At 38.2% G+C, this 72,089-nt stretch overlaps 1 protein-coding gene across 1 annotated transcript; it reads right to left on the bottom strand.

Moving 5' to 3' along the window:
- Nucleotides 1–17,763: 17,763 nt before the first annotated feature.
- Nucleotides 17,764–49,626, bottom strand: SLC2A2 (solute carrier family 2 member 2). The gene is made up of 12 exons (XM_029939885.1): nt 49,612–49,626; nt 41,902–41,994; nt 38,291–38,553; nt 32,934–33,058; nt 30,201–30,316; nt 28,940–29,102; nt 28,318–28,505; nt 25,670–25,774; nt 21,837–21,938; nt 20,943–21,146; nt 20,667–20,863; nt 17,764–18,164 (listed from the first exon to the last, which is right to left on the bottom strand). The coding sequence occupies exons 1-12, from the start codon at nt 49,624–49,626 to the stop codon at nt 18,149–18,151; spliced, it is 1,587 nt and encodes a 528-aa protein (XP_029795745.1). The 3' UTR covers nt 17,764–18,148.
- Between the last annotated feature and the right edge of the window lie 22,463 nt (nt 49,627–72,089).

Here is a 72,089-nt window from a genome sequence, read left to right as displayed (position 1 = left end):
TTCAAATAAAAGCTAAATAAACAGCTGAATAGTCTGTGTTGACAATTCATTGGATATTTATTTAGGAAAAAGTTGAGTGTATGTGGAGGGGAACACAGACTATATAAACAGCTTGTTAATTTTGCCAGTTTTCACTCTTGCTTGCATGCAATTATTCTACGTAACATGAAGAATTTCACTATACATTTTCTTTCCTCACAATCTGCCTCTTTACCTGCCCTTTTCCCTTTTCAGGCCCTTATTTACTTCTTCCACGACTACGGTAGTACTTCCCTGTACCAGATACCTCTGTGATCCACATTGCTGACACTAACCTTCCTGCAGCATGTCTCTTCCCTTCGTTAGCTCCCCATTTCCCTACAAGTAGTTTCTATTCCTCAGCAACGTGTTAAAATTTGATTATCAGTCTGTTTCCTCAGTATATCTCCCATTATTGCCTTGTATTAACTGTACTCATGGGACACCTCAGTTGCTCCCCATCCCCCCTTGTTATGAATGTCACATACTTTCTTGCCCTTGGGTCCGTTTGCTTTGTATGCCTCCATACCCAAGATGCCTTTCTGCCCCTCAAAATCTGACCTTATCCTCATCAAAGTCCAAATTAAATACCATTTCCTTTATGTAAACCTCCCAAACATCTTATTCAAAATATTTTTCTTCCCATAGCACTTTGTAATTTTCTTATTGAACTTATCATATTTTATATATATAATATTTATGTGTGAACACTAAATTATAAATGTTTTCAAGGTTGGTGGTTCATCTTACTGTCTCCACATTGTTTTTAGTACCATGTGGCATTCACTAAAGCTTAGTGGAATTGAATTTCAGGATTACTGAAAGTTAGTTTACAGTAGTGGCGACAGTATTGACTAATCACCACCAGTTTCCCTGGCTTTCATTTCACAGATACACAATGAGGGGCCACGATAGCGAAAAACCAATCAGGATGAAGAATGTCTGTGGGATAGCAATACCCACTAACCAAAAAATTTATTAATTTGAAGTAAAATTCCCTTCAATTTGACAATATATTTCAAAACTCAAACTTTTGCATGTCATTTGATTCATAGATCCCATTTTTAGGTATGTGATAAGAATAGTCAAAGATTTGCTTTAAGAATATTTGGAAGGGCATTATTTATAAAAGATAAAAATTGCAAGCAGCCTAATTACTCAACAACACAGGGTTGGCTAAAACAAATTTTAGTACATTTATACAATGGATTACTATGGACCCATTACAGATGATGCTAGAGAATATTTAGTGACATAGAAAGAGGTTCCCAATGTATTATTAAGTGGGAAAAAATAACAGAATAGTGTTGACATCACAATGCCTTTTAATGCAAGAAAAAGTATGCATTGAAAAAAAGACACAGTGATGACATATTTCTAGGTATGGAGATTGAATGTTTTCAAATTTCTTTTTTTCTATCTTTTTAAAAGTTTTAACAATGAGCAGCAATGTTAAGAAAGCAATAAGAAAAGTTCATTTTTAAGAATTACAAAATAATTATATACTAAAATTTATTCTATTGTATACATAAAATTCAGTAATGCATGAAGGAATTTCAAGCTCTAACACTATTCCTTGGGCCTAAGGAACACTAACGGTGAAGATGACACAAGGGAAGACAATATTAAAACTTAGAACAGGTAAGAAACCTGGGCAGAAAAAACTGAAGGTTAAGGAGTATGCTTACCATGCTCTGGAACAGATAGAGTTAGGAGTGCAAGTAGGAGAACATAAAGATCAAGCAGGTACTAAGATTGTAATGTAGCAGAAAGACAACTACACTTAGAAATCTAGGTCCAATATTCAGTATTGTTCAGTATTATTGCTTCTGACGTAGGTGATTTTGAGTAAAAAACTTATATTTTTAAGGATCAGAAAATACTTCAATGGTATTTTTTATTTCCATTTTACAAATGAGTAAAATGGCACTCAGAAAATATAAATGAAGTCCTATATACGAGTAAGCTGGGGTTTCTCAACATTAGCATCCTGGCATTTTGGACCAGATACATCTTGTTATTGGGAGCTGTCCCATACAAACGGGTAGAATAGTAGGGGACAAGACGTGATGATGCCAGTTTCAAAAAAAAAAGAAAAGAAAATTGCTCAGTGAGAAGGAAAGCAGACAAGCGTGATTTTGTAGGTCATCAAGAACCTAGAAATAATATTCCATTTTACATAAAATCTCCCTGAATACTCAGTATGTATCTTGCCTGGGGTGGGGGGGGTTTGGGGGGGGTACTCAGGAGAACTTCAGTATCTATAGTTGGCAGGCAGGTGCCCCAGATCTTTTCAAGCCGTTGAGCCACCAGCAAAGAGTGTATCTCATGTGAGTGATTTTAGGTCCCATCTTTGTCAGGAAGGGGCCTCATGTGTTTCCTCTCTAGAAAGAGATGGGTCCTCAGGGTGGGTGCAGCAGGGTCCCACGTTGTTGTTTGTATGACTCCAAGACGTGGAGATGTTTATCTGCTGACTGCTTCATGCTGTCATGTGGAGTGTCACACCCACCACTTTCTGTTCCTTCTCCTAAGCTTGGTCATCAAACTTCAACCCTTTCCACAAATAGATGGAAAAAGATCCAGTTTTCAATGATTTGCAGGTACACCTTCCTTCAAACATGCTCCCTTCCTTTAAAAAAGCAAAATACTTACTAACCATTACTTGTATCAATTGACAATTGAAATTCTTTTACAAGGGCCAGCAGCCACCATTGCTCACCATCTTTTTCCTTCTCTCTTACCCTACTCCCCTGACTCTCTCCACCCTTTCTTTCTTATTACATCAATGGAATACATTAAGAAGTTGGCAGGCACCTGGGTGGCTCAGTTGGTTAGGTGTCCGACTTCAGCTCAGGTCATGATTTCACAGTTCTTGGATTTGAGCTCCCATGTTGGGCTCTGTGCTGACAGCTTGAGTCTGGAGCCCATGTTGGATTCTATGTCTACCTCTCTCTCTGCCCCTTCACTGCTTATGTTCTGTCTGTCTGTCTGTCTCTCTCAAAAATAAACATAAAAAAAAGAAAAAAGAAGTTGAAATCTTGGCACAACATTTTTCAGAAGTTGCCAAATCTGCTATCATTGGAGGGAATAAATAAGAAGAACTAAAGAAAATTTCTAGAAAACATATTTTTGCCTGGTTTTTGTTTATAATTTCCCCCACAAAAGATGTAGTTCTAGGCCAAGAAAAATCACTGCCTTACACCTGCTTATTTTTTTTATTTCCAGCACTAATTTTTATTTTTAGTGGTACTTGTTATTATGAAGGATTTGTTATTGCTTGTTTGTTTGTTTAATTAAATCACTTCATGGAAGTTAGTATAATTATTACAACTCATGGAGAAAGACAAAACCATGAAGAGATTCATGCCAACACAGTATCCTCTGAATATGTCAAGTTTGGGTGGGAACAGTCTACTGTGCCATTGATTCCACTTTGAAAAAATATTTCCCAAGAGCCACTCCTCCCCTTACCCCATGCCTGTATATGGTATTTCAGTTAAAGTAGTGGGAAAAAGAGATAACTGAGTACATGGGTCGAAGTTGCACCCATTCCTTTCTAATTATTTATATGAGTAATTCATTTATATTTAGCAAAAAACAAAACAAACCCCCCAACCCTTTATTTTTCCTCTTTCTAAGTTCACTGTGGAAACACAAGTTCATTGTGGAAAATTTAGAAAACAGAGATAAATGAAATAGGAAAAGAACCTGACCTGTAAAAAATAAAAATCTCTAATTCTGTAACAGAGAAAAACATTATTGCTATTTGAGGTTATAACACATCCTTCCAGTAATGTTTATGTATATATGCCACTTAAATTTTTCTTTTTTCTTTTCTCCCATGAACAAAAAGTGGGTTTACTGGTTAAAATTTAAAAAAATTTAATGCATTGAGAATGTGTTTTAATGTCATTAACTATTATTTTTCAACATCACTTTTTTAAAGTTTATTTATTTTGAGGTAGAGAGCGAGAACCAGGGGGAAGGGGCAGAGAGAAAGAGGGACAGAAGATCCAAAGTGGGCTCTGCACTGACAGCAAAGAGCCCCATGTGGGGCTTGAACTCATGAACCCTGAGATCATGACCTGAGCTGAAGTAGGGCTCTTAACTGACTGAGCCACTCAGGCACACCTAAACATCATTTTTAATAAAAGTCCAATATTCTGTTGGGTGAACAAATTGTAATTTATTTAACTAATCTCTTGTTAAATATATATATATATATATTTTAAATAAATATATATATATATTTTAAATAAATATATATATATATTTTAGTAGGCAGCATACAATAAGCATAAAGGGATATGGGATATACTTTTTAAAGCCACTTCTAATGTAGGTGTATCTGTTTTCTTCTAGTCTTCATTCTAGGATCTAGTTCTGCAGTTAGACTTCATGAAATTTAAATTGTAGAACAATGGGGTGTTGCCATTGATTCATTATAGTTTTTACTCACTTATCCAACCAAATACTTATTGATTGGCTACTCTTTGCCAAGCACTGTGCTAGATATCCAGGATATAATGATTAAGAAGGTAGACATAGTCCTCATCCTGAAGAAATTTAGTTTTGTGTGGGAGAAACACAATAAGTAATTATAATCAGATAATTGACTAGGTGCCATCATAGAGGAAGTACAAACATCCAAGGGAGCATAATAGAGAGGTACTCTGGGGAAGGAGTGGTTAAATGAAATTGTTCACATTGCATGAGAATTCTTTGTGACATGTTCTCATGGTTGGAAAAGGCTTGAAATATCATTTAGTTCAAACCTCTTCTGCTACTGGAATTCTTTGTGTCAAGTGGTGATCTCATAACACAGGGCTTTGCAGTATGGTTAGTGGATTGAGACTTTCTGGATATGTGTCCTGACTCTACTCTTTTACTATCTGCATGTGTGGTTTGGGACACATTGCTTAAGGTCCCTATATTTGTTTCATCTGTAAAATGGGATAATAATAGTACCCACTTAAAGGTGTTGTTGAGATTGAAGGTATAGGCAAAGCACTTAAAAAAATATCTAACACATAGTGCACATGCAATTCATGTGTACTCAAGTCATGCATGATGGGGAACTGTCTATGAAAGCATTTGAGTTGTAAGAAAGTCATTCTTCATGATAGGCTGAAATTGGGCCATTGTAGCTTTTAAAATATATTTTTTTAGTGTTTATTTTTGAGAAAGAGAGAGACAGAGCACGAGTTGGGGAGGGGCAGAGAGAGAGAGGGAGACACAGAATCCAAAGTAGGCTTTGGGCTCAGAGCTGTCAGCACAGAGCCCAAAGTGTTTAGAATTCGTGAACTGTAAAATCATGACCTGAAATTGGACACTTAACCAACTGAGCCACCCAGGCGTCCAGGGCCATTGTAGCTCTTACCTGGAAGGTGTTCTCACCTGAAAAATGTAAGAAATCTCAGGGGAGTAGATTTTGGTTCAATTTAATAAACTAGGTTTCAACATAGAACTAAAAGAAATGGACTGCTTTAGGAGGGACAATTAAAATAACCACACCTAATTTTGGTTGCAGAGATTTCCTTGGATAAAATTCAAAATAGCAGATTTCAGAGCTTATCTGTACTACAAGTGGACTCTGAAATGCGTTTGGAAAGCACGTGAACACAGACACTTTAAACTTTGAATTTGTGCTAAGTGACACTGTTATTGGCAAACTCCACTCTAAATTACACACTTGCATCAGAACATGAGCGTATTATCTTGCATTCAGTTCCACAAATGAATTAATATCCCCACAACACTCAGATTAAACTTGGCTCTGTAACAAGAAATCGGAGACTAACCACTCTCTTGCTATTTTTGTATCAATCAGTATTTGTAGTGAAATTTAGATTATGGCATTGCCAGTCAAAACCAGCCTTCTACCAGAGACCCCTCGAATTATTTTTCTTGCAGTAAAGAGATATTAAAAACAAGACGAAAGGGACCATTTTATATTTTGTTAAGCTTGTTTCCAAGGTTTAAGTGAAATAAATATGCTTACTACTGAGAGAAATTCTCACCATGGGTTTCCTAGTATGAAAGGTTTATGACAGATTTAAACTAATGGAAACAACTATGCTTTGGAACAGAGTGTAAGTGGGAATTGATGAATACTTATCAGTTTTGAACTGATTTACAATTCATGAAGCCCAGAGATGACAGAAAAGAGTGACTACTACTGGAGGCACTTTGGTGAAGGTCACAGGAATAATCAAGAGCGGTCAGCAGTCCATGAGGTTTGTGAATGGAACCTAGCAGGAGCCCACTGCTACTGCTGTGGTGGCCATTTGGTGACGGGGGGGGCTGACTGGGTGGCCAGTCTCACACCTTCATGTATAGTATTTTCATGTCCTTCAAGATATAATCTGTATTATACAACTGAAAAGTTTATTCTTTGATATTATTTACCTCAGATTATTTCTATCAAAGAAGCATGAAGAGATTTACATTTGAAAATTAGAAGTGGTCTCAAATAATATATTGTGTGTGTTTTTTCCTTTAAAAAATGTGTGGGTCTTTTGCTTTTAAGTGAGTTTACCAACTATGAAGGGACAGTTTAGAGGGCTCATTTGAATTCAGAATTGACTTCCCTAGTTTCTTCTTGAAATTACTTCTCACTTCTCAGTGAAGGTCGGTATTATCTATTCAAACCAGAGAAGCTCAAATCTGAGTCTCAAAACTAGTATCTCTGGGGTACCGGGGTGGCTCAGTCAGTTAAGTGTTTAACTTTAGCTCAGGTCATGATCTCATGGTTTATGAATTTGAGCCGCACTTTGGGCTCTGTGCTGAAAGCTCAGTGCCTGGAGCATGATTTGGATTCTGTGTCTCCCTCTCTCTCTGACCCTCCCCTGCTTATGCTCTCTCTCTCTGTCTCTCAAAAATAAATAAAAAAAAACATTAAAAAATTATTTTAAAAAATTCCTTTCCCATGGATAATCTTAGGGTTTGAATTTTTCTCTGATGAAAACAGAGGTGACCAACTGTCCACCATTACAGTATCCCTAAGAGATTCATATACAGAAGCCATATACTAGGAGAATACACATTGCTTTTTCCTCTATAAAAAGTCCTGTTGACCCCAAGACATCCTGGTCTTGCTAAACTAGGTGAACTGTAAGTGAACCAGATGATTCCTTTTGCCTTTCTAGCCTAAGGCCAAATCTGAATAGTCCTTCATTGCCCCTTTCTCAAAGCCCATACTCCATACTTGACCTTTGAGGTCTTACTACAGTGATGACAAGAAGAAGCAAAAACAGGTGAATTGCTGAACCCCAGAGTAGTATTGGCTTTATCTCCCCACTTCCAGGCCTCTTCAGGGCAGGGGGACCTCTAAAAGCAGGACTCAGAACTATCCACACCAACATCCTGGAAGGGAATAAAACTAAGGTAGCTAAGGACTGAGAGAAGGTGGAAAGAAAGCCGTAACCCCATAGAGGCCTTGATGCCAAGGCAAGGTCTTTTACATTCTTCTCTGTCTCCTGATAACATATCCTTGGAGTGTCCCTTCCAGTGCTCCTTGACGGGAGGATAAGATTGTGTTGAGTGGTGGTAGAGATGGGAGAGAGTAGAGGCTGGTTGAAGGACCCCAGAAATTTGTGCTACAAATACCTTGGAAAGGACAAATAAAGTCATTGCCTTATCTTAGTTACTCTTGAAATTCACAGATGAGACAGAGTTCAGCATTTCATGGGAGTGAAGAGCAAGGACTCCCAAGTTAGACTACCTCAATTTGAAATCCAAGTGGCCTCATACATTTACTTACCCTTCTTTTTGCCTTTGTTTCTTTATTTTTAAAATAATGATTATAATAGAGTTTAGAATGGTTAAAAATATTGGTGGGATGAGTACATATGGTGGTGGCACAAGGTATTCAACTAGGCAAATCCAGTTACAGTTGGAGATTTCAATACTTTTCTCAGTAATCAGAAAACAAGTAAAGAAAAAATTATCAGTAAGAAAATAGGGGACCTGAACAACACCTGATTGACATTCATAGAACACTCTAACACAACTAGACTCTGACAGCTGGTCCAATGCCAGTTATTAGAGGTTTCCAACCTGCAAACTGAGATCATGACCTGAGCTGAAGTTGGTTGCTTAACCAACTCACCCACCTAGGTGCCCCACGTAATTTTTAACTTTATTAAAAAAAAAAAAAAGAAAATTACCTAATTGCAGAACTAGTAAAGCAATGATTCTTGCTTAATAGTATATATATAACTCATATATTTTTTTTCGCTTCTGACAACTCTAACATAAGATTTAGATACTTTCTGCTTTGGGAATGTATAGTGTGAGGCATGTCTCATTCTTCCCTCTTTTGCCTTGGAAGTTGGATGGTCAATGGAGGATAGCAGAGATGGGAAGGAGCATCTGTAGATAGGCACTGAATTTCCAAAAATATTTTAATGTTCTTATTTGACAATAATAATGAGGTAGAAGATGAAAATGGTATTATTCATGCTATTATTCGTTATTATTTTCTTGGCTTTCGCTGAACTGCTCTGATTTCATCATCATCTATTTCTTATTCCAGCAAAGTAAGGTTAGACGGTGTAATAGTTAATTGTCTAGGACATCCAAGATTGGTTTCCCTAACTATGAAATAGGCTTTTTAGCACCAATTAAGAATAGTGGGTTAAAGCAGATTCTTTACATGAGGAAATGAAAATCAAAAGCAAAACAAAACAATTAGTGAGAAGAGCATGAGTTAGTGCAAGCAAATGAAGAAATCTATACTGCAGTGGATGAATCATTGTCCTGACTTCCCCTGGGTTTTGCTTGCTGAGGCCCTCCTGCTGAGATAGATGTGCTTTTGCAAGGCAGAATTGGAGATGAGTAAATAAGAAGGTGGTTATTCACTTTTATCAGCACAGCAACCCACATGTCAGTTCAAGAAAATGTTCGTTCGTGAAGAAAATTCTGTGAGGTTTTGGAATCGGAACCCAAGTTACTTTTGGAATTAAAAGAATCGGAATAGGGACAGCACAATCACTTATCTGATTGATGAAACAAGAGAAGGCCTGATGGAGATCATCTTGGCGCATTTGGAAAACAACCTCAGGGCTCCTGCTGACAGGACACTTTTCCCAAGTACTATTAATTATAATGCATTATTAGCTAACTGCAGGCAGCAGACACCCTTTGCATGTTAACTAAAGTGCAGCAGCCATTTAGCTAGTGGGGCCTGCTCAGTCTTTAAAATTGTCTTAATCATTAGTGAATTAGTTAAACTATAACGTTAGGAGATAAAAATAATCACCCGTGTCCCTTGAGAGCAAGTCTAAACTGGAACTGCTTGTCGGAGGCTCTGAATACAGACCTTCCTGACTGTGCAGATTGTTGGGTGACAATCAGCACAGCTCCAGACGTAGCCAGCCAGCTTCACCCTGTCTCCTCAGGGTCATGCAGTATCATGAGATCATTGTTATAGGGTTGATTTCTGCCTCAGAGTGTTGTAGGTTTGTGAAAAGGGCAGTGGTACCATGGCCTTTATATTCAGTTCTCAACCATTCGAGGATTGATGATCCAGTTAGCAAATTTTTGAAACTCATGCTTTTTTCAGTGCTCTTTTTGGGCTATTTCACTGATTATTTATGGCTCCACCTGGGGAGGTCTGGAAATAATGTTGAGATTCAATCAAGCCTCCTTGGCAGTTCTGGAAAGAGGTTTTGAGTGTAGCTCAGAGACTGTGAAGAGAAACTAAAATCGTGCTTTAGGATTACCTCTGGATTTTGTTGATTGGCATATTCCTTTTCTGCTGCAAGTCACCTAGAGTTAACAGAATGAACAAGGCTTAAATTGTTTGGTTTGGGTTCATGTTTTGATAATTGACCATAGCCAGAAAACATGGGAAAAAAATCTCTCCTCAAACAACCTAAGAAGAAGTTAATTGCCTTTCATTTTATCCATGTTTTAAAAAAACATTAAATTGATGTTTTAAATTTACTACATAGTAAAATTCACTCTTTTTGGTACAACTCTGTGCCTTTAGACAAATACATAGTTTAGGAAACCACCACTACAATCATGATAAAGAATAGTTCTGTTACTCCCCCAAGGTCCCTCATGCAGCCCCTTTACAAATTAATCCTGTTTTTTGGCAGATAACACCGTAATCTGATTTCTAGCCCTATCCTTTTGTCTTTTAGATGTCCTGTTAGTGGAATCATAGATTATGTAGTGCTTTGAATCTTGTTTTGTTCATTTAGCCTAATATATTTGAGATTCATCCATGTTGTTGCATGTGTTTAATTAAAGGAGGCCATTAGACTGAAGTGGCTCTAATGCCTTGGCACCTATCTGAGCAGATCAAAATCAAAACCTAAGCCTGTAAATGCTTCAAGGATAAGAAATCAAAATCTAAGGATGGCCAATCACAACCAGCCAACTAGGCTTTCCCAAATAAAGCAACCCTATAGCCAATCAAATAATTTTTTTGCTTTGTCCCTGCGTCTTCTCTGTGAAAATATTGCTCCTAGCTCCTATTGATGGAGCACTCCTAATCATGTCCTGCTTGGCACTGCCCAATTCGAATTGGTTTTTGCTCAGATAAACTCTTAAAATTTTTAATATGCCTCAGTTTAACTTTTAACACATTTTACATTTATTCATTCTTTTTTATTACTTAGTATTCTATAGTTTCGCTATCCATTCCTCAGTTAAATGACATATAAACATAAGTTTTTTTTTTTTTTTAATAAATGCCTGAGTGTAAGATTGCTGGTTCTTATGTTAAGTAAATATTTAACTTTATAAGAAACTGCCAAAGTCTTTTCTAAAAGGGCTCTACCATTGTGCATCCCATCCAGGAATAACAAGAGTTCTGGTTATTCTGAATCTTCTCCAGCAGTTGGTATTATTAAGTAGTTTTCTGTTATTGATTTCTAGCTTAGTTTTTAATGTTTATTTTTTTTTATTTTTGAGAGAGAGAGAGTGTGAGCAGGGGAGGGGAAGAGAGAGGAGGATGCAGAAGATCTGAAGTGGGCTCTGCACTGACAGCAGAGAGCCCGATGCCGGGCTTGAACTGCAAGATCATGACCTGAGCCGAAGTCAAACACTTAACTGACTGAGCCACTCAGATGCAATTTTTAAAAACAATTATTTGTACTTCAAAAAAATCCTGTAATTTAAGCAGAATTCATGCCATCTTCACTTTCATTTTACATAGGAGCAAATGATTGAAATTTTAGAAGATTATGTAACCCACCCAGAATGACTCATCTGATAACTTCATAATCAAGGCTGAACATTGGAGTGCGGTTGGTTTACTAGGTTTAGTCCAGGTACCAGTTATCCCCTCAATTACTGCTCAGGGTGTGAGCTCACCTAGCACTTTCTGTGCTGAAAAGGAATAGTTCATCTGATACAAGTAACCTTAATTTTTCTACTCTTTGTCACCAAATATTTCCATATCTTTATTCATTTTTTATTTTTATCTCACCTGTCCATCTTTTTGTTTTTAATATCTGTGATTTTTGTAACAAACTTTCCCATGGTTTGCTTATCTTCCTCTTGTTCATCCTAAAATCCTTTCTCTCTGTCTTTTCATATAGTCTACAAACACATTCACACACGTCCCATTATAATAAAACCTGATTATTTTTCAAATTGCAGACCCATTTCTTTTGTTTTTCACACCTTCTATTTCTAAAAGAAGGTAAACTCTCCCCACATATATTTTAATCCTTTACAAACATAATATACATGCACAATGAAAACAATTTAGACCAGTCACACACACACACACACACACACTGTCTGAAATTCTACCACCATGTTTAACCATTAACCTCTGTTACTGTTGTTCTCTCTCTCTCCCTCTCTCTCTCTCTCTCTCTCGCTCTCGCTCTCTCCCTTTCTCTCCTCACCCATCTCCCTCTCTTTTTACCCCTTTTACTTTCTTGATGTCTATTTTCTAAATGTATATATTTATTTTCATCTACTTTTGTGCTATATAGCTTTTTAAAAGTTGATTTGCTATTTTATATTATTTAAAAAAAATTTTAATGTTTTGTTTTGAGAGATCGAGAGAGAGAGAGAGAGACAGAGTGTTAGTGGGGGAGGCTCTTAGCTGTCAGCACAGAGCCCAGTGCGGGGCTCAAACTCACAAACCATGAGATCATGACCTGGCCAAAGTCAGATGCTTAACTGACTGAGCCACCCAGACGCCCCATAGGTTGATTTAATATTTTATTTTATTTATTTTTTTAAAATAGTTTATTGTCAAATTGGTTTCCATACAACACCCAGTGCTCTTTCCAAGTGCCCTCCTCCATTACCACCACCTCTTGCCCCCTCTCCCCCTTCCCCTTCAACCCTCAGTTCATTTTCAGTATTCAATAGTCTCTCAGGTTTTGCATCCCTCTCTCTCCTCAACTCTCTTTCCCTCTCCCTGGTCCTCCATTAGGTTTCTCCCGTTCTCCTGTTAGACCTATGAGTGCAAACATATGGTATCTGTACTTCTCCGCCTGACTTATTTTGCTTAGCATGACACCCTCGAGGTCCATCCACTTTCTACAAATGACCAGATTTCATTTTTTCTCATTGCCATGTAGTACTCCATTGTGTATGTATATATCACATCTTCTTGATCTACTCATCAGGTGATGGACATTTAGGCTCTTTCCATGATTTGGCTATTGTTGACAGTGCTACTATGAACATTGGGGTACATGTGCCCCTATGCATCAGCACTTCTGTATCCCTTGGGTAAATCCCTAGCAGTGCTATTACTGGGTCATAGGGGAGTTCTATGGATAGTTTTTTGAGGAACCTCCACACTGTTTTCCAGAGCTGCTGCACCAGTTTACATTCCTACCAACAGTGTAGGAAGGTGCCCGTCTCTCCACACCCTTGCCAGCATCTATATAGTCTCTTGACTTGTTCATTTTAGCCACTCTGACTGGCATGAGGTGGTATCTCAGTGTGGTTGATTTAATATTTTAAATTAAAATGTTATTTAATTTTTATAAAAGAATGCATGTCTATAATTTAAAGGTCAATAATAGTACAAAGTTTATATTACAAACATTTAAAAAGCTACAAACTATCGTTTCTTGCCCCAATCGTCTCCACCTATGAATGTCCTTGTAGATGAACACTTGAAAAGTTTTTAGATATCCTGTAAAGCTTTAATGTTCATATTCTAATTCATATGCTACTTGTTCAGGGTCCTGGCAGAAAAAGAGATGATTATAGAAGCTTAATGAAGAGATGATTAACAGAGGAGAAGGTCACCTTATGGAAACAGGAAGGGATGGTAAAGCTCTGGGACTTGTCTTAGTGGAACTAATAATAGTAGGATGCCATTGCCAACTCTAGAATTAAGAGGGGCAAGGTCAGAGGAATGATTATCAGACAACAGTAAGAACAGTGGCTGGAAGAGAGGGCCCACCTTGCAGGATCTGTGACCACAGTTGGAGGAATACAGAAACCGCCACCCAAAGGTGGGAAGGTGGAAACCGCAGGAACCAATAGTCTGCTTCCTCCTGCTTCTGTCGTCCTATTTCCGCCAGTACTTCCCATTAAGCAAACCCAACTAGAAGCTAAAGACAAGGAACCCAACTGGTAGCATGAAGAGACCAGTCTCCTGAGGCACAGAGTGGGTTAGAAAGGGTTACAATAGATCTACAAGAGCACAGGGATAATTACCAGCACACATCCTATTGTTTGGATGCTAGATCATCTGATTCTCTAAGTTTTATTCTGCAGCCTACTTCGACCCCAACATTTAGTTCCTGTATAACTTGTAATAATTGTTTTCAAAGTTGCATGTATTATCTCTTATTATGGGCAAAAATATACACTTTCATGCCCAATAATGTGCCTAATGTGCATTCAACCAGTTCTTTCCGAATACCTCTTTCATAATCAACCTTCTAAATAGATCCTGGCTCTCACTATGTAGCATTGTCCCAGAGTATTAAAATTTAAGAGTAGACAAACAAAACAATATTTGGGAATAAATTTTTAGCTATGAAGTCTACCGTAATTAAAGTGAAATAAGAAAGAGTATATATTTTTATGTTTATTTTAGAGAGAGAGAGAGAGAGAGAGAGACAGAGCACAAGTAGGGGAGGACAGAAAGAGAGGGACACAGAATCTGAAGCAGGCTCCAGGCTCTGAGCTGTCAGCAGAGAGCCCAACGTGGGGCTTGAATCCACGAACTGTGAGATCATGGCGTGAGCCGAAGTTGGACACTTAACTGACTGAGCCACCCAGGCGCCCCAAGAAATAGTATATTTTGGGCCAAGTTAGAATATTTTGATTTTAGGCTTTGTAGAATAGGATAATGACCACTTTTGTTTAGTAGAATTTACCCAATTATTTTCAAAGTGTATTGCCCCTGAGGGAAAGACCCAAAAGAGTAAAGAAAGTAAAACATCTGTTAGAAATACAGGACACAGACTTATGGCACATATCCATGCCTAGTGAATGATTGCAACAATTCGATAACAAATTCTTCCACAATATAATTTCTTTGATTTCTACAAAATTAAAGAAAGGTCTAACTAAGTTGTTAGCTGATGATTAAAATTTAGTTTTATGATTAATTTTATGTGCTTTTTGACTATAATTTGGAAATTGTTTATGGAATACTTGTTCTAGCCCTATATTATTATTTATGAAAACAAGAATTTTAATATATCAGTACTAAAGAGTAATAATAGAATTTATGATTACTCTTTAATTTTAGCAGTAAGAACTATCCATCCATTAATGTTTTAACTGATTAAAAATAAATAACTTCTCATTGAGATGAAATTTAATGACTTTAAGAATTAATAATTCTATGAAAATCTGTAATACCATTTTGTTTCATCCTTTGTGTACCACTCACAATCATAAATGCCAACACAATCCAGAATTTGGGCCTTTATTGACATGGAACATTTTTTTTCTTTTTAAATTTTTATTTAAATTCTAGTTCGTTAACATCCAGTGCAATATTGGTTTGAGTGATTGATCTCTTACATGTAATACCTGGTGCTCAGCATAACGAGTGCCCTCCTTAATACCCATATTTCGTCTAGCCCATCCTCCACCTCTCTCCATCAACCTTAAGTTTGTTCTCTATCATTAAGAGTCTCTAATGCTTTGTTTCCTTCTCTCTTCCTTTGTCCTCTTCCCATGTGTTCATCTGTTTTGTTTCTTAAATTCCATGTATGAGTGAAATCATATGGTATCTGCCTGCCTTTAGCTGACTTTGTTTTGCTTAGCATAATACACTCTGGCTCCATCCACATCCTTGTAAATGTTAGGATTTCATTCTTTTTCATGGCTGAGTAATATTCCTATATATATATATATATATATATATATATATATATGTATGTGTGTGTGTGTGTGTATCACATCTTCTTTATCCATTCATCAGTTGGACACTTGGGCTCTTTACATAGACGTGGGATGTTTTTAAACATAAAAATTCAAATTATAGATATTTTTGTTGCAAAAACTCAGAATCATAAAGAAGTTAAAGAGCTGTTTTAAAGCATATAAATTTTTTATTTGGGATGAAAGAATTTGGGGGAAATGAAAAGGAAGTATGAGAATAGAGAAGAATGCAGTAAAATTTCCAACTGTTAATATATGTGTATGTATACATATTTATTTATTTATTTGTATTTTAGGGAGAGAGAATGCATGAATGTGCATGGAGGTGAGGGACAGAGGGAGAGAATCTTAAGCAGTTTCCATGCTCAGCATAGAGCCTGATGAAAGGCTTCATCCCATGTCCCTGGGATAATGACCTGAACTGAACTCAAGAGTCAGACATTCAACTGATTGAGCCACCCAGGCACCAATGTATATATTTATATTTATATATATTTTTAATGGTTATGTTGAGTAACAAATTACTATGGTATTTAAATTTTATTGGATAACTAGAGGACAGCAATTAAAATTTTTTTTTAAGTTTACTTATTTTAAGAGAGAGAGCAAGTAGGGAAGGGGCAGAGAGAGAGGGAGAGAGAGATTCCCAAGCAGGCTCCACACTGTCAGCACAGATCCCAGTGTGGGGCTGGATCTCACAAACTGCAAGTTTATGACCTGAGCTAAAACCAAGAGCTGGACTAATCAACTGAGCCAGCCAGGTGCCCCAAGGACAGCAATTTTTTGAAGTTTATTTACTTTGAGAGATATTGTGAGAGCATGAGTGGGAGAAGGGCAGAGAGGAAGAGAGAGAGTCCCAGGGAGGCTCTGGACTGTCAGCACAGAGCCCAATGAGGGGCTTGAGCTATGAGATCATGACGAGCTGAAATCAAGAGTCTGATGCTTAACCAACTGAGCCACCCAGGTACCCTAAACAACAATTTTTAAATATTGATATATATTTTTAAAAACTATATCCTTTGCAGCTATTTAAACAAAGATTTTAGATATCAACTTAAAAACTTAGTAACCACTATACTTATTTTCTCTTTTCTCCTTTTTACTGTATTTGTTTTCAGCTTTTATCCCTTTTATGAGAATGCAAGTAATTGAGGATATGGACCATGTTTTCTAAGTTTTGTGTGTTTCACAAAATTTTAACAAAGTGTCTTATTCATAATGAGAGCTCAACTAAATATTAACTGAATAAAAGGGAGTTATTCATTTCTCTTCAATTGTTTTTATGTAGCCTTCAGGTTAATTTTTCGTACCACTGATAATAGAAATAAATGCCTTGTGGAAATAAAATTTGGATTTAAAAAGTTACTCACAGGGGTGGCTGGGTGGTTCAGTTGGTTGAGTGTCCAACTCTTGGTTTCAGCTTGGGTCATGATCCCACTGTTGTGGGATCAAGCCCTGCATCAGACTCAGTGCTGAGCATGGACCTGCTTAAGATTGTCTCTTTTTCTCTCTCTCTCCCTCTTCCCCCACCCCAGCTTGTGTGCTCTCTCTCTAATAAATAAATAAATAAATAAATAAATAAATAAATGAAAAAAGTAACTCACATATTATCTTTAAAATGAGAATAGGAACAATACTGTGAGAAGGAAACAGGATATACAGTAAACCAATATTTATTTTCCTAAATGTAGTTATTTCTAATATAAAATGAAGCAACACTAAGCACTCAGAAATGTATTTATTAACACAAAACTCTACTGTATATATACCCCTAACTGCAACGCATCTCTTTTCATGATTCTAATACGCACCAAATTAGAAAGCAGTAAAAACACCAGCAGATGGCTCAGAGTGGTTGGCAACAAACCTTTTCTCCTCAGGTCACTGACAGAATTGTAATGAAAAGTATATATTCTTTTATACTATACTCAGCACCTCTGCTTAGGACACCATAAGCAGAAGATATTGCTTAATGTTGCCTTATTTCCTACGTATGCTATAATACGTTAGCCAGAAGTAGATTATGCCCACACATGGGTTTACATGTATATGACACTTTTACAATTTTTGAGGCTTACCAAGAAGGTTTGGTCTTGTCCTGTGATTATAATCTTGTTGAATTACATTTAAATATACAGTATTTTACTGTGTACTTAGAATTATCTAAGACATAATATTACAGTGACCTCTTAAAAAAATAACTTAGGCAAAAGCAAACTTTAAAAATATAATAAAAACTCATAACTGACTTAGAAATATCAAGTTTGGGTTTAGGAATTAGAATAGCCTAATATCTGCCATAATTTTTACCATTCTTTTGTCATTGTAAGATTGTTGCTTGAAGTAAGAAAAAATATCTTGAATTTATAAAAGTTCTTATATTCAAAAGATAAATTTGGGGAAAAACTTTAAGAAAAGAAAAGAAAAATTTGGAACCGTCTTATATATGACAAACTTTTATCTTAGCAGTATCTTTGTGAATGTAATTCTAGGTAACATTCATTGAGCAGGAACTCTACAAGGCTTAGAAGTCTCTGAGGTAGGTAATACTGCTGTGCTTCCACATCACGGTTCATGAATGTCAAAGGGCGCAGATGGGGGTATTCATACCCTGGTCTTCTGGACTGCTTCTTAGACTGTGAGCTCCTTGAGGAGGCAGCGGGCAGTGTCTTAGTGTGTCTCAGCACTATCACAGTGTTGGCTGCATAGAGGAGACGGTTAGAGAAGACCCTTCCACTGGTGTAATGGCAGGGGGCAATAGCTAGGTGAGTAGCCAGACCAAGAATTGTAATCATGCTTCTAACAAGCTAAGAGAAAAATCACATTTGTTAGAAGATTTGAATATGAAAACACTTACAAACATGATAGAGTACTATGAAAATTAACGTTCAAACTCATAGCTAATTTCCTTGGATTATATGTAATTAATCAGTGCCAATATTAGTATTTATTATGAGGTATCCCGTTGAGGACCAAGGAGTTTCTATGATGTTAAGCTCGTTCCTTTGTCTTCCTATAATGCTTTTACAGCTTATTACTTGACGTTAAGGTTTCTTTTCAACTCACTTGTACCTCTGCAAGGAAAAATTAAGGAAGGGAAACATTGTAATTTACTTCAGTTTCTCTGAGGCAGAAAACTTCAGGCTCTGAATTTCTGGTGTTTATGAGTCAGTTGAAATAACTAATTAGAACTTAAAAGTGGTCTTTTGGGTTCTTTGTTTAAACTTTTACTACTTTATTTTCTTGGTAAATGAGATCAGGCATAGCAGTTTGATTAAATCACACTTATCACATATAAAAATGTAAATTTCTTTATCATTCTAACTTTGGGCTTCTCAAAGACCACCAGCATCCTGAAGAGGAGGATGCGAGCCACACAAGAGCCATTCTCCTGCTCCTGCTCTGTTCAGAGTCCCCATATTTCTTCCTAGGTTCACAAAAATCTTTTGAAGTATTTAAGTTCTCTTTAACTGTGTCCTGAAGACTTAAGTAAAAATAATTTATTCCATACTGGTCCAAAAAGAATACAAAGCAAAGTGAAAAGAAATAATTTTATGTTGTTTGGACTGCCAAATTATGTAAAAAGTAAATAACTTAGGAGAAAAAAACAAAAAAACAAAACCAAAAGTAAGTGTTCATGTTTTTTTCCCCTCCACTCTTAAAAAGTACTTTAAAAAAAATGCCTTTCTTTTAAGCACATTAAGGCAAACATAAAAAGGATTGACTCAGTACTCCATTTTGTGGGGAAAACAGCCTGGAGATATTTTAGCTCCCTGCTAAGCCTTTGGTATTCATCAGAACTGTATTTCCATAGTTGTAAAACTGACTGTAAGTGAAAGTCTGTTTAATCATCTGTGTATTTTCAATTTGCTTACATAGGTAAAAACACTTAGGACAGTGCCTGGCACATAGATAGTACAGAGTAAATGTTAGCAATAGCAATAGAACAGCTTAGATAGCATCCATATTCTGCCTGACAAAGAAGGAACATCAAAAGGGATGATTATCTAACCAGAAATATAAACAGGGATTTTGATGAAGTCTGAAATTGAACGAACATTCAGGAAGTTTCAGAAGCCCACATTCAGGAATCCTCCAACCTGCTCCTTCACCTTGTCTTGAAACATAATTCAGAAGATCCTTTTTAATAAACAAAGCAAACCTGTATTTCAAATTTCCCTTAGGCTCCTGTAACTTATTTAGTGTTTGAGGAGATACAGAAATGCCCAATTTAATCACTGTTTGAATGTATTTTATAGTAACACATCTCAAAAAACCAGGCTGTGTTCAATTTAAAAGCAAACCAAAGTATAGCTTCAAGGATTGAACCAGCAAGGAATTAACATAGTTTATAATAGATATTAACTGATAACCCAGGCTATATGACCGGTAAAATCTTATCAAGTGTTTAATCTTATAAAAATCAAGCAAAGGAACTAATTTTTTTTCCTGAGTACTAGAAGATTTGTTAAGCCCACCAAAAATAAAAGTTTCTTTATGCACATATCTTAATATACTCATAAACTATTCCACATGAAAATACAGAAAAAATAAACCATTAAACAAGATATAAATTCTGATACACAAGAAAAAAAGGTGAGTGGGAGAAAAGGAAAAGCTGTCAATTTTAACATGGACCTTATTGCCATTAGCCAAATCTTGAGTATGCGTCTATGGGTAAGAAAATTCCAACATAATAATATGCAAATACGTAAATTAGTTGCATCTCCAGGTTTCTAGCTACATGCTTAATGGAGCATTAACATGACATAATTGAAACAGCTTCCATTTTAGGAGAACCTTGTTATAAGAAATAGAACTGGAGGGTGCCTGGGTGGCTCAGTCAATTAAGCATCTGACTCTTGATTTTGGCTCTGGTCACGATCTCATAGTCGCGCTGAGCCCCACGTCATGCAGGGGCTCCCAGTCACAATCTTGAGCCCCATGTTGGGCTCTGCACTGAGTGTGGAGCTTGCTTAAGATTCTCTCTCTGCACCTCCCCAGGACCCCTTCTTTTAAGAGTAGAGCTAGCAACATTAGAATGTACTTGCCCTTTGGGATATTAAAATGAGCTAGACTTTTGGTTTACTTAATTCCAGAGTCTTACTATCAAAAATAGATGCTCTAATTTAAAAAAAATACTTTCTTTGGTAATATTTGAGGACATTACTGAGAAAAGCCCATAAAAGTTCTCTAAAAAATAAAACAATACTTCAAGATGTAGATTTAACATTCTCAAAGAATTGTCATTTAAAAATACACAACCTCCTTTCTGTTCCTTGTCATGCCAAAAATCAGGTTATCCTTACACAGTCTCTGAGGCTTCAAGGAATTCCATTTCCATGGCAGCTTTGGGCCCTTGGGCTGTGCCACTCTTCTTTCGGAATTCTGCTGCGATTTCCTCAAAGGACTTTCCTTTGGTTTCCGGAACTTTGAAAAATGTAAACAGAGTAAAGGCCAGGATCACTCCAGCGAAGAGGAAAAACACATAAGGTCCACAGAACTTCTGCACAGAGAACAGAGTTCCAATTATCAGTCATTCTACTCCACTGTTCAGCAAATTTGCACCATATTAGGCTGCTTACCGCAATGTACTGGAAACACAGAGCTACGATGAAATTGCAGGTCCAGTTGCTGAATGCAGCTATTGCTAAAGCAGCAGGCCGTGGTCCTTGACTAAAGAACTCCGCCACCATGAACCAGGGGATGGGGCCTGGCCCAATTTCAAAGAAACTGACAAAGAGGAAGATGGCTACCATGCTCACATAACTCATCCAAGCTAATTTATTCTGAGGAAAAAAACAAAAAACAAGAGCGGAATTGGGATTATTGGCAGTTTCTTCCTTTAAGTAGGCTCTCATTGAGTTCAGCAGTGACATAGCTCTCTTTCTGATATGTTTATATGCAAATAACTACCAATTATTCTAGTCTGAGACAAGTTTATTCTAGTGTGAGTTGTGCTTAAATCTTTTGAACTTTGTTATAGGATATCTTCTGGATTAGGACTTTATATGACTTTTAGTCATGTTTTCCTGTGCAAGAGGCAAGGCAAGATTCTACTGATCTTTGCTCCTGTTCATATCAAGATTGCCAGATGAGATGCAGTACCCTCCATGAAGTAGTGGACGAGGGTGCTAGATTTGGAGAGGTCCTGGGACTTGCCCTACATCACACAGGTGGCCAACTGGCCAAGCCAGTGTTAGAGCCCGATTGAGGCTGACCCCAAAGACTATGCTCTGTCCATTTTGTCACACTGCTTCCCTTGGTAACAAGTGCAATTTACTTGTGATGTTAAAGTCTTTAAACTCAAAACACTAGTTTCCTTTTCCTTGACATTCCTCCTTTGTATTAAATGCTGTTCCTCTGGCTTTATCTCCTAAATGAGTCTCATATATTTTACATGCAAAGCACTTTGACCTGGAGCACAGAAGTGCTATAATATGGTAACCAAAAACCTTGGTGCAAAAATCTACACTTACCAGTAGGATAAGTCCCACGGACATGAAGATAGCACAGACAAACATCCCACTCATTCCTATTAGAAACAGACAGCGTCGCCCTGCCTTCTCCACAAGGAACACCTAGGAAAGTTTCAAAATATACTGACTTAAATGGTTTTTACGGCCAAAGAGGTCATTTTAATTCATACAGCTGGAAGGAGGTGGTTCTGTAATCCCATTTTAATATCTTTTGTCTGAGGTGGCATTACTGGTCTCAGTGAGCAGAAGTAATTAACAGATACCTGCTTCATTTAGTCACATTGATTTCAACAGGCGATTCTGGAGAAAGAGCCTTGCATAGCCTTACCATCACTCTACAATTATCACTTGAGTACAGTAGTAAGAGGTTGTACCTCTTGTATCTCTTTCAGTGGATTTCTTATTCATTTAAAGTGTCTCTACATTAAAAATGACATTAATTTATCTTTTGATAATTATCCTGTTATAAGTACAAGGTTGTGTGCACTGTAGACACCTGAAATCATATAACTGTTGGGTTGTCAACCATTCTTATCCAACTTTCTCACTGCTAATGAAGTCAAATTATGGCCATTCACCTGGCAACTTACAGAATTTGATCACGTTGCTGTTTAGTCAGATCTGCATTTTTCTGGTGTCCCTAAATGTATTTGGTGCTGGAAGTGAATTATCCATTTGAAAAGACTTCAAAACAAAAGCTTTATAATACTTTCTTATCGTAATTTGGGAGATATGTCATAGGTGCTTTTGAGTCTGTAGACCTTTGCAATTAATGGTTAAGATTTACAATTAGCCAAGACCAATGTTTGTTAAATAGACTTTTCTTGTTTGATTCTTGGACTACTGCCCAGGTTGGTGAATCACACACAAAAAACTAAGTCATAATTTCTCACTTCAATGACTAAATTGGCTTGCTCATAAATCTATCAGTAAATCTATAGCAATCCTATACCCTTTAGCTCTGGCTCTGAAAATATGAGAAACATTTGTTTTCATCTATAGCAAAAACCCCTTTCATTTCAGAGGCATTACGTATTTAGGTTTCAAATCACTGCTGGATGATGAGCAAAGAGCCTATGTTTACTGTTGAAAAGGTAATGTGAGAAACAGATCTTTCCCAAGTTCCTAACATTTCTCTTGATTTTGTAAGTTTCTCTTCATCCCCAAGTTCATAACATTTCTCTTTTTTTAATATATAGTTTATTGTCAAATTGGTTTCCATATAACAGCCAGTGCTCTTCCCCACAAGTGCCCTCCTTCATGACCATCACACCTCCCTCTTTAGATCGATTTCTGTATTCAGGAGTCTCTCATGAGACCCTCTCCCTAACTCTTTTCCCCCCTTCCCTTCCCCATGGTCCTCTGTTAGGTTTCTCCTATTAGACCTATAAGTGCAAACATATGGTATCTGTCCTTCTCCCCCTGACTTATTTTGCTTATTAGCATAACATTTCTCTTGATTTGATTCTGTAAGTATGACTTTCAAAGCTGACTTGATGACATCATGTCAAGCTATCAAGAAAATAAAAGCATTTCTTCAGGAATGAGGGCTTTTCCTATGTGTCTTCTGCTTGTGAACAATTATTGCTAGTAGGATAATAAATTCTAAAACCACATGCCTTGGAAACTGAGCTGGACTCATTTCTTGAGGCTAGGTGAGCATGTGGGGAGGAGTGTGGCCCCGGGTGAAACTTGGTTAGGGGCTAGAGATGTCTGCCTGACGAGAACCCTTTTCTTTGTCCAAGACATTGTGAGTCACAAAGATCCTGGATGCCTCCTTGGAGTTTAGTAATTGCTGTTTCTCCTCTAGATCCATCTATTTCCCCGTTTCCTCCACAATTCTTCCTGTTTTGTGTTTTCTTAACATTATAGGCCCTCTTCTCCTGGCCCATTAGTGTGGAAGAAGATATGGAATGTGGAAACATAATTCAGCATGGGGTTAAGAAAATCCTTCTTTTCCCAAATACTCACTTAAGAGAAAAAAATTGTTTGATTATATTCCTTCCAAGTCAGTGAAACATTAAATGTCCTATCAATGCATATTCTTACTTGCGTATCTTTATTTGAAAGGATAAACATTGGTTAATTTGGGGGAGAGGAATTGGATGGCTGAGGGACTATCCTTTTTGTACTTTTTCAGCCTTAAAACAACTTTTCAAATATAAATATATTTTAAAAAATTAGCTCTGGAGAGTTAATTAGGCAGCTGATTAGAGCTGATTTTTAAAATGATGCCACTCATCTGTTCACAACCTTTCACAGAATAAAAGGATAAACTGTAAGAGGGTATATTTAGCATAGTCAAGATACTTTTCAAAGCAACAAGCAACTCATCCTATTCCAACTGGATTGGTGGGGAGGGGGACAAAAATGAATTCTGCAGTAGTTTCCTTTTTAGGCATTTAGAGTTTTGGTTACTCCATTTTGACAACTTGATGTTTTACATAGCAAATCCTGTTATATGTAAAATGTTTTAAACATAATCTCTATATTAAAAAATACTTTGAAGTGGGATTTGTAAAAAACATATCTCAGGAGACAAAAGAATGTGAGTAGTTTTTTGGATCACATCCCAGTAGCAGGCCTTCATCGATTTCCAGTGGCCTTTTGGCTTGAACAGGCATTATCTCTAAAGGCATGTCTACAGAACTACTGGTGTTCTCTTGTTATCTGTTCTCTCTCCTCCTTCCAAGGTCCAGCACTGTTTAATGTAATCTGGACAAATCTGCTTTTTGATCTAGGTAGGCAGGCTGTAATTTATTGACCATCCTAAGGTAATAGTTAAAAGTCCATGTGCAGAGAAAGAAAAACAAGTGACTAAAGTATATTGAGTATAGACAGCAATGTGACCAACATTTTTTCGATGCACAATGCATAAACTTTTTGAATATCCTGAACTTGAAGATAAAAATAAGGCTAATTTTCCTCATCTTAGAATGAATTACATGAATTGGGAAGTTTTAGGAGTTTTTTTGTTGTTTACTTTAATTTTTTGATTGCTTATGTTAAATATCATTGTTCAAGGGGGTGATGGTCATGGAGGGGGCACTTGTGGGGAGAAGCACTGGGTGTTTTAGGAAACCAATTTGACAATAAACTATTATAAAAAAAAAAGATACTGAATCAGTCCTTATATAAGGTATGTGGTCTTAAGTAGACTATATAAGCTTTTCTTCTGGTCAGAAAAAACAACTAACATTTCAAGTTATATCACTTATACTCCATGTTTTATAATATTACACACACTTTTATGCATTATCTCATCACTCGATATTGTGGCCTTGTGCTGTGAGTTCTCTGTAAGCTCTGCCCAATAGCCAAATATCATAGGAGTTTGCTGAGTCTGTTTAATCCTGTTACAGGCATAGATATCTATTACAGAAGACCTTTTTTTTTTTTTTTTTTTATTATAAGTATTTTCCCCAAGACAGCAGGATAAAAAAAGAATTTCAACCATGGAAAGAGAGGATCCTAGGTAGAAGATCCAATATTGATAGAAATGACAAACTGACACCAATCCCAACAGATTCAAGTGCACAGCAAAGGAGAAGGAATCCAAGATACAAGGAGGAAGTCCTCTGTGCCCCAAGTGAGTTATTAATTCACAAATGAGTGACTACTGGTGTCCCTGCAAATGGGGATAACCAGTGATCCACCTGCTCAGTTAGTGGTTCATTATTTGCATGAAGGACTCTTCCTGTGACTCACTTGGTTCTATAATCCGAGTACACGTGAACAGTAAGTGATTGGTCACTTTTGGATCACAAGGTTCTTCCCTCTCCCGTTTCTGAACTGAGAAACAGGCAGCATACTTATCTAGGGTATGAACTCACAGAAAGAGCAGTGAAAACCATGTTGATGGCACCAACTCCAATGGTTGCATAAACAGGTTGGCTGATTCCAGCAGTCTGAAAAATGCTGGTTGAGTAGTAAAAGATCTGTGAAGTAATAACAGTTTAGCCTTAATCAAGAATTCTAGCACTGATGGCTTAAAAGCAAGACATATTTTAGATTGTTTACTTTTAGTTGTTTCTATGAGACCATGGTCCCTAGAATTTTTAAAGATTTTACCTGTCCTCTCCTTCTGGGCAGTGAGAAACCACTATCAATCTTTAGTATTTAAAACTCTTGATTGCTTAAAATTCTCCTTAAATTTAGCTGAAAACTCTGAATCTGCATTTTTGTTATATATATATATATATATATATATATATATATATATACATATACACACACATATATTTATATTTTTAATTTTAAAAATTTTGCTAAGGTATAAAATACACACAAAAAAGTACACATAGCATAAGCATACATATCAATTTATTTTCACAAACTAAACACACCTATGTAACCAGCACTCACATCAAGATATAAATGATGTTCAGTCTTTCAGAAGCCCCCAGAATGTCCCCCTATTTTCCCAAGGAAACACTTCAACTTCTAACATAGTGATAAATTTTGCCTAGTCTTGTACTTGCCATAAATGGAAGCACACAGTGTGAATTATTTGTTATCTGGTTTCAACATTACCTTTGAGAGAATCATCCATATAGTTATGTGTGCTTGTACACTATTCATTATCATTGCTTAGTATTTTGTTGTATTAATATACCACTATTTATTACCCAATCTACTATGTTTGGGTATTTAGATAACTACCTAAATCATCATTTGTGTGATTATGAGGGGTGCTGTTGTGAACATTCTAGTATAATCCTATTGATGATGTACGTACATATTTGTGCCTGGGGATAGAATTGCTGGACCATAGTTCATGCATATGTTCACCTTTACAGATACTGGCAAACAATTTTCCAGAGAGGTTGTGTCAACTGACACTGTCACCAATGCATGTAAGAATTCTGGTTGCTGTCACATTCAACCCAGCATTTCTAACTAATCCTCAGTGGATGTGGAGAAATCTTCACAATCTCTCTTATAGCCTTTATTATTAGTTATGTTTTTATGTTTATAATGGTCTTTTTTAGGGCATTCTGTCATTCTGTCATCCGCTTTCACTCTTTCCCCAGTTAACATGTCCTGTTGCTGGCGCCTCTACCTACAGATGGGGCTGATGGAGGAGAACTGTGCAGACTGTGCTCAGTGAGGAGCGGCTTACAGCACACTACACACGATCCCAACAGCTTCAGTTCACTTTTCCTGGATGCCTCGATGTCAGGCGCTGGGATAGTACCCAAAGCAGGGAGGCTTGGATGGATTAAGTATTATGTCTTCGGATATATATAGGCAGAGCTGAGAAAAGGGCTACAGAATTGGTCTCCAAACCCCAAAGTTATATAGAGTATTAGATTAAAGTGAACACCAGTGACCTCTTAAAGGAAGACAGAGATGACAGAAGAGCAGTAATCAGCTTATTGAGTGAGGTTCAGGCCTCCTTTTGCTTCAACTGATAAGAATTACTATCTTTACTTCTTCCAAGGCTATGCCCATCCATCACTCACCCACAACGTGTCCCCTGTGGATCCGGGATTGGCTCATTAAAGAGGAAATCCAAATTGCATTTTTAACAGCAATAAAAAGGGTAAGTGATTTTCTCTATCTAGTTTTTTTTAGCAAATGCTTAATTTTTTTCTTCTAGTAGTAAATTACCAGGAGAACAATTTTAGTTGGCATAATAGAATGATTTCAGTTCAAAACCTAAAAGTTAGCTAGCTTAATATTTGGTATATTTTTCAACTGTGTCTTATCTGTTACCCTTACTCACCCATATCATATCAGTTCACTCTACTGTTTGTTTTGCATGCTGTCTCCATAAATAAAGTGAAAGTTCCTTTGATGGCAGGACATTTCTTTGCACCTGGCTATCTGGTATAGTTCATTTAAATAGATAAAGGGAACCATGGACTTTTTTTTGCCTAGGCTATCAGAAATCCTAAATTTGATACTAAATTCTAGAAGTCCTTGTAATTCAGGTGGGTCTTTCTGAATTTTTCTCCTTTTCCCTCTTTTGTATTAGTTATGAATTTTGCCTTTTACCTTCCATCTTCATAAACATGCAGAACCAGTGATTATTGTTGACATTTAAAAAAATTCTGTGGCAATTTTAGAAAGCAGATGAAGCACAACAAAGAAAATTAACGCTCACTTGTTATATGTTTATTATAGGGAAACATGTGATGTCAACATTTTAAAGTGTCTATTAGCTATTTAAATTTGTATCATTTTCTTTCCCTATTTTAATTCAGTTTGCTATTAGAGTTAAAGGGTATTTAAAAAAATTTTTTTAAGGTTTTTAATTTTCCAGAGATAGAAAAAGACAGAGCACAAGTGGGGGAGGGGCAGAGAGAGAGGGAGGCACAAAATCTGAAGCAGGCTCTAGTCTCTGAGCTATCAGTACAGAGCCCAATGTGGGGCTTGAACCCACAGACTCGTGAGATCATAACCTGAACCAAAGTCAGCTACTTAACTGACTGAGCCACCCAGCACCCTGTAGTTTAGGGGGTATTCTTAAACTTACCCCATTGATTCCAGAAAATTGCTGAGCCATGTGCAGCATCAGTGCCACTATAATAGGCTGTCGGTAGCTGGAATTGGTGAAGAGCTGAATTATGGAGACTCTCTGTTCACCTGATGCTTCTTCCTTTTCTTTTCTCATCTCAGTGATGTCTTTGATGACATCATCACTTCCTCTGAGTCTTTTCAAACCTGGCCCCCAAAATGATCAGGTTGACACAACTCAGGTCAAAACAAAAGTAAATTTATTTTTATTATGCTATTGAAAGAATTATAGTTCTGCATAGCCCTTCCTATTGCTTTACAGCATGGGTGTTAGAAATTCTTTTTGTTAAATTAAATTCTGTCTTTAGATTAAAAAAAAACATTTGTTCTTCTCTAATGACAAAGAAAACTATGATCTTTATTATCATAGAAGCATAACCAATATCCTGCATGTGGGTTTCCCATTTCGACTTGAGTGTTTATGGGTTTGAAATGGTATGCGTGAGTCATTTTGAAGTGATCTTTCACATTATTCTTATGTGTAATCAATGACTTCATTTGGAAAGCTCTGGTACCAATTGATCAGTAAACATTGGATAGTTCCAAAACAATAGGAAGGGGAAAAAAACCCACAGACTTACTTTTCTTTGCTTTGACTTCCTCATCCAACTTGATGTAAAGGTATCTAGGGCTTTCGGGACAGAAGAGGAGGAGCAGAGACTGGAGGATGGCTGGCACAGCAGACAAGCCAAGCAGGATATGCCATTGCTCATGACTGCCCAGGATGAAGTCGAGGCCAACAATCTGAAAAGGCAGGGAGGGAGCATAGCAGCTGCAAAGCACATTGGGTCTGCTTTCTGCAACCATTTGTTGAAAAAGTATGTTGGTTGCTTAATAGTATTCCCTGGAAGGCCTCCTTGGTGACTCAGTCAGTTAAGCGTCTGACTTCAGTTCAGGTCAGATCTCATGGTTTGTGGGTTTGAGCCCCGTGTGGGATTCTGTGCTGACAGCTCAGATTCTGTGTCTTACTCTCTTTCTTCCCCTCCCCTGCTTGTGCACGTGCATGCATGTGTGTTCTCTCTCTTTCTTAAATAAATAAACTTAAAAAAATAGTATTCCCTGACAACTTTGACTCAAGTATGCCCAAAGCAGACACTATTAGTATTGTGTCTCATCTTAACTAAATTAGAGATTATTTGTTTTACAAAGAGTTCACTTAGGTTTGTTTTCGTTAACTGATAATGGGCCATTTAGGATGGGAAGCAACCAAACTCTCAAGAACACATTTGACATCTAAAGCAACACCAAAAAGCATGTGTAAACTTTGGACACTAACAAATTTTTTCTTAGATTACCCAGAACTTAAATAAAATGTATTCCATAGATAGAACAATGATTGTACTGAGACCCAGTTTTGTCATCCTTACGGGTGTTTTACCTCGTGGATAGTCATAGGCTAGGGGCTCTGAGGACTCTGAGTCCATGGGATAGAAGGGAAGGATAGAGCCAGCTGAATGAAAAACTGCTATGATAATCATATACATATTAAATTTCCAGGTAAAATGCTCAAAACAAAGGAGATTCAAGCAGTCAGAAAATGTGAAGTTTCCTATTCCTTGAAATCTAAACAGAATAATTTAATTTTGGAATAGCTCCAGAAGTTCAAGATCTGGCATAATGGATCATTTCCAGTGCCAATCCTACCATAGATCCAAGGGGGAGAAGTGAGGTGCAGAGTACTAATAATTTAGGTTTGACCTAAAAACCTTAAGTCTCTACACCATCTCTACTCCCACTGGTGAAACTGGTTTTTTCCTCTGTGTTGGTCCTCAGTGAGAGTGGACTGTCAGGGAGGGAGAAGTTGGATAGAGAATGAGTGAAGTAGGGGATAAGAGTTTTTACCTGACTAATAAGAATGCCTGTGACAATGGCCAGCTGGTGAAGTGTGCCAAGGGCACCCCTGAGTGTGGTTGGAGCAATTTCACCGATGTACATTGGAACCAGGCCTGAAATTAGCCCTGCATAAAACATCAACATAAATGTAAATGAAAGTACAGCCAAACTATCTCAATAACAGTAGTTTGGTTTCAATGTAGTTGGTATCCTGAGGAAAATTCCCTTTCAGAGTTTGTTGGAAGGAAGAGCCCTTGTCCCCAGTCTTAGACGCTGTTTATGCAAAGAATATTTGTTGAGGAGACTCTGAATGAAGTTGTAGTTGAATATAGGAATAGAAAGAACTGATTAGTCCTGGATTTGGCAGTTACTCATAGCACTGCCTTATTTAGTTAAAACCATGTTAAAATGGACTTTACATCATAATGCCTTAAGTTGTCTTCAGAAAAGAGTATAAAAATGCTTTAATAATATTCTTAATCTAAATTCCTGGTATTAAAGGAAATTAACACATATCTAGGCCAGCCTCTTTACTTGAAAGAGGTGAAAAACAGTTTACCTGGGATCACAGTGCAACAGAGCGTTATCATGAGACCTACCAGCGCTGAAACCCGCAGTGTGGAAGCATGTCTAGATCACTGTTAAAGTGATGAGTTGGGGTGCGGAAAGGTGGAAGGCGTTAAGGGATGCAGGAGCTCTTCCTCCATTTTTCCAACCAGAGTAACCCATCTTCTTTATTCTCTCCCAAAATGGGCTTCAGAAAAGATTTTGGTGCTTAAGGGGATACAAAAATTTGAAAAGCACTAGGCAGTTCTGCCTTGAATAGCTTTCTTAAATGCGGATGTAATCAGTCACGTTGGAATAACTGCTAGAGTAGCCAGCTACTTGCTGAGTGCACAGAGAGATCAGACACTATCAATAAGCAAGGCTGAATGTGATGTTTGGTATTTTCTTAAGAATTTAAAAATAATATTTGTCAGAGTCTTCCTCTTAGAGAGATTGTCCATAAAAGGGAAATGTATGGTTTTTGCGTAAAAGATGCATTTGGAAACCATTTTGATATTTTTTAATGCTGTAAATTGTTCTAATATCTCACATGAACAATTCCATGATTGAAATGGCATCTAAATTTTGGTTGACATTTACATGTGACTCTAATGTGTGGTCTGTTGATTTTACGTAAGAAGAGAACCATTTTGGGGGGCTCTATTCCAGGCTGTACTCTCTGCGTAATACTTACTGTTATATCTCAAGAATATAATAATGTAGATAAGCTCACGAGTCTGAAGTTACACAAATTCAAAGTTAAAATGTATTTCCTATCATTTTTAGCAATTTTAATCCTCAGAACAGGACCAGGAATAATTGTAAAAGACAGCCGGGGAGTACAAGTTACTTGGCTTTGCTAGTGATAGGTTGCATCACAATGTTGATAGCATTTCTTTTCAATTTTGTCAAAAATATTTGTAATTTTTTTCATACTGTATTTTTAAAAATGGAGAGAGAAGAAAGAAGAATCGTGATTTGGGCTCCTTGATAGTATTATTAGTTGCATTTTACAGAAGGTTCAGTTAATATATCTAAGGCCAGGCCAAGGTACTGCCAGAATTGATATGTGCTGAATCTAAACCTTGCCACATGTGGGTTGACTCTTTACCTTGATAAAGCTATCTTAACTTTTAGCTATTTGTATTAACATTGAAAATAATGAAAAGAGACTTTTAATTAGGTTATTAACTTAGGAGTATTTTAGACTTTTGTTTCACCTGCTCATTGAAGACGCTTGAAACCATATAGTTTTTTCTCTTTACAAGTAAATGTTAAAAACATTCTATACATCATTTTGTGCTCTCCTACGTCCTCCCCCAGCCCCAGTGGATCTTAGTGTTTTGAAAGGCAGCTATGATTTGGAACAATATAAATCCTTGGCTTCAAACCATCAGAATCAGGGCTTCACTTGCATTGAGAAGCTAAAGATTTGGTTATTTTAGAGATTAAGTGATCCTCCCTTGGTTCACACCTCTGCTGGTTAAATTTGCTTCTGAAAGTTCGAAACCTCCAGAAGTTTGAAAAGCTGTTTCCCAGAACTAGTCATTCCAGATGTTCAGAGGTGCACAGGGGGAGCATCCTCTTTCCGTTAAGAACTCTTCAAGCATCTGCTCCTGCGTGACTCCCTATGGTTACTGTCACTGTGGTGCTTCACTGAACCATGTCTGGAACCCAGTGGCTAGGGAATGTGATCTAAGAGATGGTCTGGAGTGTCAAGGTCTTCCCAGAAAGGAGAGACAGAGACGTAAGTGGCCAAATAGGTCATAAGAGGCGAGTTGAGGGTTGTGGGTGTAGCAGCATGCTGCTGTCTACGGCACAACAGGAGCCATAACAACAGCCAGCTTTTCTTGGCAGCTTACTGTAGCCAGACCCTATGCTGAACATTTGTATTCTCACAAGTGCCTTACATGGTAGATATTATCTCCTTCATTTAACAGATAATGAAACTAAGAGTTAAATAATTTATCTGAGATTATACCACTAGAAATTGCCATGAGCAAGAAGATAGCTTCACAACTCCCACTTACTAGTCCCAGACCTACGCAGGGCTTCAGTTTCATGCTATTGCCTTTCCCTTTTATAATAGCACCTTAGGCTCAAAAACTTCCCTGCATGTTACCACATCTGCCATTAGAATTTTTCAGACAGGTGTGTGTGTATGTGTGCACATGCACGTGTACATGTGTGACTTACCACAATAGAGTCCTGATATACTTCTTCCTGAAATTATAAGAATGTGAGATGGTCCCAGTTTTGAAAACCCCATCAAGAGAGCTCCAACTAATGAGAGAACATTGGCTACCAACATGGCTTTGATTCTGAAATTTTAAAAAGCAAGGATTACAAATTCAGCATTAAAACTTGATAAAATTATTTGCTTTCAGAGTATGCTAAGATATTTACCTAAAAACAGTTATTTTAGTTTTGCTGTAACAGCTAGTTGGGGGATCTTGAACCATGATTGCTAGTTTGATTTTTAAAAAGGTTTTTTTAATGCTTTTTATTTATTTTTGAGAGACAGAGAGAGACAGTGCAATCAGGGGAGGGTCAGAGAGAGAGGGAGACACAGAATCTGAAGCAGGCCCCAGGCTCTGAGCTAGCTGTCAGCACAGAGCCTGATGTGGGGCTCGAACCCATGAACCGTGAGATCATGACCTGAGCTGAAGACGGTCGCTCAACCAGCTGAGCCACCCAGGTGCCCCAATTGCTAGTTTGATTTATCTGTGGACCAGAGCATTAATGATAAATAGTGTTTATAATGAGAAAATCTGAGTTTCATGCACATGATCTCCACATGTTTTAATACCACAATTGAATCCAGTTGTGGTAATGACTAGTTTGCTTTAAGATAACACTTCTGAAACTTTTTTCAAACAGTTAATTAAGTTTCTTTAAGAGGGCACCTGGCTGCTTCAGTTGGTAGAGGATGTGACTCTTAATCTCAGGATGATGAATTTAAGCCCCACATTGGGCATGGAGTTTACTTAAAAAAAAAAAAGAGTACAGAAGATACAACAAAAAATAAAAATAAATAATTCAGTTTTCTTCAGGTTGATTGTTTTAAGGAATAATTGCCTGGTGATAGCTACATTCAACACTGTAGTTGTAACCTATGAACATCTATCTTTCCTTCTTTCTCCCTTTCTTTCTTTACTTCTTTCTCTTTCTTTCTTTCTTTCTTTCTTTCTTTCTTTCTTTCTTTCTTTCTTTCTCTCTCTCTCTCTCTCTCTCTCTCTCTTTCCTTCCTCCCTTTATTCCTTCCTCCCTTCCTTCCTTCCCTCTTTCCTTTTCTCTCTCTCCCTTCCTTCCTTTATTCCTTCCTTCATTATTTCTTTCCTTCCTTCCTTTCTTAATGGAGCACATTTTTAGTTGGTGTAGGTGATATAAGGAACTTTAAAAGTTAAATTTTCTTTAAAATGAATTATTTGGAAGTAAATTAAAATATATGTTTACTTTAAGCCTTATTATAGATAACTATAATTATTCCTATTTTAACATGGTATGTCATATTTCCAGAATCTATAAATTAATGTCAACCAATGTAAAATATGTAATACAAGCTGACAATAGCAACAAGAATATCATCTTCTAAATTAATCACATGAAAATTAACATTTGTAGGCATCTGATACTTTTACTGCTATTGAATGGAAAATTGGGGCACAAAAACCTTCTTTAAAGTTCAGTAGATAGTGATAAGGCCAATAAAGGAATTGGAATGGATGGGTGTGGTAATATTTGTGCCACAAAGAAATGTTAGCATCTTGCTATATTCTATGTCAATATTTCAAACTTGAATAGGTGAGCTTTTTCTAGCAAGTATCTTTAATGCCAAATAGTTTTTTTTTCCTGGAGAGTAAAACTATATAGTCTTATTGTACAATGATCGCCCACAACTATAGACTTAATAATACCCCCAAGAGTCTACATCCTCATTAGAATATGGTACTTTATATAATAAAAGGGATTTTGCAGATATGATTAAATCAAGGACACTGAGATAAAGAAATTATCTTGGATTATTCTGGTGGACCCAGTGATGGAATCACCAGTATTCTTTTTTTTTTTTTTTTTGTAATCTTAAAAACAAAAAAAATTTTTTTACATATATTCACCCTTGAGAGACAGAGAGAGAGAGAGAGAGCGAGAGCGAGAACAGGGGCGGGGCAGAGAGAGAAAGAGACACAGAATCCAAAACAGGCTCCAGGCTCCAAGCTAGTGGTCAGCACAGAGCCCAACACGGAGTTCGAACCCATGAGACGTGAGATCATGACCTGAGCCAAAGTCAGATCTTAACCAACTGAGCCACCCAGGCACCCCTCACCAGTATACTTATAAGAGGACAGCAGAGGAGAAGATAATGTTATTAAAGAAGTAAGATTCGAGTAATGTGCTTTGAAGATTGAATGAGGGGCCACAAGCCAAGCAATATTGGGTGACCACTGGAAGCTGGAAAAGGGCAAGGAAATGAGCTTTTCCCTTAGAATATCTAGAAGGAACCAGCCCTGCTGACACCTTGGCTTCAGCCATATGAAACTGAATTTGTGCTTCTGACCTCCAAAACTAAAAAAATTAATTTGTGTTGTTTTCCACCACTGTTTAGGGCAACTCATTAAAGCAGTAATACTCAAAGGGAGGGGAAATAGTGATTTAGAGCTGACCATCTCAGAGCTGCAGAGCAGAGAAAGACAAGGGTGTTTCTCTGTAAAGTGCCTTTTCTTTACACAAAGACAGAAGACAAACAAATTCAATAATTTACCTTAATAAAATTGTTACTACCTGGCTAGTCGTATATTCTATTAAGGAATATATTCATTTAGGCAGAAAAACTCTTAAGAGAGATAGCCTGGAAGTACTTTTGATGCCATATTGCTCTAAAGTCCCTCTTCCTTAACCACCAATGGATGCTAAAGCACTTGATAGAATTTAGAGGATTTTAACTTCTGATCAGACATGAGAAATGGCCAAGAATAAATAATCTAAAAATACATGACATCATTGAATCAGGGAGAAAGAAATACATTTCTAGGTATATTTCTTTAAATTTTGCTCTAAATATTCCTGTTAGTGTAGGCATTATCACTGTCATATCTTCATTGTCATTGTCCTCATCAAATCATCGTCATCATCATCACCATCGACATCAAAGGAAGGCTACACTCAGTGCTTGCTTACTATGTGTTGGGCACTGTGATAAACCTGTGTATGTTCTCATGAATCCTCATAATGATGTATGAATTAGGTATTATTTTTGTCTTACAATGTAGATGAAGGGGGAAACATCTTAGAGAACCTAGGTAACTCATTCATTTTCACCCAACTATTAAGAGACATAACTGGGGCTTGATTTGTGTGAAATGAGAGGTTAATACTTGGTTATAGTGAGTTACATTGTTTATATAAAAGAAATAATGTATTCAAATGCAAGCTATGTATACCTTCCTTAGCTTATGGTAGTATGGATTGATTGCACAGATCATGGTCTCCTCCACTATATCCTTGTAATAAATTTTCAGAGCCAGCCTCTGGAAAAATTGACCCTGAGAAGCCCAATCTATAAAACAGTGGCCACAGACATTTATTACCTATTACACAATTACAAGGAAAGACTTTTTAAAGCAGTAATGGAAACATACATTTTTATTTACTTATTTTTAACTGATGGAGCAATGACCTGGTCAATAAGGAAAATCATGTAATTTCTCAGTGAATTTTCCTAGAAAAATAGTTTTATAGGAGAGACTGAACTCTTTTGTCTTAATTTTGATGTTAAAATTATTAATTTGTGGCTGTTATTCAAGGAGAATTATTTTTCTTCTGAGAGATGAAAGAAGTGTCACATTTGGTTTACCATAAGTCATTTGATAAATAACCATTTGACATTGTTTTAGGGTATGACCACTGCTGATATTTGGTTCTGAGACCTGAGAGGGCATGCGTCTGTTTCCTTCACTAGGACATGAAATAAATGTTTTAGAGTATGTCACTGGACCTGCCAGAATCTCATCTCTAAATGAGATGATAACAAGGGCTTAAACTTCCTTCCTTCCTTCCTTCCTTCCTTTCTTTCTTTCTTTCTTTCTTTCTTTCTTTCTTTCTTTCTTTCTTTCTTTCTTTCTTTCTTTCTTTTTCTTTCTTCTCCATGCCCAATTTGGGTCTTGAACTCATGGCCCTAAGATCAAGAGTCACAGGCTCCACCAACTGAGCCAGCCAAGTGCCCCTTAAACTTTTTCTTTAGAAATGGGAATATCAGTAACTGGTGAAAGAATTGGCTGGTTCATATTTTAAAATTTAACTTTGGTTAATTTTATTTATTTTAGAAATAATCTAAAAAAATTTCCACTGCTTAAACCAATTTGGTTCAGATAAAATGATTAAAATTTTTTTTAACAATTTAAGTCAGTTTATGAACCCTGTAATTTATGGATTCTAAGTTCAGCTAAACGCATGTAAATTGATAAAAATGTGAGAAAATGACTCTTCTCTTTTAGGTTGAGGAATGTCCCTTTCAAATAAGAACAAGAATAAAACTTAGGTTATTAGGCTATTCAGTATTTAAGAAAACTTCTTATAGTCTTATTATGTAAAATCTTCAGTGCATTATCAGTATTTTAATAACTGAAGAGATAAAATTATAATTTAAAGTAGGAATTTAAAACCTAAATGAATTCTAATCCAGAATTACTAAAATAGTTGCCTATATCTTTTACATCTTTTAAAGGTTTTTGCATTTTCTAAATTTTCCATATTTGCATATTTATTTTTATCATCAGAAAAATATAATTAACACACAAAAGGAGGCCTCAAAAGCAGAAAATAAATCTAAAAAATCCCCAATCATTTGATTTTTCTGATTTTATTTCCTCTCTCTGGGGGTGGGGGCAGAATCCCAATTTAGTATGTCACATGACTGAATGAAATATAAGTGTGAAGGAGTTCTAGTGATGTTTTAAATCCCAAACATTTAATAAAAACTAGACTAAAGAAATGGAGACACTATTTGTTTCATTTCTGGTTCAGGCTTTGACATAGCAGTAGCAGCAGCTAGAAACCCTAGCCAAGGGTATAGGGCAGTTGAGAGTTGGAGATACTGATTTGACCTTAGGACTTCATTGATCCAAATGCCAGATTCTAATTTGAAAATAAAAAACTGGAGGTCTGAGAAATGGAGTGATTTGGAGAAGCAAACAATGGATTCCCTGGTTAAAAATTTTACTCATGGCTCTTCCACTGAGTTCCCGAGTTAACCATTTGTGTAGCGGTTTCTTAATCCATTTAAAAACTAATGTATTTAGAGAATCAAAGTGTTTCTGTGGAAATACACACTGAACTCACTTTTGCTATGAATGACTCCACAATAAAGCAGACTAGGGCGTCAGCTTTCTCCATTATTTAGTCTAAAACCAACCTAACTCATAGAGTCATGAATTGAAAAAAACAACTTTAAAACTATCCCACAAAAGGAAAGATGATTTCTTTCTAAACAAAGTTTTACAAACCACAAAATACTAAAGTTTACATGTTTATGCTTATTTACGAAACTTGCCTACCTTCCAAGCTGGTCCCCAAGCCACCCACCGAAGAAGGACGCAATCATTCCACCAACTGCAAAGCTAGACACAGACAAGGACCAGAGCATGGTGATGAGGCTAGTAGATTCTGTGGGCTCTTCCTCAGCCACAGGGGCTGGTGTCGAATCCCTTAGGTATGGGATTGTGGGCAGGTCATTTGTACTGTTGGTAGTATAGTTATTGATAGCTTTTCGGTCTTCCAGTGGAATACCCAAAACATATTCATAATGGGATATTATTACCTGGGGAAACAAAATAAAGAAAAATAGCTCCAACATCTCAAATATTCTATATATTTTTTTGTTTTTCCTTTAGAATGTTTGTTAGGTGTTTAAAAAGGTCATCCCAATTATGTGTGTTATATAAATACATGCAGTCACAGATAGACTTATTTATAGTTGACCGTATTCTATAAAACACAGGTCACACATTCCAGTGCCTGCAGGAACTAGGCAGGGACAAATAAGTGAAGGAGACCCTTGATAGCTAGGAGGACTGAAACACTGTCTTTACTGTTGAGACGACAATAGCACTGGAGAGCATTCGCCTCACCTAAAGGAGGAAGCTGCACATGGGAGTCTGGTATTCCATGACCCTTATTTTGTAAAAAGAAGCCAGAAATCTTGGGGCCCCTGGGTGGCTCAGTTGGTTAATCATCTGACTCTGGCTTTTGCTCAGGTCTTGATCTCACGGTTTGTAAGTTTAAGCCCCGAATTGGGCTGAGCGCTGTCAGTGCTGAGCCTGCTTGGGATTCTCTCTCTCTCTCTCTCTGTCTCTCCCCTGCTCTCTCTCTCAAAATAAATAAATAAACAAAAAATAAATAAATAAAAAGAAGCCAGAAATCTTGATTTTTATATAAAATCCTTCAAGTTTTAAATGCAGGTAGCTAATCAAATGGAAAATATTCTGCAGGCTAAAAAGACACATTTGCACACCAGTGTTACCTCTGCACAGCAGGGTTTAAATTGACTTAGTGTAAATATTCTCATAGAAGCATAAAAATGCCTATAGGTAAAAAGACTGGGAAAGGTAAGATGAAGCCAAAAATAAAGTTTGTGTAAAATATAAACATTGGGTGCTGTATCCTTGCTAGAAGTGTGCTATAAATTTAGCAATACACTTCCTAGCAGCCAGCTCAAAGAGAGGAAAACAATCCTGTATTGTGATGAATTTCAAAGATAAAAACAACTCAGTGGCCCCTCAGAAGGTATTGAGACCTGAAGGCATTTTTTTCCTCTGGGTCCTCCCATAGTTCAGTGTGTAATACAGTGAACAACGCTCAAAACTAAATTTCACAGCACCATTATTTTATCATGTGTTTCTGTAGAGGCAAAGATCCTACCAAAATACGATTTAGTAAAGGCACAACCTTCAGGCTTCCTTTTTTTTTTTCCCTTCCTCTCAGTGATGATTTGGTCACTATTGAATGGCCTGGGAGGACCTCTGGAAGGACCTGGAATGCACTGACTAGGTTGCCAGTAATGGGCAAAGCCCTATGTGGTAAAGTCAGCTGAGTGAGGGAGGTTAGTGATGTCATCTTATGATAAAAGAAGTCTGATCAAGACATTGCCTCATTAGCAGACCACTCTATAGGGATAATATTCATAGAAAAAAGGCTAGAAGGAAATATCCAAAATGTTCTCAGCTGTTTGCTCTCTGTGGTAGAATACTTACAGGTGATTTGTTTCTAACACTTTCTGTAACAGGTATATGTAGCTTTTCATTTTTCTTTTTAAATTTCTTTTGAGAGAGAGAAAAGGACAGTGCATGCATGTGCACATGTGCACAGATGGGGGAAGAGGCAGAGAGAGAGGAGAGAGAATTCTGTGCAGGCTCTATGCTGTTAGTGGAGAGCCCTACTCAGGTATTAATTTCATGAACCATGAGATCATGACCTGGGTCAAAATCGAGTCAGATTCTTAACCAACCGAGCTACTCAGGTGCCCCTGTATAATTTTTTTAATCATAAAAAAATGGGACTTTAAAATGCCCTAAAATAATGCCAAATGTCATTCCACTGACAAAAACAAATTAAGCTGAATGATTGTTATTCTATAATGGTGTTTAAATGACTTCTAAAAACAGAAAAGAGGGGCTCTAGAGAAGGCACTAAGCTGGATGCCAGTGGGGGATCCCTGTTTTCAAGTCTGGCTCTAGGACTTGGATTGAAGGAGGGCAAACCTTAGACTAATTTCCCCTCTCCTTCCATGAAGAGGATGGTTTAAAAAGGATGTGAAAAGGTCTCCCACAAAAAGAGACTTACTGATTCTGAATTTGGTGATGTTGAATCAAATTTCAAAAAGCCTGCTAAATAGGCAGGAGTTGTCATCACTCAGAACAAAAGCTGTGACCCCCAGCATTATCATCTAAATCTCTCAATTCCGGCAGGACCACCACACTCATGAGAATATTTTTCGGCACCTGACCAAAGCATATCTTCTGGCCCAAGGAGCAGCCATTGGGTTGTATGTTCTATACACATGACCACAGGTAGATTTATATTTTGTTGACCATATCTGTAACCAGTACACATTTTCCCTGGAGTCCAACATTGTAAGAGAAGCAGATGAAATATGATGTATTCATAGAAGGCACCCAACAAATGCTTGAACTTTCACCTTTTGCCACTCCTCCCCCCTCCTCTCTCTCTGTCTCTCTTTACTCACTGAACACTTTATTAAATACCTTATGCCAATCGTTGTGCTTGGCACTGATGACAGGAAGAGGAATGAAACATAACTGACCTGACAGTCTTCATTAGAGCAATGAGGATGAATTCCTGGTTTTCCAACTTACAGGCTCTGGGAGCTGAGAAAAATGACAGCCCTGTCCTATTTATTCATTGGATACCAGAGTAGGGATGCACAAATAAATGAGGAAAATTATAGAAATTATTTGATATTTTAAAAATGCCTATCCAAATTATTATTATGGAGAAAATCCAAATTTTTATTGGACTTCTTGACTATTATTTAACAGTTTTATATTATTTTACTTTGAATTAGGTAGGGGAGACAGAAGTAGGGGGAAGGGCTAGGACCTTTTAGTGTTAGGGTTCCTAATGGTTTTCATCTGGCGTAGAATTGGCATAGTAAGGTTTTTAGAGGTCAAACTAGGGAGAACATATGTTGAAGTGCCCAATGCACACTAAGTTGGTGCTCAGTAAAAGGCTGTAAACTAAATGAAACATATCCTTCTATTGCTTCCTCTTATTCTCTGGCATTTTTATTCATTTTTCCCCTCACATACGGCTGGAGGCTCTGAATGAAGTCTGCAATAAGCTCTTAAGTTTTTAAAAACTCCACTCATAGGCATGTGGTATTCTGGCTAGAGTTTTCTGTGAGCTCAGCAAACAGCAGAGTCAGAGATCAAGAGTTATTTATTGCCCTTTCTTCCTTTGTGGGGGTGATAGAGGAGTCAAGGCCAAGTTATCAGCTTTGAAACCACACATATGTTGCCTGACAGAATTCTGGGATTACCCCGTGTTCCCCACGTGGGCACACTTTATCTTTGTGTATGAGGAACACAGATCTTTCAGTCACTGACAGAAATCGCCAAAAAGAGATTTGAATTATACATGTTTCACTTGCCTCTTGAGGTGCGTTGATCACACCAATGTCATATCCAAACTGGAAGGAACCCAGTGCAGCTGTGAAGACAGTGAAAACCAAGGTCCCGGTGATCTGTGGGGAATGAAACACAGGGCTGGGAAACACTAGGCAATTTCAGTTACCTACCATACTGTCAGTCTGCGGCTTGGACTTCTGACAGGCTCCACAGGCTGGTTCTTGCTCCTTGATACTCATGCACAGTGTGCCCTATGTTCCCAGCAGGGGTCATTCATACAGGAGTGTAAGAATCATTCATCATGTGCTTTACACGGCTAGAGCTGAGAGAAGCTTGGGACAATTTCTTTCAAGAGAGGAACCAAACATCCTTTTCCATATATATATTTAAGTTTCAAGATCAGGACTGAGGATTAGACTTGCTGCTGATCAAAGGAAATTGCCATGGCAAAAACAGTCAGTTTATATTATTGGGAGAAGTCCAATAAGACACCAGTGACAAAGAGATAGTGGGCTCTCCTAGGCATTGCTGTTGTACAAAACCACGTCAAAACTCATGTAAGAGGCATCAGCCAGGCTTTCTCACAACCACATCAACCTTCAGGTAAGGATAATTTTCAAGATTTGCAACTAGTTGAATATAGAGCTATGGATTGAAGGATGGTCTGTTTTTCCCAACTCCATGTAACCACAGAAAACAGTGTAGAAAGGAATAGAGCATTTATTCCCTTCAACTCATAATTACATGTCTAATTGTCTTAGAGAAATAATATCATAAATACAGAATCACATTTCAGGATATTTTATGAAGCAGTTTGTGTGTGTGTGTGTGTGTGTGTGTGTGTGTGTGTGTGTGATAGAAAATATTGTAGAAAGAACCTAAATGTCATTCAATGGAAAATGGCCAGATAGACTCTAATACATTATGAAACCTATAACTTGCTATGCTGCAGTTAAAAAGAATAATGTGATTGTTTTGTACTGACTTATTATATAAGTGACAAATGAAGCTGTGTAATCTCATTAATATTTTTTAAAAAGGCTTAAACCTGAGTATTCTTTGATTTGTACATGTTGTATATAAGTCATAGAATATTTTCTTTTTTTAAAATGTCTTTATTATTTTATTTTGAGAGACAGAGACAGAGAGTGAGCAGGGGAGGGGCAGAGAGAGAGGGACACACAGAATCTGAAGCAGGCTCCAGGCTCTGAGCTAGCTATCAGCACAGAGCCTGATGCGGGCTCGAACTCATGAATGTGAGATCATGACCTGAGCCGAAGTCGGACGGTTAACCAACTGAGCCACCCAGGTGCCCTAATATTTTCTTGAAGAACAAAAACAGAAGGATGATCATTAAAGGAGGAATGTGAGACTAAAGAAGGGGGATAAAAGAGTACTTTTTCTTTTATTTATATTATCAGTCATTTTATAAGGAAATAATTTCATGTATAATTATGTAATTTAAATATTTAAATAAATAACATGGAATATTGTAGAAATTCCATTGAAAGAATGAATGAGTCATATTGAGCTGGGTTCCAGTTCCCACTCTCATATTTAGGGAGTATGTGACCCAAGCCACTTCTCCTGTAGGATCTTCACTTTTTCTCTACATTGGGGGATGATTGTAAATCCCTACTCCAGCATGAAAAATAGCTTATTAGTCAGGTCCCCTCATTCCCTAATGAAGCTAGAGATCAGAGATTTCAGTGTCCTAATCCACAAAGTATTATCACAGAACCAGCCTGAGAGCCGTTGAGGTTAGAGTCAAGTGGTTCTATGACCAGACCCAAGTTGAAGAGCTTGTTACAGGTGTAGCTTCCTGGGGCTCACCCCAGACCTATTACTGGATTGGACTCTCTGGCAAGAGAACTGGGAATCTGTAGGTTTGTTCTCTTTCCACTAATTCAGAATCAATTTCAGGTGGCACTCTGTAGACTTTTCTTCCCAGAAACTTCCTTCCCTGAAAGGATTTAAAAACTTTCCCAAATATATGATAATATTATATATGCATATGTATATCTTAAAGGAAATATACATTATATATTGAGATATAAATCATATATACATTCATACATATACGTAATAAGATCATTATAAATAAATTCAAAGTATATAGTATAAAGTATACATGTGTGCATGTTTGTGTGTATGTACATACATACACAAAATATGCTACATGGTGTATGGGGATTACCAGAGATTTTGAATTATCCTTCAACATGTAACTAGATAGCTAATACCCAGTGCCTCAGGCAGCCAGAACTAAAGTGGGTTCCATTCACTTGGTTGGTGGCTTTCCTCAAATCCTTTTTCCCCTTCAGCTGTTTCCAAGGACAAGGAATTTTATTGTCATTTTACTTATAGGTAGTCACCATTATCAGCAGTGAGTGGCCCAGGGGGCACCTTGAAAAGGCTTCAACCCACTTCCCTGATAGTGTGTGTCTGTCACTACAATCTAGACAATCTGACATTAGGTGCAATGCAAACATAACCTAAAGGCCTAATACTGAAGATTTATGCCTATTGCAGGCCTATTCATTGCTCTATGTATATCATCTCTTTTAACTGTTACCAGTTTTCTTTTATTTGTCTAATAAATGACACCAGTTTATTATCTTACAATTCTTGTAAGTCAGGAGTCTGGTATGAGTCTCACCAAACTAAAATTAAGATGTTGACAGGTTGTGTTCCTTTCTAGAGGCTATAGGGGGAAAATTTGGTTGATAGTAGAATTCTGTTCCCCATGGTTGTAGAATTTGTGTTTTTGTGCTGTGAAGTGAGGGCCATTCCCAGCTCTAGAGGCCACCACCTTCCTTGGTTAGTGGTGCCCTTCCCCTATCTTCATAGCCAGAAATGGGCCAGTCAGGTCCTCATGCTGCATCTCTCTGATCCTGACCACTGCTGGAAAACTTCCCTTTGAAGAATTTGTGGGATTAGATTTGGCCTATTTGGATATTCCGGGTAAATCTCCCTATCTCAAGGTCCATAAGCTTAATGACATTTGTAAAGTCCTTTTTGCCATTTAAAGTAAAATATTTACACATTCTAGAGATGAGGTAATGGACATCTTTGGAGGACCATTTTTCTACCAACCACACTTGTCATGACAGCACCGTCAGTATCACTATCTTATAGATAACTACACTAGTTAAGGTGTCAGAGCCAGTAACTTGTACAATAATGAGATGGATCCAGACTTTATGCTTTTAACTAACTGATTATTTTGCATTTTTCATTGGTTAGAAACAGACATTCAAAAGTCAAGCACATCTAAAAATCTAGGATCATTATCTTTCTAAATAAAAAAATATCTGGGATGCCTGGGGGGCTTAGTTGGTTAATCGTCTGACTTTGGCTCAGGTCACGATCTCATAGTTTATGGGTTCAAGCCCCGCGTCAGGCTCTGTGCTGACATCTCAGAGCCTGGAGGCTGTTTCAGATTCTGTGTCTCCCTCTCTCTCTCTCTGTCCCTCCCCTGCACACACTCTATCTCTCTCTTTCTCAAATATAAATAAATATTTAAAAAATATATCTAAGAGTGCACATATTCATAGGATTTCAACTGTGATGCTGAAACCAAATCACCAATACCCCCCAATTTCAAGTGTACTTTCTCACTACCCACCACACAAATCCTTCTCCTTCCTCATCTACACACAGTTAACTTGTGAAGTTTCCATACAAAAATACAAAAGGGCAAAATTTACTCAACTGCTCATCTGTAACTCACTTGAAGGACCTCATGGCCTTCCCACCACCAAACCCAGGGCCATGATATACTCACCCATATTCATCCCTTCATCTCCTGTTCTTCCTGTGGCAGAATGTCCAAGCACTTGGTGTTTTAGTGACCGCCCTTCCCACTCCATCCCTGGGCTTCTGCTCTTTGCTGGCTCTGTCCTCCTGCCCCCACCAGACAATCACATAGTTCCTTTCTTCTTATTTTAACAATCCAACTAGTCACCATGCCAGTGGTGAGTGGGGGTGCTATGGAAATGGAAGTTGGTGGTAAAGGTGGTGGCAATAGCAGATTTGGTCCCCAATACTCCCATTGGCCCTCCCCTGCCACTCCAAACAGTGTTAGCTGTTTCTACATTACTTTGATAAAAATGCAATTTAATTTTCAGAGATCGAAGTTCTATGGAGCTCCAGTTCCATTACTTTCTAATCAAATTCTTCTGAGTCATTACTATAGCAATTCTGGGGCTGCCCCTAAAACCAGTTTCTTACTTTATAGGAGTAAGAACAAAAACAACAACAACAGTAAAGGAACTGTGAAGGAAATCGTTTTTAAACTTTTAGAAATTTTAGAGCGTTCTTAAAGTCCTTGTCCTAGGGTCTTCCTGGCTTCTGTTTTAGAGTTGACCCTGGGCTTGCCATGCCAAGGGAAGCTGCAGTCTCCCCGCTTTAACTTCCTGAGACAGAAATTTCATCTAGTTGGGTCAGATAAGGAACGATGTTATCAATTTGAAGCAGGTCGCTTGAATTCCCAACTAAAGTGATAGTTCTAAATATAGAAGTCTTTGGAGCTGTTTGGTTTCCTTCCTCCCTCCCTCCCTCCCTTCCTTCCTTCCTTCTATCCTTCTTTCTCTCTTTCTCCCTCCGCCTTTCCTTCCTTTCATTCTTTTCTTCTCTTTCTTTGTTTTTTCTTACTTTCAGGTTTAATTAACCTCTCTGAACTTCACCTTAAACTGGCTCCTTGCTTCTCATTTTTTCTTTTTCAGTTGTGAAATGAAAACAGATAGCATTTATAGTCAATCTTCTGTGTGGCTTGGCACTAGGCTTGGTCAAAGACCATTTTGTTTATGAGAGGGAAAACTTCTGAAGATTGCTATGTTTGAATTAGCCCATTAACCCCATCCATTCAATCTAATGCTCAAGAAATTGACTCAAGGATAGGTACATAAGAGCTAATGAAAACAGTGAGAACTTAGGATCTTATTCTATACAGGCTCTGGGTTCTAAATGGTTTGCCTGTTCTTTCAACAGCCCTGTAAATAGTAATTATTATTATCCTGTCACATATGGAAAAACTAATACACAAAGGATTAGGAAATTGTCTGAAGGCTAAATGCCTGCAAAGTGGCTGAAGGTCTTCAAGCCTTTTCTCTCAGCCTCTTCATGGGCTACAAGATATTAAGCCCGGCTCTAAGAATGATTGCTTTCACTTAGAGCTTAACACTTTTAAGGTAGAGAAACTAGATTCCACACCCAATTAAAAATATGCTGCTGGATAAATGTGGGAGTATGTAGACTGGGCAGGTGGCTGAATTCTAAATAAAACAAAATGTAGTGTTTAGTTGGTGGCTTAGAAGTCAAAAAGGTTTGTTAAAAAACAAACAGGCTTAGAATCGAGAAAACCTAGGAGAGTCTCAGCTAGGCCCTTAATATCCCTGAGTCTCTTTCTTTGCCCAAAGAAGTGGGCATAATAATAGTTAATAGATTAAACAAGATACATAATATAGTCTTGCTATCAACAATGAAAGGGCTATAAAACAACTGCATCTTTAATCACATTAGCATCTCATTTATCTCTCTTGTCAACCAACCACCTGTCACCTCTTCATACATTGCCAGTAATCTTCACAGCAATACTACAAAGTGCAGGAAAGTATCTTAATTTTACAGGTGAGGAAACCAGAGCTCACAGAAGATCAAGTGATATTCCCAGGACAATACAGCTAGTAACAGATAATCTAGTGTCGGAACCCAGAGCTGATGTTCATAAATTCCCTCTGCTGAACAAAAAAGCAGATTTCAACAGCTACTGATTGACTAGGTCAGGAGGAAAAGCTGATGTCTTTCCTCTAAAGTGCATGACTCCAAGTGTGAACCTAATGGTGATCTTGTACCCAACTTCTGAAAACCCCAGGAGCTTCTCAAGCCATAGGATTTTCAAGCTGAAAGGAACCTTAGAGAGCAGAGGATTGTAGTCTAATTTCTTCATTTCTTACTTGAAGAAACTGAGCTCAAGTCCCTTTTCTGAGTTATACAGTGCATTATTGGGCATATCCAGTGTGGGAACTCAGGTCTCCTCACCCTCAGTTCTGTGCTTATCCCACTTGTTCAAAGTCTGCACAGATTTACAAAGCTGAAACATTGTGCTTTGCATCAGTTCACATTATTTCTGGGTTCCATTATTAGGCAGTCCTTGGTTCTCAAGAAAAGTCCTATGACAATTTCTAAAGCTCCCTAAGGGAATTTAATGACAGTTCAGAATGAAGCTTGAGCACGTACTATGTTCCAGACACTGCAGTGAGAACATTATCTTCCTTTTTGCAGTATCTCCCAAACTCTAGTTATTTGAACACTACCTTTATTATTTGCCAAGTCTACATACCATCTGTATAGTTATTAACTTAATGCTTGTCTTCATATCATCTTGAAAGTGTTAACTACTTTAGCTTTATCCTGGGCTATGACAGGAAGTCAGTAAGTCCTCGTTATTTTTAAAATACACATCACATAAATACGTAACTATTAGCATTAAAATGTGTGTCATCTGAACTCTCTAATAGTATGCCATTTAAATACACCCAGATCATGAAGGACTATTGTAATCCCTGCATATCCTATATTATATCCTTCTATAGTATCCCGATATGTTTTTATTTTGTCACTCTATAGAAACCCCAAGCTTATTTAAATAACTCTAGTCTCACAGCAGGTAAGTAGCATCACCATACTCTAAATCCAAGCCTGGCTAACAGCAAAGTCTGTGCTCCCAGCCTCGTAACTTACTGACAGGAAGAAGTGCTCAGCAGAGTATGTTACACCAGGTCAGAACTGTAGAGGTCCTACTTTAACAGGGCCACAGATTTACACACTTGTATGATTGCATACAGGGGTGAGATTTGTTGGGGAAAACTTATAAGGGAACAACAGTACTATGACCTTTTTCTTTTTAAGTTTTTATTTTGAAAAGTATCATATCTACAGAGAAGCTGAAAAAGTAGTGCACTGAACACTCCATAACCTGTTTTCAAGGATGGTCAATACTTATATTTGTTAAATTTGCACTGTGCATGTGTGCTGCACGCATACATATGTATGTGTGTTGTTTTGTTGGAATTGTTTGAAAGGAAGTTGCACATATTAGTGCCATTTCACTCCTAAATACTTAACATGTACTCACTTAGAACAAAGATATTCTCCTACATAATTATAATACCATTATCACACCCAAGAGTGGAATAGATATACTAGTATTATCCAATAAGCAGCCCATTTTCAAAAATTTCCAGCTGTCCACATATTGTTCCTTATAGCTCTTTTCTTCTTCCCAGGATCTAAGATTACTTGTTGCATTTGGTTGTCAGTTCTTAGTCTCCTTTTATCTAGAACAGCCCTTTTACCTTTTGTTTTTCATTCATTGCCATTTTTGAAAATTTTGGACCAATTTTCATGATTAGTTAGATTCAGGTTAACCTGCCCCCTTTTTTTTGCACAGTCCTTTGGTAATATGGTTATGCAGAATCACTTGAGAAGTTACACAGATTGGTCAGAAAACAGTAAATATTCTTAAAATCCTGAATAGATATGTGATATAAAATCTTGAATAAGATATATATTTTAGAGGCCAAATGAACTATCAGTTGGCCGAGAGAAGTAGCTTTGATCTGTGGCAGCAACACCCAACATCCCCCCAGCCCCCTATATGGTCACCAACTTGAACAAATCCTCCCATTCCTTTCCTCAAGCTGGTTTAAAAAAACATAATGCTGCTTTACCTTATCTTCTGTCATTTTATCGGTTGGGAGTCCTCCTCTTAATTCCCAGTCCTGTAGTGAGTGTGGCACACGCAGCTGGCCAGCCCCTGCCTTTTTCCAGCTTTCTACTAGTTATACATTAGAGGAGGAGGAGCAAGGCAAGGAGCAGTGTGGCCACGTAAAAGTCCACACCTAATCTTAGCAGAGCGTGATATTAATGAGACTCTAATCAATATCTGCTTTGTCTTAGTGACTTGTGACCTCAATGCCTGTGCACCAGCAAAAGAAAATGGGAGTGGGTCCCTTAGGCATGAGTTACAAACCCGCGATGGTCACATTTAAGACGTGTTATGTATGCTGGTAAGCAGAGGCTGGTGAGAAAAGAAAAATCTTTGGGGTCTTTGGTAGAAGATAAGGTATGCTGGGCTGACATACCATGTTGTGGGGATGACGAAGACAGGGTTGTGGGAGGACACTCCACTCCTCCCTGCAGAGAACCAGTACTGTGGCGTTGGTGCTTTCAGCTGGGTGTGTGTAGCCAGAGGCCATTGTAGTCTAGAGTGGTTCACCTGAATGAGCTTTGGAGAACTGTGACCTTGGGTTTGAGTCTCAACATTTACTGGTGGTGGTATTAAGCGGCTGGTTCACAGTGACTTTTCTGTGCCTTAGCTTTTTTCACTTAATAAAATGAAAATAAGAGGACACACGTTGTTTTGTTGTGTGGATTAAATGTCATAGGAAAGTGTTTAGTATAGTGCTTAAATACTCAGCAAATGTTGATCATTATTTTTGTTATTATTGGTTTGGTGTATGTCAAGAGACACTTGTTGGAGTGGGGTTCTCAAATAAATCTGCTCATATAGCTTGAGTTTGTGCCCTTCTGTGTCTCCTGTATGATATTCAGTCCCTGTGGGAGCCCAGGCGGTATCAAAATTGGTTGAGCCTGAACTTTGTTTGGCAACAGTTGGCATTGGTTCCACGGAGATTCAGCTGGAATGAGGTCCTAGCAGAGGAAAGAAGAGAGTCCCCCCAACCAAGGATGTTCCAAAGAAACAGTGATAAAGTGAAGAGGTAAAGGAGACTTCGATTTCATGTGTCTTGTACTTCACTGTCATCCTTTTATTTCAATTACCACTCTCTGCTGGGTAACATAACTGAGTAAATAATTCAGTCCAAACCACAAACTTTTACTGAGCCCAGTACGTTCCCAGGCTCTGAAATACACGCGATAAATAAAACACTTGGAGCTCATAACGTATAAGGGCAGACGCATGGAATTACAGACACACAACAGTTATTTTTTCTTCGGTAGAAAAGCATGAAGGAATATAATTAGCAATGATAGTTAATCTTTATTGAGTTCTGGCTTGTTGCGAGGTGCTGCTCTCAGCATTTTACGTGGATTAACTCGTTCACAGTAACATAAGGCACTTTCCGTGGTAGAGCAAAGCTTTGGGGAGCGAAGTTAGCTCTAGTGGCTGACCTTAGAGCCTGCTTTCTGCACCAGCTTCTGCCGCTGATGCGAACGCTCTCGTCGGAGCCTCTACGATCAGGAGAGAATTTCTTAGCAATCATTTTCCAGTGGCATGACACTGCAAGAAAGAGTCTTTGGGCGGCTGTGAAAAATGAGTTTCCTTCTAGATTTTTACTGTCCTCTGTTTTTTGAATTTTCCTTTTTAAGAGGCAGAATTGGCTTGAATTGAGCTTGGGGGTCAGGTGAGTCTTTAACTTTAGGGGCGGGTCGCAGCAGCGCAGGGAGGACGGAATGCGCTCGCAGGAAGCTGTCCTTGTCATTATGAGCGCTAACCTGGACGCGGGACGCAGACCAGTTTCCTCTGGTTTGGCCAGGACCTCTCTAGTTCTGTGCTTACTCTGGAATGAGTCATCTGTGCACCATTTAGGGATGGGCTGAAACTATCTCTCCGGGGTGGGGGTGGAGGGTGTCAGCCGCCGCCATTGCCTTGGTGGATACTGATAACCATTTCGGCCTCTGGGGAGAGTTTGCCCGAGCTCCCACCGGAGGAGCTGTGGGTGCGATTGCACGGCCGGTCTTAGTGTTAGCCTGGCTGTAGGATAAAGTTCAGGCTTTTTGTGCTTTGCCGTTGGGTTGGGGGCCTCAGAGAGGTGCTTCAGTGCCCAGAATCATCCAGAGATCCCTGCCCAGTGGGTTGAAACCAGTTCTGTGTAGTTGTTCTTTAGGCTTCACACTTTAAATCTGTCAGTCAGGTCAGATTCTGATTAGTTCTTGATTAATTTAATTTTCGTAATAGTTACCAATAGCTCTAGGTGGTGAGAGTTTCCAAGTATAGGAAAGAGCCCCCTCCCCTTTTTAAGTTATCATCCTTCCCTTCAGTAACAGGAGAGTTTAGTTTATTTCTATAAATGGGAAGGAAGAAAACCAGCTCTCCCAGCATGCTGCAGTCCTCTCACTGCAGGTGCGGGTGATGCAAAGGCATCTCTGGGGAACTAAATCAAATAAGTTCAAAATGGGCCAAGCCAAGAGCACAAGGGAGTGTGGGAAACTCCTCTTCCCCTAGGAAGCCCAGTGTATTTTAAGATTTCTGAGTCATATTTGCCCTTATTGTAGCCTGCCTCTTCTCACCCTCTCCAGATACCTCTCTGGTCCAAGCCACCAGCTCCTCTCCTGACTGTGACTTCCTGGCCTCCCTGTCCCCATTCTTACCCTATAGTCCCTTTTGACAGAGCGGCCAACAGTGATTTAAAAATTAAACCAGACCATAATGCCCTTTTGCTTAAAAGTCTCCAGAGGCTTCCCAATCACCCTTAGAAGGAAACCCCTATTCTTTACTGTGGCTGACTTGGTGTAGCTTTCCTTGACACTGAGATTTGCTCCCCTACCACTGTCCTCGTCTGCTCAGCCATGCTGGCCTCAGACTTGTGTAATGTGTCCAGGCTCAGCACCTTTGTACTCCAGGGGCCTCTGTCCAGAGTGCTCCGCCCCGTATTTGTCTGTGGCCAGCACCTTAGGATTCAGATGAGAGCTCAGGCTCTCCAGCTGGTCTTCTTTCTTTCTTTTTAATTTTTTTAAGTTTATTTATTTTGAGAGAGAAAGAGAGAGAGAGAGAGAGAGAGAGAGAGAGAGAGAGAGAGCGCACGAGCGAGCGCACAAGCAGGGGAGGGGCAGAGAGAGAAGGAGAGACAGAATCCCAAGCAGGCTCTACACCAACAGTGAAGAAAGCCTAATGAGGGACTCAGACTCATGAGAGATCATGACCTTGAGCCCAAGTCAAGAGTCCGATGCTTAACTGACTGCACCACCCAGGTGTCCCTCTCCAGCCAGTCTTGGTTTTCTTTTTTTAAGTTTTTTTTTTAATGCTTATTTTTGAGAGAGAGAGAAACAGACAGAGTGTGAGCAAGAGAGAGGGAGAGGGAGACACAGAATCTGAAGCAGGCTCCAGGCTCCAAGCTGTCAGCACAGAACCCAGAGTGGGACTTGAACCCATGAATTGTGAGACTGTGACTTGAGCCAAAGTCTGATGCTTAACTGATTGAGCCACCCAGGCACCCCTCTCCAGCCAGTCTTCTTAAGGTGAATACCATGTACCCTTTCCAACTCATTCTCGGTCCTGTCACTCTGCTTTATTTTAAAGCATAAGTGCTGCTTCCTAGCACTTACGCTTGAAATTTTATTTACTATTATAATGAAAACAAACATTAAATCTTTAATAAACAATAAATAATTATAACAACACTATATATTATAATATGATTGTTATATATAACATTAATTACATTAATAATGATTAAGCATTTAATTATTTAAATATTAAACTTATTTTAATTAAAATTTATTATTATTATTATTTACTTCTCTATCACTTATTGTGTTCCCCTTTCCTCACCATATATGTGTAGACCTTGCCCATCTTGTTATTTCCAGTGCCTGTAAGAGTGCCTGGTTCATAGTTGGCACTCAGTAAATATTTGTTTAATAAATGAAGTTCAAGAAGAGTTGCCGCAGACTTTCTTGGAATGGGGGAGACGTCTGAGCCTGGCCTTGGACATTTATTGATTTAACGTCCAATAAATTCAAGATTTACACTGCATTTTGCTAGGCACCAGTTACAGCAGTGAAAGGAACAGATAGGTCTCTGCTCTTATGGGACTTACCTTCTAGGAAAGAAATTAAATAAACTGAGGAAGAGAACAGCAGCCGGTGCCCAGTTTAGAAAAGGTGCTCAGAAAAATGTGTTTTGAAGAGGTGTCTTTTTAGTTGATACCTGAGGAATGGGCAGGCAAGGTGGAGGGGCCAAGTATGTGCAAATCCTGAGGGAGGAAAGATCTTAGGGTGAAGAATAAGAGAACTGTAGTTAATGCAGGAGAGCCAGAGGAAGTGGAAAGGGATGCTATTAAGGGAAATAGACAGCAGCTGTCCTCATGCAAGGCCTTGAAGGCTGTGGGAATGAGCTTGGATTCATGCCACGGGCAATGGGAACTCACTGGAGGGGATTAAGCATGGAAATGATATGATCCAATATATGTTTTAAGATCACTCATGCTGTTGAGTGAGCGGTGCACTGAATGGGGCATTCGAGAAGAGACATGATTGCAGGGCTCTTATAACAGTTCACACTTGCTGTTAACCCAAGAAATGATGGTGGTAGCAGGGAAAGAGAAGTAATGAATTCAAGATGTATTTTGGTAGTAAAGCTAGACTTTTTCCTAACTGCTGAGGAGAGGAGTGAAGGGCAGAACTGAGGATGGCAGATACATTTCTGGCTTTTTAAATTGTGATGACTATGATGCTCTTTAATGCTATAGGTGCTGGATTGTTTACTCATCTGAGTGATAATCTAAATTCATCTCCCAGACCTCAAGGAGCATCACAACAAAATAACCAAAAAGAGGTATATTTTGTTTTACTTTTTAGAAGTTAAACTTTTTTCATTAATTGTAGATTCAAATGCAGTTGTAAGAAATAATGCAGAGAGTTCCCAAATACCCTTTACCCAGTTTCCCCCAAGGTGACATCTTGTAAAATACAGTGTAATATCACAGTCAGAATATTGACATCAGGAGTCAAGACACAGAACGTTCCCATTACCACAAGGATCCCTCATGTTGCCCTTCTCTAGCCACACCTACTTCCCTCTTACCTTTACTGATTCTTAAACAATGGTAACCACTAATCTTTTCTCCACTTTTATAATTTTGTCATTTAAATAATGTTATATATACATGGAATTAGCTAGTATATGTATTAGTGTCCTTCAGCGAAATAGAACCAATAGGATGTGTGTTTATATGTGAGAATATGAGAGAAAGAGATTTATTTTAAAGAATTGCCTCACATGATTGTGGAGGCTTGGTGAGTCCAAATTCTGATGGGGAGGCTGGCAGGCTGGGGACTTAGGAAGGAGTTGCAGTTCAAGTCCAAAGGCAGTCTGCTAGAGAATTCCCTTTTGCTCAGATGAGGTCAGCCTTTTCTTCTACAAGCTGATTGGATGAGACCCATCCACGTGCTGAAAGACTATCTATTTTACTCAAAATTCACCAATTTAAATGTAAATCTCATTCAAAACACTCTCATGGAAACATCCAGAATAATGCTTGACCAAGTAAGTGGGTATAGTAGTTCTGCCAGTTTGACACATCAAACTAATCATCACAGCATGTAACCTTTGAGATTGGCTTTTTTTGCTCAGTATAATTTTCTAGAGATGCATCCAAATTGTTGCGTGTATCAGTAATTTGTTGGGTTTTATTGCTGAGTAGTAAGTATTCCATGGTGTGGGTGTGCATCAGTGTATTTAAGCACTTACCTTTGAGAACATCAGGGTTGTTTCAAGTTTTGGGCTATTCCAAATAAAACTGCTTTAGACATTTATGTAAACAAAAAGCATAAAAGTTTTTTGTGTGAGCCTAAGTCTTTTCTTTGAAATAAATGTCGATGAGTACAGTTGCTTGCCCATATACTAGTTGCATGTTTAGTTATTATGAAACTTCCATTTTTACTTTCCTACCAGCAATATATGGGTGAGGGCTTTTTTGCATCCTCATCATCTGATATTGTCATTATTTTTTAATTGAGACAGTCTAAAAGGTGTGTAGTAATATTTCATTATGATTTTATTTTGCATTTCTTTATTTTTTATTTAAATTAATTACTGTATTAAAAAGAACATGTCTAGATTTCATTTCATTTCATGAGAAAGCTAATTTTTTTTTTTTTTAGTATAGTTGACATAAAATGTTACATTAGTTTCTGGTGTGTGAGATAGTGACTTGACAAGTTTATACATTATGCTGTGTTCATCACAAGTGTAGCTACCATCTATCCTGTTAGATCACTATTACAATATCATTTATTGTATTCCTTATGCTCTACTTTTTAGTCCTGGGACTTACTCATCTCATAAGTGGAGGCCTGTATCTCCCTCTTCTTCACCCATTTTGCCCAACATACATCCCCCTCCCTTCTGGCAACCATCAGTTTGTTCTCTGTATCTATAGTTCTGACTCTCTTTTTTGTTTATTTTTTAAAAGATTCTATTTATGAGTGGAATCATATGGTATTGGTCTTTCTCAGTCTGACTAATTTTGCTTAACATAATACTTTCTAGGTCCATTTATTGTCTTGAATGGCATGATCTCATCTTTTTTATGGCTATATAGTATTATATTATGTATATGTACTACACTTTCCTTATATGTTTGTCTCTTGATGGACCCTTAGGTTGCTTCCATGTCTTGGATGATGTAAATAATGCTACAATAAATAGAGGGGTGCATAGATCAGTTCAAGTTAGTGCTTTCTGTGGGAAAGCAATAGTGGAACTCCAGTGTTTTTTTTTTTAACCTGGAAAAACACTCAATAGTAGAATTACTGGATTATATGATATTTCTATTTTTAATTTTTTGAGAAAACTTCATACTGTTTTCCACAGTGCCTGCACCAACTTACAACCCCACCAATAGTGCACAGGTGTACCTTTTTCTCTACATCCTTGTCTGTGCTTGTTTCTTAAATTTTGCATTTCTTTAATGGTTAATGATGTTGAACAATTTATTATTTACTTATTTGGCATCTGTATATGCTTTTTGGTGAAATGTCTCTTACTGTCTTTTGCTTATTTTCTAATTAAATTATTGTTTTGTTTGTTTATGTGTTTATCTGTGTGTTTTCTGTTGAGTTTTGAGAGCTTCTTATATATTTTAGCTACTACTTCTTTGTTGGATAAGTGGTTGACAAATATTTTCTCCCACTTTCTAGCTTGTCTTTTCATCCTCTTAACAGGATCTTTCATAGAGCAAAAGATTTTAATTTTGCTGAAGGCCAATTTATTAATTTTTCTTTTTATAGATTATGCTTTTGGTGTCAAATCTTATTTTGATATAGCCTTCATCTTGAAGGTTTTCTTCTATGTCATTTTTTTTCTACAAGTGTTATTATTTTACACTTTCTATCTAAGCCTATGATCCACTGAGTTGTTTTGGGGTATAGTATGGGACCTAGATTGAGGTTCATTTTTGCCTGTGGGTGGATGTCCAATTGCTCAATCACCATTTATTGAACAAGTTATTTTTCCTCTATTGAATTGCTTCTGCACCTTTACCAAAAATCACTTGAGCATATTTGTATGGATTTATTATCTGGGAATTCCATTCAGTTCCAATGATGTGTGTGTCAGTCCCTCTACCAATAACACAGGGTGTTGCTTACTGTAGCTATATAAATCTTGAAATCAGGTAGACTGATACTTCCCACTTTATTCTTTTTGAAAATTGTAATTACTTTTTTTTTCTATATGAAATTTGGAATAATTTCATATATATTTTCAAAAACTTCTTGCTGAGATTTTGATGGGAATTCTACCAAACTTGTATATCATTTTGGAAACAATTGACATTTTTACCATATTTAATCTTCCAGTCCATGAACATGCTCTTCATTTATTTGGATATTCTTTGATTTTTTTTTTATAGAAGTTTTATGATTTTTCAGCACATAAATCTTACACATGTTTTGTCAGATTCATTTATTTATTTAAATTTTAAAAATATTTATTTATTTTTGAGAGAGAGAGAGAAAGAGAAAGAGAAAGAGTGTGAGTAGGGGAGGGGAAGAGAGAGAGAGGGAGACACAGAATCTGAAGCAGGCTTCAGGTTCTGAGCTGTCAGCATAGAACCCGATGTGGGGCTCGAACCCACAAACTGTGAGGTCATGACCTGGGCTAAAGTCTGATGCTTAACTGACTGAGCTACCCAGGTGCCCCTGTTTTGTCAGATTTAAACTTAACTCTTATTTTTCTCAGTGATTTAAATAATATTGTATTTTTAATTTTAGTGGCCATGTGTTCCTTGCTTCAATATAGAAGTATAATTTTTTTGTGTGTTCTTCATATATCCTACAATCTTGCTGAATCACTTATCAGTTCTAGAAGTTTTTAGTAGATTTCTTGGACTTTTCGCTGTAGACAATCATGTCACCTGAAAATAGGGAGAGCTTTATCTGTTACATTATGACCTATTTGCCTTTTATTTCCTGTTCTTAAATTATGACACTGGCAACAACTTCTAGGACTATGATGAGTAATTCACATAAGTAAATATCCTCATCTTGATCATAGGGGAAAGCATTAATCTCTCACAATTAAGTGTATTGTTAGTTCTGGGTTTTCTGTAGATGCTCTTTATCAAGAGAAAGTTTCTCTCTATACCTATTTTTCTAGGACTTTTAAAAATATCATGAATCAGTATTGAATTTTGTCAGATGCTTTTTTTGGTATCATTTGATATGATCGTGTGTGTTTTTTCTTCTTTAGTCTGTTAATATGATGGGTATAAACCATCTTTGTTTTTTTTAACGTTGATATTTGAGAGAGAGGTGGAAAGAGCAAGAGAATGCAAGTGCACAAGTGGAGGAGGGGCCAAGAGAGAAGAGGACAGAGTTTCTGAATTGGGCTCTGTGCTGACAGCAGAAAGCCTGATGTGGGGCTTGAACTCATGAACCATGAAATCATGACCTTGGCCAAAGTTGGATACTTAACTCACTGAGCCACACAGGTGCCCCTGTCTGGTTTTGATATCAGGGTAATATTAGCTTCATAAAATGAATTTAGAAGTCATCTCCATTCTTCATTTTTCTGGAAAGGATTGTGTAAAAATGGTATTTGTAAGATTCTGCAATGAAACAGTGTAGGTCTGGAGATTTCTTTTAGGGAGGTTTTAATTTATAGATTTAATTTCCTCAGTAGTTACAAGACAATCCAAATGATCTATTTCATACTGGATGAGGTATGACAGTTTGTGCTTTTTAAGGAAGTGGTGTACTTTATCTGTTGTCAAATTTATGTCTTTCCTAGCATTCCCTTTTCATTATTTTTATATCTACATGGTTTATAGTGATATATAGTGTTTCATTCCTGATATCGATAATTTTTTTTGTCAGTCTTGCTGTAGGTTTGTAATTTTATTGATTTTTGTAAAGAATCAGATTTTTATTTCATTGATTTTTCTGTTATTTCTGTTTCCAATCTTATTGATTTCTGCTTTTATCTTTATTGGTTTCTTCCTTCTGCTTGCTTTGGGTTTATTTTGGTATTGTTTCTAGGTTCTTGAGATGGGAGATTAACTGATTGATTTGAGAATTTTCTTCCTTTTTAATGTGTTAATTTAGCTCTATAATATTCCTTCTCAGCATTGCTTTAACAGTGTTTCACAAATTTTAACATGTTGCATTTCAATTTTTATTCTGTTCGATGTTTTTTTTATTTCCCTTAAAACTTCCTCTTTGACATGTGAATTATTTTAGAAGTGTAAAAGGAGTATTTGCACTTAACAAGTGTTGAGAATTTTTCTGTTTCTATTATTGATTTCTAGATTGATTCCACTGTGGTTAGGAAAAAACCACTCTGTATGATTTCAGTTTTTTGAAATTTGTTGAGGATTGTTTTGTGGCCCAGGATATGGTCTGTCTTGGTATATGTTTCATGTATACTTGGAAAGTATAGCTCTTCTGTTGTTGTTGAGTGGAATGATTGGTCAGTGTTGATTAGGGTCTATTGGTTGATGGTGTTGTTGAGTTCTTCTCGTTCTTTTTTTAAAATTTTTTTAATGTTTATTTATTATTGAGACAGAGAGAAACAGAGCATGAATGATGGAGGGGCAGAGAGAGATGGAGACACAGAATCTGAAGCAGGCTCCAGGCTCTGAGCCCGTTGTGGGGCTCGAACCCATGAACCATGAGATCATGACTTGAGCTGAAGTTGGATACTTAACTGACTGAGCCACCTAGCTGCCCCAAGTTCTTCTAGTTCTGTGTTTAGTTGTTCTATCAATTGTTATGAGAAGTGTAGTAGAGTCTACAACCACAGTTATGGATTTATCTATTACTGCCAAGTAAAGGTAGAAGTCCACATTGCCCATTCAGCTTACATTGACACTCAAGGTAGTAGGAGAGTTCTTCATTTTTTCTGGGCAGGGGTGAGATTTCCTGCTCCTCCTGTGGTCTCCACTGACACCATGGTGGGCAGATCTCATTCATGATGGGCAAGGTAAAATTCCCATCTCTCCACTAGGTCTCCTCTGAAAATACTCCAGCTGAAAGGGTGAGAGGGACTTTGTTAATTCAAGTTTGGGGGAAAGTAGAGTCCTCACATGATTCTACTGATGCTGCTGGAGGGGAGTCTCAGTACAGCATGGAGAAAAGTCATGCTCCTTATTTGGCCTTCTTTGACATTTGCCAAGTAGAGATGTTGGGGTTTTTTGTTAGTGCCTCACAAACGTAGAAGTCTAGATTCCCTACGCAGTCTTTGCTGGCATAATTTGGGTCACAGCCAGTTTTGTCTGTGATGACTGGCTGGAATAAAACAGTTATTATCCAAAAGGTTTTTTGCCGTGGTGAGTTTTCTTTTTCTTTTTCCTTTGGCTAGGGAGAACAGGTTTTTGAAGGACTTATTATTATTTTTTTGTACCCATTGGCATTTCTGGCTTCTTTATTCCAAATTGGGAATATATGAAGCAATGGAATTCACCACTGTCATTTTTCAAATCTTGAAGTTTCTAGCTAGTTAGCCCTCTACTTTCTACCTTCGATAGTTTTCTTATGTTTGTTTTATATTAATGTCCAGGATTTCAGTTGTATTTAGCAGGGGAAATAGGGAAGAGTTTGTCTACTTCATCTTCTTGGTAGCAGAGACCTTGTTCCATTTTCAAAAGACTTCAGAGAAACCTAATTAAGTATAAAACAAACACAAGAACAAATAAATAAACAAAATATGAGGTCAAGCCAAACTAAAACAAAAAATATTTTATGGCATTTAACCTGTCTCCTCCTGCAACATCAGATCTCCCCACTCATTTTGTTTTTTCTTATCAACACTAGAGTTGAGAAGTTATTGTTTTTTATCACGTGTACTTTGGTTCATCATATGTAATGGTGAGATGCAGAGGAAAGAAAATGGGCTTAGAAGGTAAATAAATGTGAGCTCAAACTCTCTCTCTTCGAGCTCTAGACATTTGGATATTAACTGCCTACTCACTATCTTCACATTAGTGTCTAATAGGTACAGTCTAAATGTTATCATAATTAAACAGAAATCTTGATTTCTTTTTTTAATGTTTATTTGTTTTTGAGAGAGAGAGAGAGAGAGAGAGAGAATGAGCAGGAGAGGGGCTGGGAGAGAGGGAGACACAGAATCCAAAGCAGGCTCCAAGCACTGAGCTGTCAGCACAGAGCCCGACATGGGTGTTGAACTCACTAACTGTGAGATCATGACCTGGGCCAAAGTTGGGAGCTCAACTGACTGAGTCACTTAAGCACCCCAGAAATCTTGAAATCTTGATTTCTTACCTTCCTACCCTCAAATATGCCATTTGCTGCTAATGTAGCTTTGGGCTTCAGTATCCATTTCTGTGAGACTGATATGATAATGTCTACTTCTTGGGTTAGTTTAACCTTTAGAGAGTACGTATAAATAAAGAGGACATGGCAAATATTGGCTGCTCAATAATGATAGTGATTATTATTATATATGCTTATGAATCTTTCTATACAAGTTGAATTTCATCATATGCTCCTTTATCTGCATACAACCAATGCTAACAATTGGCCCTTGTGTACTTTGCCCTCCCTGTTACAGTGGAGGACTATATCCCTGTTATTCTCTAAAGTCAATGCCTACATTCCTGTTCTAGCCCCTCATACCTTCTTAAGGACCTCCTTCCTCCAACCATCCGTGTTCTCTTCTTGCAATCAGGAGAAATCATTAATTTCCCCATTTCTACCAAATTATTTATTTCAGCGGTATAAAGCACATTAATATGGCCCACGTGGGTGGAAATATCTCCCTTAATGTCCTAGATGTTGCTACATTTTTCTGTTTCCTTTTATGGCAAAACTTCTAAAAAACTGTCAATGCTAACTGTCTTCCTAGTCACCAGTCTTTTCTCCTCAATCTACTTTAAGTGGGCTTTTGTCCGTCACCACACTTCTGAAATAGCTCTTTATGAGTTTCCCAACAATCTAGATCTCCCGAAGGCTAATGGACAGTTCTTTGTCCATTGGGCCAATCCCCTTTTTCTTGAAACATTTTCTTCTCTTGACCTCATGATAACTGGATCACTTGAACTCAAAGGCCCCTGTCTCTCATTTTGTGACTCCCTCTTCATTTCCAGACTTCTTACTGGTGTTAAGGGCTCAGTCCTTGTCTTTTTTCTCTTTTATCCACATTCATTCTGTATATAATCTCATCAGACCTAGTGGCTGGTATCTAAAAGAATGTTCTGTGATGATAAAAATGTTCTATATGTTTGCTGTCCAATTTAGTTGTCACTAGGCACATGTGACTATTTCAATTTAAATTAATTAAAATAAAAAATTCAGGTGCTCAGTCATACTAGTTACATTTCAAGTGCTCCATATCCATGTATGGCTAATGGCTATTACATTGGACAACACAGAAGTACAGTATCTATCTCCAGCACTGCACTTCTCTCTCCAAGCTTTAGACAATACTCAACATCTCCACTTAAATGTCTAAGAGTTTCTATCTTAAGTCAATCCTCTGTAAATGGAACTCTTACTTTCTCTGTTTTTTACCCTTAACTTTGCTAGCCCACAAGCCTTTTCTTGTCCAGCAAATGGCATCAAAGTTTTTCCAAACTAGAGGTCAATTTTTGTCTTTTAAATCCTATATCCAATTCATTGGAAAGCTTTGCCCACTGTGCCTTCCAAATACACCCCAAATCTCACCACATCTCACCATTCCTACCACTATCACTTTAGTCCAAGGGACCAGTCTCTCTGGCCATGAGTATTGCAATAGCTTCCTAATTGTTCTCCCTCCCTCAATGCTTGCTCCTCTGCAGTTCATCTTCCTTGTAGTAGCCAGAAAGATAAATACATCTTTAAAAAAATTTTTTATGTCTTTATTTTGAGAGAGAGAGAGAGACAGAGAGCAAGTGGGCAGAGAGAGAGGGAGCAGAGGGGCAGAGAGAGAGGGAGACACAGAATGTGAAGCAGGCTCCAGGCTCTGGGCTGTCAGCACAGAGCCTGATGTGGGGCTCGAACCCATGGACCATGAGATCATGACCTGAGGCAAAGTTGGACGCTTAACTGACTGAGCCACCCATGTGCCCCTAAAACATAAATAAATCTTAAAAAAATTAAAAAACCAGGGGACATTTTGCTGTTTAAAATGCAACTGCTTTCCATTTAAAGGAGCATGAATCAAAATTCCTAACCTTACCTAAAAAGCCTGCATGATTTGATTTTTTGCTTATTTTTTAACATCTGCTCTTCCACCTTCATTTCTGTTCATTTTAATGCAACCACCACATTACATGAGCCCATTAAGCTAGCTCCTTTCTGTATGGAATGCTCTTCCCAGGATAGATGACTCCTCATAACTTAGGTCTCAATTCAGGTATGTCCCTCTCATTGTCACCTGTTTCCTCCCCCAACCTATGCCCACCCTTCTTCTTCCTGACCACCCTAGCTAAAATAGCATCTTCCCTCCATTCACTTATTATCATAATTACCCTATTGTAATTTGTTCATTGCATTTGTTAATACCTAAACCGAACTTATGTATTTGTTTCCATGTTTATTTTTATTATTTCCCCTAATACTATACAAAGTCCTTGAGGAACAGACTCTGTCATGCCCACTGTTGTATTCCCAGCTCCCCAGATAGTTTTGGTACACAGACACACACACACACACACACACACACACACACAGTAGGTGCTTCTAAAAGACTGGCTTATTAACTTTAGGTTTTTCTGCGAGTATTATATTTGTTGATTAATTAATAATTAGGCAATATACACAATTTGCCAGAATCCCTTTCTCCCATCCATCTGGAGTAGACTGCCTAGGTTTCAACCACGGTTTCATTGTTTAGTTATGGGAAAGTTACTTAAACCTTCTGTGTCACAGTTTCCTCCTCTGTAAAATGGGGCACATAATAGTGCTTATCTCATAGGGTGCATAAGGATTAAAGAAGTTATTACATGTACTTGGAATGCTTGGAACAGTGCCAGGCCCATAAAAAGTATTTGCTGCTATTATTATTATTTATTATTGAATATATGCTAAATTTCATTAAAGGGCACCTTCATTTTGAAGATTTTCAATAAGGACATTGGGTTTCAAGGGATGATGATGATATTTCAAGAATTCCCTGACTCTGGGGGTGCAGGGGTGGCTTAGTTGGTTAAGCATCTGACTTCAGCTCAGGTTATGATCTCACAGTTTGTAAGTTTGAACCCCGTGTAGGGCTCTGTGCTGACAGCTCAGAGCCTGGAGCCTACTTCAGATTCTGTGTCTCCCTCTCTCTCTCTCTCTCTGCGCCTTCCCTGCTCATGTTCTATCTCTCTCTCAAAGATAAATAAACATTAAAAATAAAAAAAATTCACTGACTCTGATCAAAACCTGGCAATTGTAGTGGTTATTACAGATTTTATTTACTTAAGAAATATTTATTCTTTTTTAAATCAATGATGCTTAGAATTTGTCCCAGGAAGTAGGTCAAAAACATCATCTCTTGCCCACTTAGAAAGGGAAGAAAATTTAATTAATTAGTATAGCCTTTCCATTAGGAGGTTACTTATGGGCATCTTTAAACCTTGGAAGAGGGGCGCCTGGGTGGGTCAGTCGGTTAAGCATCTGGCTTCAGCTCAGGTCATGATCGCACGGTTCATGGGTTTGAGCCTTGCATCGGGCTCTGTGCTGACAACTAGCTCAGAGCCTGTAGCCTGTCTTCCGATTCTGTGCCTCCTTCTCTCTCTGACCCTTCCCTGTGCACACTGTCTCTCTTTGTCTCTCAAAAATAAATAAAAAACATAAAAAAATAATAAACCTTGGAAGAGCCCACAGGAGATTAGCATCATTTCATTGCATTGTGGTGTGTCTGGCAATGAAAGATCTTGATAGTATCATTAACCTTTAGAAAATAGCCAGCAAGGCAAGAGGCAGTTTCACAAAAGAACTAGGAATTAGAATAGTAACCAATAATCAAATTCCTATCCCCTTTTTCTAAGGTATTGAATGTCTACCATAGTTCAAAGTTTTATACATTATCTCTTCATCCCTGTAACACCATTTGAGTAGGACACTATTTTCATTTGCCAGTGAGAAGACTAAGGCTCAGAGCACTGAAGGATCTATCCCAAGCTTCCATGGCTAATCAATGGCAAAGCTGCTCAGAAAAATGTTAATAGATTATCTTTTATGTTCCAGAATGGGAGGGAACAGTGAGCTAATCAGATAAGATTCCTGTTTTCCTAGAATTTACATTCTTATAGGGATTGGGATCCAAGTTTTGTAACCTATCTTGAGAGAACCTCGGATTTTTCCAAATGACAACCCATAGGGGATAAGGTAGGAAATTAACAAATGCATTAACAGATACATCAAAACACTGCACAACCACTGTAGCCATCACAAATATTTAATGAACACTTGGTGGAAAACATACTCCTTCTTTTAGTTCTCCTCACAATCCAAATAGAAAGTCATCTATTGCATGGATAATTTCCACATAATAAGAATCCTTATGACATTTTTCCTTGTGAAAACATAAAATGAGGACATTGAATGTATTAAGGTTAAGCATTGAAACAATTTAATTTTAGAAGATACTAAAGAATTTGGGTAAAAAATTTAGAGATACTTTAGTGGCCACAACAATATTTCAGAGTCCAGCCTTAATTAAACTTTGTATCCTTTGGCAATGTAAGGCCATTGGGCCAATAATATTAGACCCTTATATCTTAGAGTAGGTGTGTGGGGTAAATAGGCCAATGAGCATGAAAGCCTGAGCTCTGATGTGATAGACTCAAGGGAGAGGGTTTGATGAAGAGTAGATATTTCTCTGACAGACAGTAGTGTGAGTGTGGGTTGTGTAGGGCAATGGATAGAAAAGGAAAGAGGGAGAACACTAAAAAGAATAGAGTCCAGGTCTCTGGGAAGGACTGTTGAGTTTGGTATATTGTCCCTGTTTGGATGTTCAGGGATTCAAATTGACCTCTTGGACTTGCCCTGGAAATGAGCCATGGCAGTGGGCCAGAGAGGTCAAGTTGTGGTCCAAGCATGGTCATGGTCTCTATCTTCAGCCACACCCATGGCTAGGGGAGACTGTTAGGTCCTAAAGGGTGGCGTTCTATGCTGGGACTAAAAGGGAAGAATCTGGGGCAGATTGTTGGGTCCAGTTCTGTCTGTGGCAGCCAATAAATTGGCCAGTTTTCTTTATTCCTTATCTTCCCCTTCCTTTAATCTTGCCTGTAATGGAGTCAATTAAATGGATTTAATATAGGTGGATGAGAAGGAAAGAATGGACTCTTCTGGCTAACTCAGTGGTTACCTGGAGAGCCCATCTAATGTGACAAACCCAATGTACACAGAGGCCTGTGTACCTCTTGACTCTGTCCCAAAGGCAGACCTATGGCCACCAAGTACAGGGCAAAGGAAGCAGCCCTGGTCACTGGGGCTGTGACTTTAAGACTTCATAGACAGATGCAGTGACCTTAATAGCCTTACAGTGACCTACATTGGGAGTCACAGGTACCAGTTAAAGCCTAGGCACCATTCCACTTTTCTGCTTTTTCTTCTAGTCTGGAGTTTGTGATATTTGGCACTGAGGACAGCTCTCATTAAAAGAGAGTGGACAGTCCCCTGGATTTGTGCCATTCATGTCACGAAGGTTTGACAATCTGTGGCTAATTCTTTTGACAGATGCACATCTATGGCAATTTTTCAGTGAGCACTGTCCCAAATTAATTAATCATTGGGTAAATCAGTCTAAATTGAATGGTGCTATTGCATTCATAAAATTTTTGTTTGTAATTTTTAAGTCATCTCAGTTTAAATTAAGTCTATTAAAATTCTCTGTTCCTAACCATTTTTCAATCAAGGATGCCTATATGGCCACAACACTCTGCAGGGCATCTTTCTGTTATGAGTTTGTGTCTCTTTACTCTTTGTAGGTTAATCATTTTCAGACAGTGTTTGTGCTATTTTCTATCATTACCTTCAATACCATTTGCTGCTAATTTGCGGGGTGCTAAGGGAAGCTTATGCAGTTGACATAAAAAAAGTGGGAGCAAAGATCATGAGGTCATCATTGAGGTTTAACAAACAATGTTGTTCTGTGTTGTTGACCAATAGGTCACCAATAAAAGGAGCAGTGTCAGGGAGAAATGGTTCTCGTGACAGCTGTTTACCAGACACAGGGGAGTTCCAGGAATGTACTGTCATAAGCAGATGGTGCAATTCGGTGGTGGGCAAGTGTTGACCCAGTACTCCTTTGTCCTGTGGATTTCTAAGAGACACAGCCAGCTTCAATTTATTAGCCCCGTTCTTCTTAGAAAATCCCCAGTGCTTACAAACACCAAATGTGGGCTTCTGGCATCTCTTTAGAGACATTCAGAGTCAGTGGCAAGACTGGCAAACGTGAAAGCAAATAGAATGTCTCTCCCTTGCAACTTGAAGTCACCTCCTTTTTTTAAGCAAGGCAGGTGGATTTGGGAAAGCACTTTTAGGTGGTTGATGGGAAGAGGGAGTTTTTATTTTTCTTCAGTGACTCAAATGAGTATATCAGATTTGAAGATCAGTGGCTCTATGCAGTAGTTGACTCAGTTTCCTCAGTTTTAGGAGCAATCCTGTGGGCTTTTAGGGATGTTCAGTGTGGCCTCAGAATGGAGCCCTCCTTTGTTGGCAGCTACAGTCCCCCCTTGCAGGAGGAGTCTGCCCCGATGCTGTGTCACTGAGTCACTGCGTTTCCTCTCACCTTCCCTCCCCCTTGTTTTCTCTTCCCAAACTCTCCTCAGGTGGCCTGTGCTGCTGTGAGGGGGAAACTGCTCTGCTGCAGCAAGAGCACAGGTGCCGCCTCTCTTACCCTGATGGAATTGCCAGACTCTAGCCGAACCTTATAGGTGGGTTTTGTTGCCACTCAACAAAGCCATTGCCTTTATTTTACCACTGATGGGAGCAGGGTGAAGAGGGTCAGGGAAACAGCTTGGTGGAGAGGAAAGAGTGCTGTCCTAGGAGTCTGGAGATGAGCCTTCTTGTTCCATTGCTGCTGCAACCCTTCAGGCCACCTTGAGCCACTCAATTATGGTCTCTGAAGGGTGAGGTTCTAAGTCCTTTGTAGGTATGCAGTTTTGTCCTTTCCAAACACCTAAGATCACAGCAGAGATAAGGAATAGGTTTTTTTGCTACGGCTTCACAGTAAAGAGCAAACAGACCATCTGACTGTTCCCACAGGTGAGGGAACACTTGAGTGCCAAATGCTATTCTAGTTCATTTCCGGTGATTATAACTCCCACAAGAGGCAGCCCTGTCACTAGAATGTCCATGATCCTTTTGTCCTTATCTGTTAGAGCTCAACCTGACTCAACCATTGTCCTTAGGGATTTCTTGCCAGTGAGAATTCACTTAGCATTTTAATTCATTAATTTGCTGCTGCAGAGCCAGCGCTGCCTGGGAGATTACCACTCCAGATGCCGAGGCACTAAAAGATCACTGTCTGAAGAGTTTATTGGGTAATGAAATTTTTAAAAAATCACAAATACCAGATGTACAAGGTAATGCTTTTTTCCAATTGTCATTGTTAACTTCCACAAAGATTGTAGCTGGAATGTTTGTGGGAATGTAGGAGTACAAAATAGATCAGGGAAGAAATTATGGGACTGCAACATGGGCCATTGCTTGATTGGCAAGGCTAAATGCAAGTCCAAAGCCAGCCATTCATATAAAGTCGTTCTCATTAAGGTGGAGTTGTATTCATTTTTTCTTAGCCATCAGAGCTTAAGGAATGAAGCAGGCAAATGCATCCATATGATGTAGGAATATAAATCCAAGAGCACCAGATGGAAAAGTGCAAAAAAACAATAGAAAGTCAATAAAAAGTAATTTTTTTTTTTAAGGAGGAAAGGGGAAAACTATGATTTTGGGTATTGAGTGGCATAGGCACCTTCTTCTTTCAAAAGAAAGTAACGATGGTATTCTTTCTTTTGTGGTAATTCCTCTAAACTTTCTTTTGAATTTTATGGTCATTATAAGAACAACTACACACAAAATTTACGAAGAGCTTTGTTATCCATGACCTGATGTGATCGTCACAGCACAGTTGTGAGGTGGGCAGAAACAGCCTCTTATCCCCATGTTAGATATAAGAATACATGAAGCACCTGGGTGGCTCAGTCAGTTACGCATCTGACTGTGGAGTTTGGCGCATGATTTCCTACTTGGTGAAAGCAGGCCCCAGTAGGAGTGTGAGTGTGGGGCCTGCTAGGGGCTCTCCCTCTCTCTCTGCCCCTTCCCTGCTTGTTCTCTCTCGCTCTCGCTCTCTCTCTCAATAAATAAGGAAACTTAAAAGAAAAAGGAAAGAAATAAGAACACAGAGGGTTGGAGAGGTATGTTTACCTGGGGTCACATACTGTATTGGCTCCAGATTCTGTTCTTTAGGAGTAAAGAACAGTTTAGAAGTAAAGTCCCTCTTCTCAGCTTTCCCTTTTCACTTGATTTTTACATGTCCTTTTAGTTAAAGGCCAAGGAACACCCTTCTCCCTGCGTGGTCACTGACACTGCCTCAGTCTTCCTCTAATGTCTCAGGAACCAAGTGCTCTTTGAAGAGGCGCTATCAGGTGTCCTTTATTTTAAAGACTGGTCTTCTTCCCACGGCAACTGTTACTGCAGTGGTTTGATAGAGCACCGAACAGTCACCAAACGAGCACGCTTCTTATTTAAGTTCTACTTGAGCAAGTTATTTCTCCTCTTTGTATTTCAACATCCCCACTTACAAAATGAGAGGATTAAATAGAATGAGTTCTAAGTTAAAGTTAAAATTAGGGAGAAAAATAATTTTAATGTGGTGGAAAAATAACTCTATAATGAATAATTAAACAATAATTAGGACATAGAATAGACAAACCCAATAAAGCAAACCAGAAGACCAGTAAATTAAGAATAGAAATAAAAAGGAATATAAAAGCAGATTAAAGCTATAGATAAAATGCAAATAAAAATAGGAAAAAGTTAAAAACAAATAATATGCAACATGCAGAAATTTAATCATAAAAATATTCAAAGAAGCCAAAGGACAAAGAAAAAATACTTAAAGTCACAAATATGTAGAAATCAAGACAGTTGCCAAATAAAAGGGAAAGGCAAAAAAAAGTCCCCCCCCCAAGTAAATAGGTAATTCAGAAGAAATTAGAAAAGAAAGGTGGGTATAAAAGAGAGAAGTATTAAAATAAATAACTAGTAATAAAACATTTTATCTCAACCTAAATCTAAGAGATGATAAGAAGGATAGTAAAAATAAGTGGAGGTTTGAAACTCTGCGATAGAATGAGGGTAAGAATGGCGAACGAAGTAGGCAGCTCTGGGCTGTGAGGGGAGGGTGCCCCCAGGGATGAAGGGCCTTTGGGGGGGTCTCATGGCAGTGAGGTGTGAGGTCAGAGAGCCAGTGCCAAATGGTTGGTCATGGCAGCCTCAAGGCAGCCCTCTCTTCTCAAAGCCCTACTTGGGACAAAAGAGGTACCTGAGGCCTGTGTAGCATAAAGAAAAGGGGTGGCTTTTGGACACACTTTCTGTGTCTAGACACGCTGGGAGCATGAAGAATTGTTCAGAGGGGAATAAGAAAAACCTCAGACATGTGTTTCTCAAGGCACGGGATTGGGGTTGTTCAGGACCTCAGGTATTGAAATGACAGATTCCTACTCACAGCAGGGTAGGTGAGCCCGAAGTCTGCCTTCGTAATACACAGATGATTCTTACTCTCAGGAGAATTTGGGCCAGCGGGGCCACAGGAGAGCTTCATGCTTCAAAGCTGGGGTACAGTGAGGAAATCTGGGGGCTTACTGTACAAACAGAAGGCACAAGAACATGCAGGATTACACCCACCAAACTGTCCGTTCAAGGGGCTTCCACTACCAACACACGCAGGAGTCCCTGGTCTCCCTAGCTGATGATGTGAATCATATCCCAAGCATTGCCCAGGGGGCCGGGCAGCTGGCTAAATCAGGATCGGGAAGGGGCGGGGCCTGTGGCAGAGGATGGATGTGGGGGAAAGAGGGTAGGTTATATATTCATGTAATTGGGAGACTGATTGCTTTACCTGCTCCACCAGCACCTTCTCTGCTTGTGCAGAACTGCTTGTCCTCTCTGTGCCCACATGCTCTTCATTCCTCTGTGTCTTTGCTCAAGTCGCTCCCTCTTACAGGAATGTCTTCCTCCCTTTTCCTGTCTCATAGTCTGGTAAGGGCCACCTCATCCTGGCAGCCCTCCATAACCCTTCTCTTCAGTCCTCTAGCAATCCCTGCATTCTTCTGTCAAATACTAGGCTCTGCTATTTTGGTATTGTCTCTGTGCATGTCTGTATTCCTCTCCTGCTTTTCCCATCTCCCTTGTAGCAAAAGGCGACTGCGGATCCTTAAGAGCAGAGAACCTTTCTTCTTCAGCCATTTCTGTTTTGGCATCCAGTGTGGGCCTTGCGATATAATAGGCAGGTGACAAAGAAATGGCCACTTTCTTTTTCTTCACACTAATGGTAGGAGCTGAGTTTGCTTTAGTGGCTTGTCAAAGTCTGATCATTGATGCCACAAATACTTGAAAAATTAAGATGGTTATACATCAGCAAAAATTTAAAAACACTATGATGATATTTTTGTAGTTCTCTCTACCTGAAGGTGATAAGGGCAGCCTTATTAAGACGAACTGAACCAATGACTATTAACATATCCACATCAGACGTTGCCATAAAACACAACAAAGATGCAAATGGGGTTCTTAGGGAAAATGCTTACAGTTACATTTTCCAAATTTTGGATCTGGGATCTCGGCAGGGCTTAGAGTGTGGAATTAGAACAGGGGGTTTAGTAACCCACGTGCATACCGCACATTGTTTGCAGACTAAATACACACCTCACGTGTCTTTGTACTTTTCTTCATATACTGTGGCTTATAAAATGCAGTTTCATTGGAAAGTGTTATTGAACTTCTTGCTGCCTTTCAGTTTCATAGGTGGTTA

This window comes from Suricata suricatta, chromosome 5 (genome assembly GCF_006229205.1).
Source record: "Suricata suricatta isolate VVHF042 chromosome 5, meerkat_22Aug2017_6uvM2_HiC, whole genome shotgun sequence".
Lineage (NCBI taxonomy): Eukaryota > Metazoa > Chordata > Mammalia > Carnivora > Herpestidae > Suricata > Suricata suricatta.
This window is presented reverse-complemented; position numbering and strand designations above follow the sequence as displayed.

Excerpts from the sequence above, each read along its gene's own strand:
- SLC2A2 (XM_029939885.1), bottom strand. Across the intron at positions 33,059-38,290 it reads CTTGGGGACCAGCTTGGAAG|AATCAAAGCCATGTTGGTAG; the intron begins GTAGGCAAGTTT and ends TTAAAATTTCAG. Across the intron at positions 28,506-28,939 it reads GGAAGTCAAAGCAAAGAAAA|GTTTGAAAAGACTCAGAGGA; the intron begins GTAAGTCTGTGG and ends TTTGGGGGCCAG.